Source organism: Sciurus vulgaris (genome assembly GCF_902686455.1).
Source record: "Sciurus vulgaris genome assembly, chromosome: 11".
Taxonomy (NCBI): domain Eukaryota; kingdom Metazoa; phylum Chordata; class Mammalia; order Rodentia; family Sciuridae; genus Sciurus; species Sciurus vulgaris.
In genome coordinates, this window is record NC_136472.1 from 100,895,951 (window position 1) to 100,968,039 (window position 72,089).

Consider the following 72,089-nt stretch of genomic DNA (forward strand, 5'->3'; position numbering starts at 1 on the left):
ATTTTTCAATCCAGACCCTAAAAGCTAGAAGGGCCTGGAACAACATTTACCAAGCCCTGAAAGAAAATGGATGCCAACCAAGAATCTTATACCCAGCAAAACTTACTTTCAGATTTGATGATGAAATAAGATCCTTACATGATAAACAAAAGCTAAAGGAATTTACAAAAAGAAAGCCGGCATTACAGAATATTCTCAGCAAAATATTCCATGAGGAAGAGATGAAAAACAACGATGCAAATCAGCAACGGGAGGAACTAGCCTAAAGGAATAGCCAAATAAAGGGGAAACCAAATCATGTCAAAAAACAAAAATGAGTCAAATGACTGGGAATACAAATCATATCACAATAATAACCCTGAATGTTAATGGCCTGAACTCATTAATTCTACTTTCAATATTCAAGTAAAAATGTCTTACTGAGACAGAATTATTATGTATTTAAAGTGAACACTTTGATAAGTTTTGACATGAATATACAAGCAAACCCATGATCAACCATATTTAAGAACACAAGATAATACCTTATGTCATCTTCAAAAGTTTTCTCATGAACCTTTGTAAAACCTCCTGTTCCAAAGTGCTTCCTAATCCCCCAACAGATATTGATATGCTTTCTGTCACAATAGACTTATTGGCATTTTAAAGCATTTTATATAAATAAAGTCAGACAGTAAGTCTTGTTTTGTCTCACACTTTTCACTCAGCATAATTATGTTGAGGTTTACATGAACTTGCATGTATCCATAGTTATATTACTTTTATTGCTGAGTAGTAGTGCATTATATGAATAAACCACAATCATTTACCATTTAACTGCTGATGGATAGTTAGGTTGTTTTTAATTTTGAGCTCTTGCAAATGTAGCTGTTGTGAATATTGATGTTGATGTATTTGTGTTAACATATATGTATATTTTGATATTGTGTGTATGTCTTATTGTGTTTTATTTTTAGAAAAGGGTAATAATGGTTATTGATTATCAGTGGTGGTTTTATCTCTGAACTATTTTAAGGGAACTAAGAAACACAACAGGGGAAAGAAAAAAATATTCCATTGTTTCTTCTAGTAAGGAACTAACTAAGGAAATAGTTAAGAATATTAAAATAATGATATACCTATAAAAACAATCATTAGAATAGAAATATAAGTCCTTCTAAAAATCAGAATAACTAAAAACAAAAAACTAGAGACTACTGTCTTAGTTTAGATATTTATAAAATGGAAGTTAAAAGAAATAGGTAGATACACACTAGTGTAGTGTAGTTACAAGAAATAGGTAGATACTAGTGTAGTGTAGTTACAAGAAATAGGTAGATACACACTAGTGAAGGGAAATTTAATTGACTTCAGTACATGTATTTTAATTTCTGTTAGAATATCTAGAACAGGAGTCATTGGGTCTTGTGGTAGTTATATAATTAGCCATTTAGGGAACTTCAAACATATTTTCCATTCGGCCCTTTGTTTTTTGGATTGGTTTATTTCACTTAGAATGATACCCTCCCTCCAATTCCATCCATTTACCTGTAAATGCCATTGTATTCTTCTTTATGGCTAAATAATATTCCATTGTGTGTATATACCAGTTTCTTTATCCATTCATCTGTTGAAGGGCATCTAGGTTGGTTCCACAATCTAGCTATTGTGAATTGAGCTGCTATAAACATTGATGTGGCTGCATCACTGTAGTATGCTGATTTTAAGTCCTTTGGGTATAAACCAAGGAGTGGGATAACTGGGTCAAAAGGTGGATCCATTCCAAGTTTTCTGAGGACTCACCATACTGCTTTCCAGAGTGACTGCACAAATGTGCAACTCCACCAGCAATGTAAAAGTGTGCCTTTTTCCCCACATCTACGCCAACACCTTTTTTTGCTTGCGTTCTTGATAATAGCCATTTTAATTGGAGTAAGATGAAATCTTAGAGTTGTTTTAATTTGCATTTCTCTAATTACTAGAGATGTTAAACACTTTTTCATATATTTGTTAATCACCTGTATATCTATAAAGTGTCCAGTTCCTTGGCCCATTTATTGATTGGGTTCTTTGTATTTTTGGTGTAAAGTTGTGTATGTTTTTAGAAATTTAATGTATTGCCTGATAAGTAGATGATGATACATAAGGGGTGGCAGGGTGGGGGCAAGAGAATAATGGAGAAACTTCGGATTAAGTAGAGGGAAATGGGAGGAGGGAGAGGTGGGGTGTGAAAGATGGTGGAATGAGACAGACATCATTACCCTATGTACATGTACAATTACATGAATGGTAGGAATCTACATCGAGTAAAACCATAGAAACAAAAGGTTGTACTCCATTGTGTACAGTAAATCAAAATGCAGTCTGTAAAAATAAAAAAAAAACATAGCACCAAATGCATCATTGATATGACCAGCTTATACAATAAAAACGATACAACTATAAAAGTGTATTCATATTTGAAAAGGTAAAAATATATTCCAAGTTTTAAAAAGACATGCATATTTTATGCATGAGGACCTGATGAAATATATATATAAAACATATGCAAACTAAAATTGTGGCTTTTTCTTACATTTAACCTGAATGATGCATTAAGTAAAGTATTAATTAAATAATTGAAAAAAATATTTTCCAAAATAATGTGACATTTTAATGTCTCATAAGAAGTGACTAAGCGTTATGATTTCTTCACATACACCCTGGCACTAGGTGTGTTCAGTCTTTTCAGTTTTATTGATTCTTATAGACATTAATTTAAATTTTTCTTTCATAATTTATAACATTTGATGCATTTTCATGTACTAATTTGCCATGAGAACTTTATGTGAAATATGTTCAAATGTTTTGCAATTTTTTAGTATTTTTATATTTCTATCTTGAGATATTTTTCTTTACACGTTTAAATTGCACATAACATAACATTTATATATATATGATGAATCCACATCCCTTATGTTTTTGTGTAAGTGATATTTTCTCCTGATCTGTCATTGTCTTTTCACTCTCCTATGTCTTTATAAGAGTAGACAATCTTGGCTTTTGTTTTTGTTTTGTTTTGTTTTGTTTTGTTTTGTTTTGTTTTGTTTTGTTTTGTTGTATGGGGAATTGAACCCAGGGGTGCTTAACCACTGAGCCATGACCCCCAGACCATTTTATTTTTTATTTTGAGACAGGGTCTCCCTGAGTTGCTCAGAACCCTGCTAAGTTGCTGAGCTCAATCTTGATTTTGATGAAGTCAAGTTTATCATTTTTAACAGAGTGTGCTTTTGGTGTCTTGGCTAATCAAAACTTTGCAAAAACTAAAGTCACACATTTTTTCTTCTCATTTTTCCCCTAGAAGATTTAGAACTGTAAGTTTTAAATTTAGATTTAGGATACATGTGAGGTTGCTCTTCACATGTGGATCTAGGTTGAATATTAGTTCTTGCTGTCTCTTTTTGTTTTTAGCATACAGGTATTCATTTGCTATAGTACTATGTATTAAAAATACTATCCTTTATTTTTAAATGTTTTCCAGTTTATTAATCTCCATTATTGTGTGTTATTTTTATTTTGCTTAGTTTTCTTTTCATTGACTCTTCTTTTTCTAATTTCATTTTTCTTTCTTTTGTTCTTTCTTTCTTTTTTAATTTGGTACTGGAGATTGAACCCAGGGATACTCTACCACTGATCCACAATCCCAGCCCTTTTTATTTATTTAATTATTATTATTTTTATTTTTATTTTATTTTATTTATTTTTATTTTTTTTTTTTTGGAGACCAGGTCTCACTGTGTTGCTGATTCTGGTTTTTGTCTTGTGATCCTCCTGCCTCTGCCTCCAGAGTCACAGGGATTACAGCTATGCACCTCTGAGTCCACTGAGATTTTTTTCAGTTTTTTAAGGTGGAATTGGGATCATTGATTTAAGGCATTTTTTTTTTTCATTCTAATTTCATCATTCTGTGCTTACATTTTCTTCTAAATAATATTTTAGTAACATCTGGGAGTTTTTGATATGATTAATTTACATTTTAATTTCTCTATTGACCCATGTGTTATTTAGAAATACATTATTTAATTCAAAATATTCTAGACACCCTTCTATTACTAATTTCAAATTTTAGTCTCTTCTGCTTAAAGGACACGTTTTTAATGAATACTCATTTTAAATTTATTGAGACTTTTTTGTGGCTCAAAATATCCATTATTTTGGTAAATATTCCATATACCCTTGAGCAGAGTGTCTCTGCTGTTCTCTTTAATTGAAATGCTCTATGCCAATTTGGACAAGGACAAGTTATATTGATTATCTTGTTCATATCTTTTCCATTTTTGATTTCTGAGGTTGGGTCCTGTCTCTCTATAATTGAGAGAAGGGTAATGAAATCTCTGACTTTAATTGGAGATTTGTCTATTTCTTATGGCATTTCTGTCCAGTTTTGCTCCTTGCATATTAAAACTATTTTTAGGTGTATACAAATTTAATATTTTTATGTTCTCCTATTGAATAGATTCCCTTACTTTTATGGTATTACACATTTTTATTCCTTCAAGTATTCTATGCTGTGAAAACAACATTGTCTGAGTCTAATAACCCATTTCAACTTGTTGATTAGTGTAGACTTGATAAACTTTTTCCTATCCTTATACTATTAATCTAATTGTTGCATTGCATTTAAAGTTGATCTGTTACAGTCAGCATGTACTTAAGTATATCTGACAATATCTGATACTTAATCTGTGTGTTAGATAATTTTCACCTTTCCAGCTATTCTGATTTTCTTGGATTGTTATGCTATGTTCATGTTCCTTTATACTTATTAGTGATGATCCCTGATTTTATTTTAGTAGTTAATTCAGGGCTTATAGAACACAACTTTACCTTCATATAACTTTGACTTCCAATGATGTAATCTTATCTTACCAAAAGTGTTACTATGCCACTTATCTATAATGTTTACATTATGATGGCAGATATCTATTTCTCCCAGAATTTGTTCTGTTGTCATATATTTTACTTTTACATCGTTTGTATGAGTGATACTATATTTTTATTGCATATGTTTAAACAACTGATTTTCTTTAAAAAAGTATATCTGTATGTTCATATACACATATACATACACATTGTATACACTATGTATACATATATTGTTGCTGTTTCCAAAGTTTGTATTCACTTTTATAGATCTATGTTTCTACTTGGTAATGCCTTACATCTCCCTGATTGACTTCCTTTAACACTTCGTGGTGTGAAAGTCTATGACAAAGCAATATTTCAGTTAATTTATGGTTGAAAAAATGTTTATTTTACCTTGATTTTTAAAAAAAATTTTTCTGAATAAAGAGCTTTGGAGTTTTAGGATGGCTTCATTGTTCTTGTTGGTCACTTTTCTAGCATGCATTTTTCTTACAATGATTTTTTTAATATTCTTTTCTTTGTTTTTCTGCATGAAGCATTCACTTACTTTCACTTTTCTTTTAGAATTTTCTTAACAATGATTTAAAAGAATAGGACTCAGGCAGGTCTTGCCATCCTTTTTTCACATTTTAATATTTCAGATTTGTTGCTTTTCTTTGATCTATGGGTTTATAGCTTTAGTAGCATTTGGAAATTTTTGATCATTATTCAATGGTTTAGTTCCTTCAACTTCAGAGCATCACTTGCACATATATTAGGCCTCTTCAATTTTTATCACCACTTATCGATGCCTTGGTCACTTTGTGGTGGTGCTTGTATTATTTTTGCTCTCTGTGCTTCATCTTATATTGTTTCTTCAAATCAAATTTTCTTCTGTAATATCTAATATGCTCCTAATCCTATGCAGTTTATTTTTTTTTTATCTTACATATCCTAGATTTCATACCTTAAAATTCAATTTAGGTCTTTTTACATATTCCATGACTCTACTTATTTATTGAAAATGTGGAGTATATTTATAATAACTCTTTATATGGTCCTTTTCTGCAAATCCTGACATCTGCATCAGTATGGGTCAATTTTGATTCATTGATCTCTTAGTAATCAGTTTTAATTTCCTGATTACTTGGTTGCCTGATTTTTTAGTAAATGGATATTGAATAACATTCATACACACATATAGCTCATATATACATTCTCATCTAATTAAGTTTTGTTTTTGCATGCAGAAGCTTATTTGGGATTAATTGGATTCATCTGGATCTTGCTTTTAAGATTTATTAGGCAGGACCAGAGAATTATTTAATGGGGGGCTCTTCCAGAGAATTATTTATTGGGGGGCTCTTTATTTTCTAAAATTTAGGCATGACACTTTTGAGCCCTCAGCAGGTAATTTATGAGATTTTTTGAAGTTGGCTGGTGGGAATAGGCACTCTTCCTGTTTCTTTATGAATAGCCTAGTACTGTTTCTGGCAACCCTATAGTGTGATTTTTATTTATTTATTTCTTTACTTATTTATTTATTTTGGTACAGTAATTGAATACAGGGATATTTAACCACTGAGCCACATCTCCGGCTCTTTTTTATATTTTATTTAGAGACAGAGTCTCTCTAAGTTGCTTAGGGCCTTACTAAGATACTGAGACTGGCTTTGAACTTGTAATACTCCTGCCTCATTCTCCCAAGCCCCTGAGATTGCAGGCACTATGCCCGACTTTTAGTGTGATTCTTTTCCCTAACTAAAGTGGTTTCCTTTTGCACATGTCAAACAGTACTCTGCTGAAGATCTCTGCAGTTCTCTGTGTAGCTCTCTCCCTTTATTATCATGTGCTATGAACTCTAACTACCTGTTCTCCCTGGACTCAGCTCTGTCTTCTCAAATTTGAGTCTACCATAGTCTATATTGCTTCTACTTTCCAGTGCGATGCCCTGGGAACTTTCAAGGTTATTAAATTGCGAGATAAGTGTAGGGCTCACCCTGTTTACTTCCCATAGGGTTCTTCATTGCCTGATGTCCAGTACACTGACTACTATTGCTTCATGTAAGTTTTCTACTTTGTGTGTGCATTTCAGAAATGGTATAAATTGTGTGTGTTAACCTAATTTGGCTAGAAGAGTCTCTGATCTCTAAATTTTAAGTATAAAATTTCCCCTCAAGGTTTATGTCCTGGAGTCTTAATACTTGGAGATTCCCTCAGTTCTTCTCAAGACCTGCTCTTTTCAGTCCTCTAAGATTCAAATCTCAGTGTTTTGTTCCTTACAATCTTATTTCACATTCTTCTTTTGCTTGTTCCCATTCCCTCTGATACCTCTTCCATTGGTCAGTAAAACCAGTTTTTATGTCAGTCATAAATGCACACTAGCCAGGTATGGTGGTGCACGCCTGTAATCCCAGCAACTCAGGAGGCTGAGACAGGAGGAACATAACATTAAAGTCAGCCTCAACAACTTAGTGAGGTTCTAAGCAACTTAGTGAGACTGTGTCTCAAAACAAAAAATAAAAAAAGAACAGGGGATGTTGCTCAGTGGTTATCACCTCTGGGTTCAATCCCTGGTACAAAAAACATAAAACATCAAACAAAAACAAAAACAACAACAAAAACCCACCCACACCCAAACCCATACTAATAGTCCTATTCTATCAAGTTTCACTATATGAACAACTACAGCTAACATAGGACTCATTTCTTCTTTTCACAAAACTCTCCTATTCTTTTATCTAAAAATATGAAAGGACCTATTTTTGAGTGATGTGCTTTTTAGTATCTATATATTCTACTAGAATATTAGCTATGAAAGTAGTTACTGTATCTGCTCATTTTTATTACATTATCTGCAACACGAAGTCATAGTTCTTGTTTAAACAGGAACTCAACAAATGTAAAAATTAAAAAAAAGTTTTGTACCAAAGACATTCCATAATCTGAATATTTAAATAAATATCATTCCATATCACAGATTATATTCTTATAAATATTTTCTCATATAAATAAATACAGCCTATCCTTACTCATCTCCCAAATTTTTAATATTTTGATAAAATTTTTTTTTGCCTATTAGTGAGGTAATTTAAAAATAATTAGAAAGCAAAGTGTGTTGCACTGTGAATGATATAAGTAACTAGGTTATTATGTACATTTGTTTTGGCTTGCTTAATGAATGTAATGAGTAATATAGATCTTACCATCATAAATATTTCTGTTTGGTGACAATACCAAGAATGTTTTTGAATATTATTTATGAGTTCTGTGATGAAGATGGAACCATTTTTTTTCCTCCAGGAAAGAATATCTGTGAGTATAGACAAGGAGAAATCTTGAGCCGTAGACTTCATCCTTTCAAAACAGGAAGAGAATATAAATAACTTCAGACAGATTTAAGGAAGTAGGAAAATAAAGACTTGAATAGCTGTGCTTGACTTTAAATACAAAGGGTAACACAACGGGATTAGATTGAACCATAAAGGGCATCGTATGAGGCTTGTAACATCACAGGTGCAGGAGTAGGGCTCTTGAATCATGGTTCTGTGGTTCAGAATATGAAAGTGGTATGTTTAAATTGGTAGTATAGGTCACATTTTTTAATGGATATTCTTTTATTTAATCTTCGAAATTTGTTCAAGACAGAATAGCTGCTCAGTGACAGAGTTGTTGAACTCACATCTGTCTGGCTCAGAGGATTGTGTTATACCACTCGATGGGTAACCTCTGCAGATAACAGGCCAGTCAATGGGAGACAGAGGATACGCTGGCCTTGTTAACACTGGTTGGTTCAATTTCCATGTTAGTCATGGGCAGAGATGATTTTTGCTAAGGCTATAATACTCTATTTTTTACTAGTTCTTTCCTCATCACAAAAGTCTGTTTTTGACACTAGAAATGGCCCCAAATTACAACTAAGATAGCCTGTGTATTGTTTTCATTGGTATATCTCAAATAACCTAAACTCCAGAGTCAAACTGATTTAGATTCATACCTGGAAAATGCTGCAAGTGTTTATTCAGGCAATTTATATGATTTTTGTGAAATTCAGGTTTGTTATCTGGGAAGAGGAATAATAAAGCTTACCTGTCAGATATGTGGATGAATATTAAATAAATAAATATATATATAAAATAAATAATCTATATTAAGTAAGACTAAGTTTTTACTTGAATGTTTCATAAATTCTGTTTTTCTCAGGCCACTGACAATTATCTTCTCTGAAATAAGCTACCTTCTTTTTCTAATGGAATTACCTTAAATATGATGGTTTTTTAAATTGGTTCTCTAAAACTTTTTACAACTTCTAGGTTGCAATTTTATTTTATCAGGTGCTGCTTATTATTTGATGATCTTTTAATGACATTTAACACTTAGGATTTTTGATATTCTTAACTAGAAAATTTAATTTTTTGAAAAAAGAGGTCACATTTCCTTTTTCATTTAAAAAATCTCCTCAGTGGTAAAAGCAATGCATTCATGCCAGTAGACTCATCAAACCATTACTGCTGTGAGCCTACTGACAAATGACCTACTAAGCAGACAAGGAAGACTGGAATCTGGGAGGACATAAAGCAGAAGAGGCCCTACTGCCATAGAAGTATTAAAAAAGGGCTACAGAAACATGGATGGGATCTCCATTCCTTTCCCACTCCCTTCTAAAGACTTTTTGTTGTATAGACAGACAGGTCTCCTTCCCACACATCCTAACCCAACAATGAAACACATACATGGTGTTGAAGAGCAGAAAGCAGCAAAGTCCTTCTCCTCGTGGGCCTTGTGGACACCATCATGCATCAGGTTCTCAGAAAACTGTGAAGAGTTATCCACTGGGCCTGCTGGAGAGTCACTGATCCACACTTCTCCTGTGTTTCCTATGGAGACAATATCCCATTATTTATTCACAGCTGAATACATGTTAGCAGTTCTTTGACAACTTAATAAATGGGATACAATTTTATGAAGACTTTCAATTAATTTCTCTCTCTTACACACACACACACACACACACACACACACTTACACACACAGTATGGGTCTAAAATAGCCTTGTCTCTACTCATATCTAATAGGATGTCAATGAATAGCAATTACGTTCTTGATTTGGAAGATACCCACTGAGCAGAGGCAATAATGCTACTAAAAACATACATTGGGCTATGCCTAAGTAAAGAGAACCATTTTTAGTTTCATGACAGTAAAGTGACAATAATTCAAAGGCAAGGAAGGAAATAACTACTCTGTGAAAAACCAGACATTAAATTCTAAACCCACCTTTACACTTCCTTTCCTTCCTAATTGTTACTTCTTCCTTCTAAACCATTCCCCAAGTGATATGCTTACATTAAAGTTTAAAAAAATGTTATGGGAAAAAGCAATGCCATAATAATTTCATTTATTTTATTGTAGTGTAATTTACATACAGTAAAATTCACCATTTTGGGTGCACAATTTAATTTTAACATTTTTACAGTCATGCTGATATTCTCTGTAATCAAGACATAGAATAACCCTCCCATCTTCAGCCTGTGGCAATTATTATCTTGTTATTATCCCTATATTTTTGCCTTTTTTCTAATGCCATATAAAATAGAATCATGTAGCATGCAGTCTTTTGAGCCTGGCTTCTTTCACTCTACATTATTTAATTATTTTTGAGACAAGCTCTTGCTATGCTGCTCCTATTGGTCTTGAACTCCTGAACTTAAGTTGTCATCCTGCCTCAGCCTTGCTTATAGCTGGGACTATAGGTACATGCCACTCTCCCCAGCTTTAATTTGGATGCCTTACTTTCATGTGAAATACTTCACAGCCAGAGATCATAAAATTCCAATAGCACAAGTTGAAATTAAACCTTTTTTACCCTACAATTTTAATAATTAAATGTTAAGATAATTTAGAATTAATATTATCATCACGACTTAACTGTGTTCACTGCAAACTGATGATATTTACTCTTAAGTTGTATAGCATTTCTCTATAGCCACCCCTAAATGCTCTTTCCAAAGAAATCTACTTGTTATAATGGCACAATAGTAAGGCTCAGAGCATTTTTACTAGATAAAGAGCACACAGTATAGCCTCAACTTACATGATGCACACCTCTCTTATTCAGCCTCATTGCCACTCACCCCCTCTGCAGGCCTGGATGATGATGACCTTGGGTTTGTCCTTCAAATGGGAACAGTTGTGGTTGTTGAAAATCCGGAATATGGGATCATAAGGCAACACATCTTGTGTTTCACCACCGTGTATGATCCCACAGATTCCTTCAAAGATGCCATGGGACATTAACACCAAAAATGTACTATCTGAGTATTCATGCTCTGGGCAGGCAGCAAAATCTCTTAGGACTATCTTCATGGCCTGATAGAGTAAACATTTTATCATCATAACATTTCAACACCATACTTCCCCACACTAAAGCTTTGAGTAATAGAAAGGATAAACATCAAGTGCCTGGCATATTACAGAACTTAATTTACAAAATATACTTAGAAATGGCAACTATTATTATGATTTTTTGTTGCTATTAATGTTATTGTAGTAATTCAGGAAAAATATTTCAATACTCTAATTCTATAAATTTCCCTTAATTCATTCATAATAGACTGGCAAGTGTTTTATTGTGGTAAAATATACATAATCCATTATTTATCTTTTTAATAATTTGTAACTGTATAGTTCAGAAGCTTCACATTCTTATTGACCTGCATAACCATCACTAATTTCTGTACCAAAACGTTTTCACCATCCCCAATAAAAACTGCATCCATTAATTTTAACTCCTCTTTATCTCCTGGTAAACTCTACCACTTTCTTTTCCCTAGGAATTTGCTTATACTGTTGATCACATAAGCAGAAACACACAATATTTATCCTTCCATTTCACTAAACACAATGTTTTCAAGGCCCAGTCATGTAGTCTATACCAAAATTTCACTCCTTTTTATGACCAAATGATATTGCATTCTATCTATATAACAGTTTACTCACCCATTCATTTGTGGATGGACACTTGAGTTTTTCACATCAAACTTTTGTGAGTAATACTGTTGTAAATAATAATGTACAAATATATCTGCTCGAGTCTCTGCTTTTAATTTGTTTACATATAAATGTAATTAGGAATGTAATCAGTTGGCCCTATAGTAGTGTAACCTTTTAAGAAACCCCCAAAATGTCTTTCACAGTGAAATAGATAGCATTCCCTCTTCATTTTCAGTTTGGATGCTTCTTACTTCTTCTTTATAATAGTTCTGGCTAGATCATCAAGCACAATGTTGAATGCACTGATGAAAGAGATCGTTCTTATCCTGTTACCTGATCTAGGAGAAAAACTTTATCTGAGTCTCTCATGAATACTACTTATCAGATTGAGAAATTTTCCCTCTCTTCATATTTCTGAGAACTTTCTTCATGAAAACATGTTAGATTTTGTCAAATTCCTTGTATCTATCAATCTGAGTGATCACAGATTTGTTGATTTTGTTTTTGTTCCTGTCCATGTGATCTATTATCCCAATTGTTTCTCTTATGTTGAAACACCACCACACTCCTGGGTTAAACCCCACTTGGTCAAAGTCAAGAATATTTTTTATTCACGAAAGATATTGGTCTGAGATTTTATTTTCTTGTGATTTCTTTATCAGCTTTAGGATTAGAGTAATTCTAGCCTCATAGAATGGAATGGGTTATGAGGTGTTTTCTCATCTTCAACTTTTTGGAAGGTCTGAGAAAATTGCAATTAATTTTTTAAGTGTTTGGTGGAATTTATTGGTTAAGCCAGTATTCTTTGTTGTGAGGTTTTTGATTACTGATAGAATCTCCTTACTTGTATAGATTTATTCCAAAGTTATTTTCATAACTCGGTCATGATAATCTGTGTGTTCCTAAGAACCTATTCATTTCATTTCAATTATCCAATTTGTTGGCATGTAATTATTCATAGTTAGACTCTTTTAAAATCTCTATAAGTTTGAAAGTAATGTTCTCTTTTCAATTTCCAATTTTAATTATTTGTTCCCTCCTCAATTTTGTGGTTCATTTTAAAGAACTAAGATTTTATTTATTTTCCCCATTAGCTTTCTGTTTTCATTCAATTATTGTACTATTCTGTTCCAGCATTTCTTTTTGTTCCTTTTTATAATTTCTATCTCTGTATTAATATTCTCATTTTTAAGATACCTTATTTGCTTTTGCCTATGTCTTTTGTTAGCTCTCAGAGCATCTCCAAGAGATCTACATAAAGACTTTGTCTAATAATTCTTCTGTCCTTCCTCATGGATGGCTTCTTTAGATATTTTTTGCTTTTTTAAATGAGCCACACTCTCCCAATTTTCTGTGCCTTAGGATTTTTTTAACTGGATATTTGAGTATTATATAATAGTTACCTTCAAATTTCTATGTAAAACAACATGGGATTTGCATATAATCTACATGGACCCCCCCAAATACTTCAAATCACCTCTAGATTGATTATAATACTTAATACAATATAAACACTGTGCAAATAGTTGTCGTACTTCACTGCTTATGGAACAAAACAAGATAAAAGGCCTACTGATGCATGTCTTAGTTGAATATTTTCAATCTTTGGTGGTTTGAGTGTGTTGATATGGAACCTGTGGATACCAAGGGCCAACTGCAATGGTGTAACTCAGGATTCCCCTTTCTTTGAATTTGACGTTTTTTCTTGTTTGTTTTAATATATCTCTGTGTCAGGAATCAGTCTGAGGTGAAACTTTAAGGTCTCCTCAGGTGGTTTTTGAGCCTGGGCATATGTGTTGGCTTTCTAAATTCCCTCATACAAACTCTTGTTTTAAAAAGCCTGACCAGTCATTTAAATGTCTGAAACAATTTATTTGGTGAGGGTTCAAACAGTGGCATCAAGCTTCAATGCCCACAGTTCACAGTAAAAACACGTAACTCCAATATTTGAAGGAAAAGTTCAGTTTTTTTCCCACCCTGCCTCCAGAAAGTTGCACCATAAATGCAGGCTGCCATCCCCATAGCTACTTGCCTCAAGTTGGGGAGTGTGATAAGGGATAGCTAGCCACCAATATTAACTGCAACTTATCAGTCAGTCTGTTCCCTAGAAACTTGAAATTATTCAAATAAAATCAAGAGTCCAAAGAATAACTTCAGTTGCTTTCTGCCAATATAATTTCCAAGGTACAGAGATGCTCCTTACTCTACCAGTTTTCCTGATATCCTTCTACTGTGATGCTTTTAAAATTTTCATCCTCAGATCAATTTTTTGCTCTTATTTTCCTTGTTTTGTGTCTGTACAGACAATACCTGTTGAGTTCTGTTGTCAACAAACTTCATATTGTTTTTGGCCAAAAAAGGTCACCAGCAGAAGACTAGAGAAGAATGGAAAACAGCAGTAGAGAAAAGTCAATGCCTACAAGCTCCAGCGTTGCCACAGTTGTGGGGAACTTCTCTTCTCTGCCTACAACACCTTCTGTGTGAACACTTCTCCAGCTCTCAACACATGCTGGCAGAAAGTGTGTGTGTGCTTCCTAAGTAAAGTAATCAGTTTGGGGTTTAATAATAATAAAATAACAATAAAATGACAACACGGTGACTGAAATATATGTCTGTATATAGCTGTATATCCAGATATACATGTATATGCCAATATGCACACACTAACACGTGTTTATATGTATGCTTATACACACAGTGTGTGTTTATATTTACAGCTCAAAGGAAATATAGATAACTATTAATGATGACTTTGAATTTTACATTTTTAAGCTGAACAAACAGCAACTTGATGAGGTAGGTGGTGCATGCCTACCATTCCAGCAACTCAGGAGGATGAGGTAGTAGGAGTGCAAGTTCAAGGCCAGACTCAGAAATTTAGTCAGACCCTCAGTAAGTTTGTGAGAACCTTTCTCAAAGTAAAAAATAAAAAAAAAATTTTAAAAGCTGTGGCTTTAACTCAGTGTTAAGGCACCTCTGGGATCAAATCCCCAGTTCCAAAAAACAAAAACACAAAGAAAGAAAAAAAAGGAAGAAAGAAACAGTTGAAAGAGCAAGTCCTAGATAAATTAGACGAATGGCCCTCAAATTACAAAGCTGGTTCTTTATTAGAGATTTATGGCATATATAAATATGTGTAACAAATAGGGGATGGGCCCTTACCTGTGCTGTGAGATTCCTCTCCACAACAACAGTGTAGCCCAGGTCTTCAAGCAGCCTCTGCATCCCCTGAATGTCATGTTCAGACCCACTGCGCCTTGGGAGAGACTCAAACTCTGTGTTACAGATGATGAGGGCCAGGCGAGTGCGTCCCCCTTCTCTCTGAGGGGATAGATCTGCAGAACAATGGGCAAGTTACATGCAATTAAATTCTCACATACTCACGGCATACTCAGCCAACTCTCTCAATGACATGAAATAGCTACTTGTTCATCCGCTAACTTTTGCCAGAAACATTTCTTTCTCTCCTTTAATGGTAAAAGAGAGTTTTAGAAAGAAAGCAGACAGAATAGGGGGAATAGAGAAAGCATTCTTACCAGGCTACAATAAAAATCCCAGAGTAGTAAATAAGAAGAGACCTGGGCTGTTTATTCAATGATCTTGTGGAGTAGACTAGAATACTTTCTCTTTTTTCTTGTGATCTTGTGGAGTAGACTGGAATATGTTCTCTCCTTCCTTGTCCCTTTCCTTATATCTAGCCAAACTTTAATATTGAAGATTCATCTAAAAATTCTTGAATACTTAAATAGCTCCCCACCTATTTCAGTTTACATTGATCATAACAATGCTTAATCTCCCCTAGGGGCATTATTTTATAGCATCTATATAAATATATAGTAGCATCAATGTATCATGCAGCAAAGCATTATTATTTCATTATTACACATCTAGTTTTCCTGATAGAATAAAATACCTTCTGTTAAGATCATATTAAAATAAGAATAGGCACCTACAGTTATTTTTTAACCCTTGTGGTTTTTTCACATATCTTAAAAAAAAAAAAATACTATCAGCCAGGTGTGGCAGCTCACACCTGTAATTCCAGTGGCTCAGAAGGTGGAGGCAGGATGATTGAAAGTTCAAAGCCAGCCTTAGCAGCTTAGCAAGGCCCTAAGCACTAAGTAAGATCCTCTCTTAAAATAAAAAACAAAAAGGGATATTGGGACGTTGTTCAGGGGTTAAGCACCCCTAGGTTCAATCGAGGTTCAATCCCTGAATCTCTGGTACTAAAAATAAAAATAAATAAATAAATAAATGAATAAATAAATGATATATATGTGTGTGTGTGTGTGTGTGTATGTATTATATATATAAATGTATAATCACTTTTAGGTTCTCTGTGTATTTATATCTAAGGAATTTTTCTACTTCATTTTATTCCCTATTCCATTCATTTTCCATCTCACCCTTCCAGCCTCCTTTTTGCATTGTTCTAGGAATTTTTGATGAGGACAAAGCTTAAAGAGGGCTCTGAATTCTTCAGATACTGACTCTGGTCTTCCATCATTTGTCTCTGCAAAAATTCTGTGGTTCTGTTGTTGGGTCCCAGAACCTAAATCACCCCAGTAATTGTCAGAGAGTACTAATTCTCTTGGAATATAGAAGAAAACTTTGTAGGAAAACTGTTAACTGGTAAAACATAGTTTTGCCCAACTTCCTGTTAATTTAGGTGAACTGTGGGTTAGGCAAGAGTTTCAGTTCCTCTGTGAGAAGTGTTAACTGATTAAGAGAGCTACTCCAAATGCAACAATACTTTCATGAGACTCTGATGAAGACTAGAAAACAAAAGGTCTAATAAGATTCTATTGATCTGCCTCAATTCTGAAAAATTCATTAAGAATTTCCTTTGAACCTAATCTCAAATTTATAAGGATCGTCTAGCTGGTCCCCAAGTACAACTACAAAGTCCTTTGTTTTGGATAGATAACTATCATAAGTCTCTCTCATTACATGTAGTTACCAACATTGGACTCTTGCTTCTCCTTGATATCTTTATAAGGCTAATTTTAAAAGCTGAGTGTTTGGCTCTACTGAAAACTGGAGGACAGTTTGTGCCTGTTATTTGTCCTTTCCTTTCACATCATGGAGTAACCAAGATGCCAGGGCATCAGTGGGTTGGGTGGTGGTGGGCAGTTGTCTTTCTGAGGATCCAGAACTCAGAATATAGGTCCATTAACTGCCCAACTTTTATGAAGGTCATTAAAAGGGCAGGCTCAGGCTGGAGATATTGATACTCATTTCCTCCTTTGATTCTTTCTTTGGGAAATAGTTCTTCTAGCCCTAAATAAGCCTCAAAAGAAGAAAAAAATGGTGTGGACAGATGTTGGGGTTTTCGTTTTGTTTGGTTGATTAAACTCAGAGAAGAGTGAGGCATGTTTGATGCAGGTTCACAATGAACAGTATCCCCACAGATCTCTGATTTGGCATCACTGGATAAAAAGGCCTGCTTGCTCAACACAATATAGCTTGACAGTCCTCAGGATGGGGTTTGGAAGCAGACTTTAATCCTGATTCTACCCTATAGCAGCCACATGAACTTAAATTACTTAATGTCCCATTTCCAACATACCCAGTTGGGAGTGGGAACCAGAATATCAGCCTATACATATTAGATTTTTGTGAATATTTAATGATTTAACACACAGGAAGTGCTTGAAACAGTGAATGGCTATATGAAGTTTTATGTGAGTGTTAACATCATTATTTTTCTCTAACTATAACAATGAAAATGTGAACTTAGAAAACAATGAAATCAGAATTTGGTATTGTATACATATGTATGGTTCACATTAAATCACAAAGCATTGATGTGCCTATTTGCCATTGGTTCTGCAGTGAAGATGAGTTATTCTCATCTAGAGTTTAATGCTATCTTTGACTCCTGGGATTCCTGAAATTATCCTGGTGCTTTGCTCGAGGCTTCTTTTTATTGTCTACTTATATTGATATTATCCAGTTCCATGATTTCAAATGGATATCATAATTTTATGCTTCTAGTTCATCTAAGGTCTAAACTCATAATCAATTCCTTCCTTAATATCTCTTATATCTATAACAAGCACCTTGAAGTTAATGTGTGTTACCAAAAACTGATCCCTTAATCAATTTTCTCATATATTGGCTTCTTAATAAATGGACTATCTGTCCATTCACATGCTCAAGCTCAAAATCTTGAAGTTTCCCTTGATTTCAGTATTTCCTTCACCTTCTGTCCATTTTGTTTCCCAGATCCATTTCATCAGCATGCCAGACAAAAATCTAAAACTAAAATACATTCTTCTTGCAGTTCATGCCCTCCCACTCCTAGCCGCTGCTGTCTCCTGCATGGATCCCTGAAGTAGCTGCAAACTCATGTCTCCCCTGCCGCCTCATTCCACTCTCCTTCCACATACCACTCTCCTAATATTGATCAGAATGGACTTTCTACAAAGGTTAATGAGACTTTCTTCACTTCAGAAGCTGATTTCCTGTTCTTACTCTAGTATCTTTGAAAGCAAAGAAGTTACAAAAAGACGATTCTAAATATCCTCTGGAATAAAATTTGGGTCATAATTGTGGGCATTTATCTCACAAGTTTTAATCCTTCCTCTGGAGCAATACTTGGGATATAAATGGATTCTTTGCCCCCATGATTAATTTTGTGACCTGAGCACTTCTATTGACCTTGGCACTGAACAAAATGCCCTAATAGCTTCTCATTATACTTAAAATAATATTCATGTGGATTTAGCATGCCTTTGAGAACCTGGACAATCAAGTCCCTATCTATACATTCTCCCAAGCTTGCTCAGCAACACACACTACATTTTCTGTGTTTCTTAAACATGACATGCCTGGCACTGCCTTAGGGCAGTAGAGATGATTGTCCTCTGCTAGTGGAGCTTCCTTCCTCCCTTACCTGTGCAGGACTGGCTTTTGTTATTCACATCATTAGCATCATCTCAACTTCTACTCATTCTCTATCCTAACTTATCCTATTATTCCTCCTAGTCTTTTTTTTTTTTAACTCTCATGAGTATCTGCAATCATTATATATAGTTTTATTTCTAACTACCTTCTATTACCCACTAGAATCTCAAGTTCATGTCTTACTTTAATGCTATATATTTCCAACCCTCAAAAGAACAATTGACTGTAGTGAAGATTTGTGTTGAAAAAACCAAGGAAATAATTGGTGAATTCCAGCAATTCAGGATAAATTTTGAATTAAATTATTTCACAAACTGGGTCTACCACTGGCCAAGTTATGGGTCAGGACATCTCTGTCTTAGTATCAATCACTCTAAGATCCTTGAAATGATAGTGAATGTATTCTAATAGAAGGAATCCAATGTACCAGAGCATTGGAATTTGTTTAAAGAGGAATAGAAGCTGAGATATGTAAAGTGTGTATCAGATTAAGAACAGTAGATATTATTCTTGGGTCATTAGTAGGTTAGTAAATGGGCAAAGTATTTCATCTGGAACATTTCATTGATTACCGTATATTGGTCCTTGTTACCTTTTTAATTGCCATTAGTATTTAGCCTCTTTCTTGAAGAAAAAGCTCTTAGATTGAGCACTGAAAAGACTACAAGACATATTTCTAATATTTCTAATTATAATAAAGAAGGGAAATGACTGATACATTCCACATTACCTGTGCAGAATGATGATGTATTGACTGTCATTATTGGAAAACTCGAAGTAACATGGTTGAGGATGGACAAGTTGTCAAGAAAAATGGATTGAAAAAATGTGTGTAAATCAAATAAATGGAGAGGAAGGGAAGACACATTCCTAATGTGTCCTCAGGAGTCTTAATGAATTACAAAGGTCTACGTCAATGATCAAAGTAAAAACCTTTGTCTCTTGTTCATTTGGAGAGACTAGGAAAAAAAGTCTTCAAAATTATTTCTGAAGGACAATATGACTATCCATAAATAAAAAGGTACTTCAAGTGAAGGGTAAGATATTGCCCACATGTGAAACAGAAACTAGGGGAATTTTATTTTAGCAAAGTAAAGAAGAGCTGGAAGATCAGGTCAGCATGAATGGCAGCCCCAGGGTGATTACATATTAGGTTAAGAGCTGCTGATTCATCTGTTTTCTGGCAGGTAAATAAGAAAGCATATATTAGTTGCCAAGATACAAGGACAAGTTGGGATATCCCTAAACAAAATTGAGAATGTGACTATAGTTAATAATAATATATCTTAGAAAATCATTTAGAAAGTGGATTTTAAGAGTTCTAACCACAAAAAAGGATAAATGTGAGGTGATACATTAATTAACTTGATTTACTTTTCCCACAATTGATATACATACCAAAACACTGCATTCTACACTGTGAATATCTATAGTTTTGTCTGTTAAATCATAAAATCTTGGACTCTTACCTGAAGAAAATCCTAATTCATAAGCAGGGGTGGAACCTCTTGCAGATATAATCAATAAGTTTTTGGCTGGCACAGGACCCTTTCGGAATTATCAAGTCAATCAAATCACAGGCTTTGTCTTTAGTTGTAGCATTTTTCTTTTTCACCCTTTCGACCTCCTCTTGGTTCAGCACCTCTTCAGTAAGTACGTCATCCAGCAAGTTATGAAGTGTATCCTCAGACACTGAGCTAATAAATGTTCTCCTTTCCTCCTTTAGTCTCTTATCTGTTGGAAGCACAGCAATGTTGAAACTGATAGCCAGCTCAAGAAATGCAATCATCACCTCAATACTAGGCCTCCCTTTTTTTTCTATATTTCCTCTTTGTGGCTCATGTATCCCAAGGGATGGTCTGCTTAGTGTATTTAAGATCCCTGTTATTTCTTCTCATACGATGGGCAGTTGCTCCTAGAAGTCTATCCCAGCTCCCTCAAAACAAGGTCCTACGTACCGGTGGTTCTTCTGGTCCTGCTCAGTGAGTTGCCCGGAAAGGCCTAAGAAGCTCCAACTGTGCTATTTCTTTGATGAATATAAATATATCCATGGAATCAGAGTCAATAATGGTCAGAATTATGTCATTTTACTTCTCTTATTTAGGGACACCCGTTCGTAGTAATTCTACTATACATATTCTGAATTTCAGTTTGGAATGTGAGCATTCAGGAAAGATCCATAGCTCATTCCCTCCTAGGTCTTCTATAAGAGCCTGATAGAATATAACTCAGGGAAGGAAGGCTCCTTCTTTTCTCCTCTAGCTAAATATTGTTCACACAAACTATACAGAGTCTAGTAAATAAAAGTTTAAGTGAGTCAATATCCTTATCCCCTCAAATATCTCTCCTAATGCATCAATGTGATAAGAAGAAGCTTTACCAGCCATGGCCTCTGTGGCTCTCTTCTTATGAGGCCACGAAGAAGCAAAGGAACTAAAAAGCTGAAAACAAACAGGATATTCCTGTTGGGCAGGTATGAGTACAATTTAGAATGGAGCTGTTGCATGACTCATATGGATGTCGTGTGTGTGTGTTTGTGTGTGTGTGTGTGTGTGTGTGTGTCAGAGAGAGAGAGAGAGAGAGAGAGAGAGAGAGAGAGAGAGAAGTAGAATTAAACATTGATCTGGGAAATTGCTAAGCTGAAAATTAAATCAACTGCATTTCCTACAAACCCCCAACCCCATGGGCCCCTCATCTCAGTCTTTGACAGCTGGTCACCAGAGAGACTCCCAGCAGCACCTACATAAGGCTTATCTGCACCCAGGCACTCCAGAACTAAAACCTGTCCCTCTGACATTCCTATTCACATTAGAGGAGTCATATTTAAATTACTTTTCCAGGCAATATTCAGCAGGCTGCCTAATCATATGGAATATATGATTATATATATATATATATATATATATATATATATAATATATATATTTTCCACAGGCTACTGCAGTTTCCTCTACAGACAGAAACATTCCAGGGCTTCAAAGGCCACTTGTAACATGGGTGAAGTCCAACAATGTTCTATAAGTTATGAGCCGCTTGTTTCTCTGTAATTGTTGCCATGTATCATATACCAAATTTCTAAGTTAATAAACTACAGGCTGATTGACTGCATACAAATGCTATTAGTCTAGGAATTACAGACCAGTTTTACCCCTTTCGATCTCCATGATCATGGACAAATAACATCCTTTTTGAGTTTCATTTTCCTCCCTACAAATAGGGGGAATCACCTGTGTTACCAGTAGAGGGGAATCCATGAGTTATTTTATAGCTTAAAAGACTTAGCAAACAAAAATACAGGATTCACAGTTAAATATGTCCCAAATATTGTGGGGTACCTCTTTAAACTAAATATTTGGGGCATATTTATGCTAAAACATTTGTTTTTTAACTGAAATTTAAGTTTAATTGATGTCCTGTATCTTCTCTGGGGACACTATGGCATTTGGGCCAGATCATTCTCTGTCATGGGAGGTATCCTCTGCATTCCAGGATTGCTAGCTTTTACCTACTAAATGCTGGTAAAACTCTCCTAATTGTGGCAACCAAACATGTCTCCAGACTTTGCTAAGTCTCTCTCACCTCATGCTGAGGTTCTGCTGACTTTGAGTTAGACATGGATGTTTAAGTCTCTGCTCTTTTGCTTAGATGTTTTGTCACCTTGGATAGTAGCCTCAGCCACTTTACTATAAAGTGGGGATAACGATAATATGTTTTTGTGTGGATTACATTTCTAAAATATTTTACAAACATTTATATCATGCTATATACATGCACATTTCATTTTTTTACTGATTTAGTGTATATGGTGTTCCTATGAAGTGGGTAGTATTATTAAGATCATTTTATAGATGAAAATACAAAAACAAAAACAAAAAAAGGAGGCACAGGCACAGAGCTTAAGCATGTGCCCAAAATCACATAGCAAGTAAGTGGCAGAGCCAGAATTCTAACCCAGGTGGTGTGGCTACTGAATTTGGCTCATCATTATGCCAGGTTGTTCCTAAGAAACTGGATGCAAAATTGATGGCAGGTGATCTGGTGTGTTATAAGAATTAAGTACATTGTATTGATTGTTAGACTACTGTTATTATTTTATACAGTTCTGAAAGCAGGTGTTGGGCTGTATATTCTTTTGAACTTTTTAAACTCTGTGTGCTTACAACTACCTTGGGAGTTAGAAGGCACAAGAGAGGAGCAGCAGCTTCCTCTAGTGAATGACGAACAGGCATACTTGCTGAAAGGATGAGGGAAAATTTAGTTTTTCTCATTCCCAGCCCAGCTCTCTTATATCACATCTGCCACTTTTGCTAGCATTGTGCCCAGTCAGAAGGCAAGGCAGATAATATTGAGGGAGGGTCCACTTTCACAGGTTTATGATGGGCTTAGGGACAAAAGTATCAGCACAGGAAAAAAATATATGACAATAGAAGGGACTAGAAAATTCACTAAATGGCAGGACCAACGAAGAGTACTATAATGGGATTTCAGAGAAAGATTGATTTAAAAGTGCTCTGGGTTTTCAATGACTTTTGAATGTACAAAAATAAAAAAAAAAAGAAGGAAATGTATTTAAAGAGAACCTACTATGTACCAGGCATTGTGGTGGATGTTTTATAAACAATAGGGTATTGTTCACTCAGCATCCCTGTGAAAAGGCTGTTAGTGCTAAATTCCCACTTTACAGATGGAGTACTGGACTCACTCACATTAGAACTCTGATAGGAAGTCAGCTGTTAACACTAGGAAGAGATCAAATTCAAACTCACTCCTCCAATTCAAAAGTCAAGCTATCTCACATGGAAATGCCAGGCAGGGAAGGACATCCCAGGCCTAAAGAACAGCATAAAATCCTAAGCATGCAAATCAGAATGCCATAAATGAAAACAAGGACAATGAAATAAAGCTGTTTCCTTTCAAGCAGACAATGCCTGTAATATAGAAAAGTGAAAACAAGATTATTGAGGTAAGCTGGTTCCTTTACAAAGCACTTATCACTGACTGATATTTTCAATTACTTATTTGCTCTCTGTCATTCTCTACTATAAAATGAGCTCCCAAGAGTATCCTTGTCCATCTCCTTTGCATTTATATACCATACCACATACAACAATGATTGCTATGTTGAGAACAAACCAGTATAAATTGTAATATGTGAATGTTAGAAAGGAATAATAAATGTCAAACATAGCAAATTTGTGAATAAAAATCATTTAGACAAATATATTATAATTAGGATAATCATTTTAAAATTCAAAATTAAGTCATGAACAAAATTGTAATCAGGATTAATATGAATTAATTAATTTAATAATAATACATTTCCTCATTTATTTTCATTCATTACATATATATTGATAGTATGTCTAATAAATACCAGGCATTACTAAGAAACCAGGAATTCAAAACCAAAGTACAACATTGTTTTTGTTCTTAAGGATGCTACTGACTGCTAAAGAAGGTAGACATGTAAGTTAATTAAAGCACAATTGATACTTCATAATTGAAATTGCACAATGTAGGCAGGTAATACTTGTAATTCATTGCTCCATGGTTATATGAATAGGTTTGGCAATAGCTTTCATGGGAAATAAAAGTCCTGGGCTATTTTGTCATCTCATAAGTTTAATGTGGACTAGGACAACACAATATAATCTTAGCCTGTATTCATCTAAATTCACTCAAAAATATTTCTTGCAAGCCTATTAAACATCATACTTTGTGCTCAAGGAGAATGAAATAATAAGGACATAGAGTTTTGACTTCATAAAGCTTATTTGCTATTAGGAAAGAGACAGTAAGTCCATAGACCAATAAATAAAATAATTGTAATTAGAGTGTCTACTATGAAGGGACATATATAGGAGATGGATTAATTTCCTATTGCTTTTCTAACAAATTACCACAAATTCAATTGCTTATCACCTTGCAAATTTAGTGTCTTCCATTTCTGGAGGTCATAGTCTGAGGTGGGTTTCATGGAGCTAGACAATCAAGGTGTGGGCAGGTCTGTGTTTCTTCTGGAGGCTCCAGGGGAGAATCCTCCTTCTCACCTCTGGCAACTCTGGAGGCTGCCCACTTTCTTGGCACGTGGCTCTGTGTCACTCTGTTCCTATCTGCTTCTTTTCCCATCTGCTTCTCTGACTATTCTTCTTTTTTCCTTCTAAAGACTCTTTCGATTAAGTTGGCCTCCCTGGACAATGTAGGCTAACTGCCCATTTCAGTATACTTAATCATATTTGAAAAGCCCCCTTTGGTTATGTAAGGTAACAAGCAACAGGTGCTGGTAATTGAGACATGGACAAATCTCACTGAGTAGGTGAATCTGTGTATTCACTAAAACAGTTGCAATTCAAAGGAAAAGACTGTTCATTAATCAGTCACTCTCTGAGAGAGAAGGGAGGACATTCAAGTGCAATGAACTCTTTGATGGAACTGTCATCTCCTTGAATTTAATTTCATGGGTTGTAGATAACATATACCACAAAACCTCCCCTGGCATTCCTGTGAAGTGGAAACCAAGATTTCCTAATTTCCTGTTGTCCTCACTGGTGCTGTTCTCCTTGCCATCCTTTCTCTAAATCTATAACAAAAATACATAATGGAGTTATGGTTATTCCTACTCAGATGATAGACTCAATTCTTAAATCATAATCTACTGAGTATTTTTTTTTCTAAATTGGGGAGGATGGGGGGGGTACTGTAATAATATCTATTCATAATTTTAGGTGAGTGGATTTCATGAGAATTTTAGAATTGGTTTGCTCTCAACTTTGGAGTTAATGAAAAACCTACACTGGAAACTGGCTCCAAATGAAGCTGTTAATGAAAGACCCTGACTTGAATTGGTCACTTTAGACAGGATTGGGATGATTTTCAGGGTTGTGGTTGGAGATACAAAGTAAAAGAAGTACAAAACATGTATTTTACTTTCCTAATGGTAAGGGGATATTAATATGTCAACTTTATCTATAGAAATATGGGCACTAGTGATTAACAGCCTCCAAATTTCAAGACATTTTGTTGTAGATGATACTATGCTATTATGCCTTTTATTTGACCCTTTAGCATAAGACAGTGGGAAGCACACATGTACCAATATGGAAAATAGAGAAAGCAAATTCTCGTTTAGGGGGAAAACTCAACCCCACTTAATTAAGCATCAACCCAGAACAATCCTGGTAACTTCTGAAAGCAGTATCTCACTGTAAATTGTAGTCGTAGGTAGAAGCATAGACCAGGAAAGTGACCTCCCAGAAATGATAGAGAGCTTGGCAACACTGCTGACATCCTGTGTCCCAGGATGTTTCCCCTAAGCTACTAAGGCAAAGAATCAACAGTAGGAAATGTGGACAACTAAGATAACTATCCCAACACATGTGTATGTGAGAGGAAGTTGGAGATTCTCTTTATTTATAGCTCAGATAAATCTTTCCTAGGCCTTCTCTCCTCCCCTTCCCTCACCTCCCCTCCTTCCTCTTCCTCCTCCTTCTTCCCCTTCTCCTCCTCCCCCTTCTCTTCCTCCTCCTCCCCACTTTTCCTCTTCCTCCTCCTCCCCTTCCTTCTCCTCCTCTCCTGGAACCTGATGCAGGGTTCCAGGATATCAGTGTGACCACATGCATACATTGGTGGGAAGTGACTCTGTCCTGAGAGTAGAACTCCCTCTTGGTTTCTCTTTCAAGGAGGTTTGAGGAAGAAGGAAGGCATGACAGGTCAAGGGGCACAGCCAACTTAGCTTCTCTTTGTGTAAATGTTCTAACTTTCTCTTCCCATGTTTCTGCAGTGGGCAATGGAGTGAGTGCTCATCACTTCCTGGAAGGCAGCCTGAACAGCTCATGGATTCTCCATTGCAGCCCCCCATGTTGAGCAAACGCATTCCTTTTGCCTCTGGAGTCAGTTGTTGGCTTAGGAAGAGTGAAGTATCTTTTTGTTTTAGGTCTTCATCTTGTATTTCAGTTCACTATAAATAAAAGCTCTGAATCGCAAATAGGTTAATATAGAGATGGGAAGAAATAAATCATCCAACAAAAACTCACAACTCTACTCTTTTCATTTTGTTTGACCAAGGATATTGAATGTTATGCCCACAGGCAATTACTACACAAAGAGGAACCCTTGTGAACCTCTGTGGTATTTCTGCCTTGCCCTTCAGAGGTAGGGGCCTACCAAATCTAAAGAAGAAGCCAATTTTTCCCTAAATGCTGCCCTTAAAAATGTAGATTTAGATTACCATTTTAAAGATTTACACTAAAAATCTATAAAGTTTCATTCAGACACATTTAGAGACATCACATTTAGAGACACATTTAGAAATATCACCTTCTTTGGTTTCTTGAATTAAAAATCAGTTTTTAAAACACCCATACCCCAGAATAAGAGCTTTGTCTCACATTCCACAACCTGAATTCAATGTTATTTTCCGCTTTTCTTGTGTGAGGCTTCTTACTGGGTGTCTGAATTAATGGGGGCAGTTTTCATCAGGGCAGAGAACTCGCCTATTTCAACTATCCCTTCTATTTAAGCATATTTCACTGTAAAGCTTTTTATTTAGGAGGTTTTCAGACCAAGTTTGGTTGAAGAAACACAACTAAAATTGTTTCCTGTCATTTCTTGCCCTAAATGGACCATAGAATTAGAAACTACTATCCACTTACTCACCCTGGGAAGCAGAGATGATTTTTAGCATGCTTTACATCTATCTGCTTTGAAAATCCTCTATGGACTTACCGACTTTTATATACTGTGAGGATTTAAATTTGAATAATCTTAATTATTGTTATTGTTTGTTTATGGTTTTTTGTGTGTGCATGTATATGCTAGTAACAAGCTCAGGCAATTAACAGTCTAATATTTATACTTTAAAAAGTAGTTTAGATAAATGTCTCTGAAAAATATCCTCAATTGTTTGAAGGAAAAAATACCCATGAGTTATTGTAACTTGCTCTTGTTTCATACACAGGAGTGGTCGCTGTGCTATAAGCTCTGATTGTGATTACTGGGGTACCATGTCAGAGACAGAAAATTTGGAGTTACCGGTTTGTTCAGACAGCTGCATGTTATAATTTTTTCATGAGTATTCAGGGGAAAGTACAGTGAAGTAGAGTGTAATATCTATTCCTGAGACAAATTATTTATTTCCTCCAAAAAGGCCAGAAGTTTAAGTTTATGTCTCCAACTTAATTCTATCTCTTGTGACCTTGTTCTAATATGAGGGCTTGTTCTTAAATTTCCTCTTTTTTTCTGCTCTATCTGATTTATCAAGTTGCATCTGATCATATCAAGCCATATATTTATATTTCTGTCCCTCAAGCTGAGAAATGGTTATTTATTCATTTACATATTCACTTACTTGTCTACTTATTGTTTTATGTCTGATCTAAGCATCTCAGAAAATGGACCCCAATTGAATATGTCTAGGATATTTCCCCTTTGGTATTACTTAAATTTCAATTGCTTAAAATAAAAGGAAAATTCGACCTCCCTTCAAGATTAAAAGAATAAAAATGATTCACCAACAGAAACCACTTGAAATGTCGTATCAAATGTCACATGGCTAGGCCAAAGCAACAAATTTAAATGAACAATCAAAAGCCTTTGAGATTTTGTAGAAAACATTTCTTTAATTTTTTTATAGGCATGGACAGCACTGACTTTTTAGCTAGTTAGCCTAATATTTCACTCTACTCTAGCTAATTGGGTAAATGCAGATATTTATTATTTCAGTAGTGTAATAATTCCACATTTTAAAAATCTAATTACGAATGGTAATATACAATCAAACTAATAGTAAGAATAATCCAAGTCTTTTCAAAATTTACTAAAAGTTTCAAGTAAAACAATTTATGTTGTCTTATTCATTCACAGCAAACAACCCATAAGTGTTCACATTACATGAAAGAGGCACATGAACCCTGTCAGAACTCAATGGAAGTAAGGGGACTCCCAGGAGGAAGGTCAGAGGCAGTTCCTCTATGTGAAGCCTTGGCCCTGGACTCCTATTTGTAGAGTACCCCAGGACAGTCTCCTCCAGGTGTCCTATCAAGTCATGAGAAGGAAACTGAAATCTTGTTACACCACTGCCTTTTTCTACTCAAACTTACTTGACTTTAAAATGATAAATAGATGCTTCTGTTTGAGGGAATAATGCCTGCCTGAGGAAGGAGACAGGCTTTTCTGGAAAGCTGGAGACAGAGCTATTGTTCAGGGCCACCTGGTTTGGGCTTTGCATTCTCCTCCAGATGCAAGCTAAATTCAAGTGCCTTTCTTGCCTTTGCCTCTGCTTCCTTCATGTGCAATTCCTTTGGCAACCTCACAGGAAGCAGGCATATCAATATCTTTGGCAGTATTCAGGCATTTGGCATTTTGTTTCTTGTCTATCAACATTACCATCTTAGAGTGGCAAGGAGCATTACAATGCATGCTGAATGTTAAGTATTCAAAAAGCTTATTTAATAAATAAGCTAAGCATTTTTATTATTAATCTTCTTTTCAGATAAGTAAGTGCAGAGAATACCAGGCTGGTCTTAATACAATCCATTGTTTTAGACACTTCCTATGCCAGAAAACTTCAAACTTCAGAAGCAGAAAAACCTATTGGCTAACCCAGACTGTGAGAAAGAACCTTTATCAATGTACGAACCTTTCTTCCATGTTTTATAACTCCTGATATCCAAATTCACAAAATAATGTGTTTTATATTCAAGAGCTCTTCAAATGGTTCTGGAACTAAATCCTCCTTGAGTTTTCTCTGGGCTAAGCAACTCCCTCTCCCTCAACCTCCCTCCTATGCACAGGGTCATATGGTATGTAAAATGCAATCACCAAGGCAGACACAATGGTCTTCTGACTCCTAACCTAGTGCTCTTTCTGTGGTCATATGGCTTTTCTGAAGTTCTGCTTCCTGAGGTGTTGAAGTATAACATCAGAGAAGTACCACAAGGCAAGCCTACTAAGCAGGTTTTATTTAAAGGTGATACTACAGACTTCTCCTGGGAGGGAGAAGTGGGCTATGACTGATGTTCTAGAATCCCAAGAAGTGAGCACACCCTACATCTTTTATAGGTTAGGGTCTCCTTTGTTCTGTTCTCTCCCCACTTATCTCTTCTTCCTGCCTATGTGACTAAGACCAGGAGTTGCTGGTGACTTAGCAAAAAAGGTGACCATCAGATGGCAGGGGGAGGGCCAAAGTGATTCAGGCAGGTAAGGGTCCAGGGGGCATTAATTAGCAGTTCCCTGCCTGCAGTCCTTGACAAGGACAGGTAAATTTGGTAATCAATGGGCTCCAGAGATCCTTGACATTCCATTCTCCCAGGGGCAGTATCCAACTTCCAGAGGCAGATGCTTTCATGGCCTCCATTTCCTCGATTTGACCCGATTCCCTATTTCTACACTAACGGCCTATCCCCAATTCTGGCTTCATTAGCATTCTGATTCTCATTTGCCTCATGGATTTATTAATCTAGTAAAGTTTGTCAAGTTTAAAGGATTCTCTTGTTAGAGTGGCCATAATGTGTCAAGGGAATAGTCACATCTGAGACTAGTTCATTATGATCCCTTCCCTGCTTTGGATCCTGCAGACAAAGGAAAGATTGGAAGAAATGGCCCTTGATGTGGTGGAATATCAGTTCTTGAAGATCGTTCAGAGTGTAACATTTATGTGTCCTGTGTACCTCAAATTCAACTTTGAGAAAAAGATTGAACTCCATAGTCAATGAGGAAATAGTAATTAAATAGAATGAAGTTAAATTATGAATGTCCAGAAGTGACCCTTCATTAATTTGTTTAGTTTTCAAAAATCTAAGGTACAGTTCAGAAAACAGTGGCCTCTACAGAAATGTACTTCATGTTAGCTGGCTCATGAACTGGGTCTAGTTGACTACTTCAGCCCAGTAAGTGCCAAATATAAAGAGCTAGATCAGATCTGTGTCTCTGGAGAGAGGACCAATGCAAAGGCAACCTTATTTGATTATGGTACACATTCAACTGTTAGAGGCCACATTTCAGCAGCTTGAACAAGGTATCATTTACTTTACTCTGAATTATAACTCTGAGCCTAAGTGTACCAGGGCTAATTCATCAGGGTGTCGAGGATGAAACTTAATTCTGTTTTGTCATGGTTGAAAACAACTACTTCAGTTGAACTCAACTTGCCTTCATTCCAGCCAAAAGGAACAAAAATTTCTGGTCTTATAAGATTCCCACAATTAGTTTTTCCTTGAGTTATAAATATTGGTGAGTTTGAAGAAGATTAAATTTTAATTATTTTAATAAAATGTTGATCATCACTAAGCATGCATGAGTCAGAGAATGAATTCTAGGCTTGGATTTTGGCACTGTTTCCCTAACCAAAACCTATCCATCACTTTACTTGAAGCCAAAGTTTTAGGATTTGATCTGTACATTAGCACTTCTTTATCCCATAGAAAGTCTTCTTACCCAGAGGTAGAATTATTGCATGGTATAAAGGTAGTATCACTTGCCTTGTAGGGTATAAGGGCTTACGTGGGCCACCATGGCATTGTCATAAAATCAAAATCAGCTTCTCTGCATTCCATTAGCAGGATTCAGGTGGATCACAGTACGGAATTTCCACCAGTTAATCAATTATTATTGTCTGGAGAAAGTCATTTTTTTTTTTTTTTCTGTCGGAAAGGTATACATCATGAGGTCTCTTCCAGCTCTTTTACCTTCAAGTTAGTTTATCATGCAATCTACTTGCTATATCTGAAGATATATAATATGGACCAGGGACAGCAGACATATTTTTATACAGTGAGATGAATGTGGACAAGATGAAAAAGAAATAACTTTCAGAAAAGAATTAGAGGTCAAAGGAAAGAATTGGGAAAGTCGAATTTTCTCCCAGTGAAGGTGGGGTGGATAACGCTGCAGAAAAAAATGACTTCCAAATCTCAAGATGGTTTACATTTCACTCATGGCCTGCGTCCATTGTTGTTTGACATGGCTATAACTCCTCATTGCAACCTTACTCCGAAACCTAGACTGAAGGAGTGGGTTTTTTTTTTTTTTTTATATATATAGAATATTCTTAGTTATCATAAAAACGAAAGATACTTGACCAGCTATTTTCTGACCCTTAAGGCTTCTACAGAGACACCCATCATTCACATTCACTTTTTATTGGTGGAAGCATGAATCCTCCTGAGTTCAACAGGACCTGGATATACAATGGACTGTAAGGAATCATGTATAAACAGTGAGCCATCTACCACAGAGGGGGGAGGGAGCTGGAGCACTTCATACTTATTCTCCATGGGGAGTGCAGGCTTACAATGTTTAAGCTGCTATTATACACCATACACTATACTAAGATTTTGCAAGCATTATTTTATGTAACCTTCAGAACATTCCTATAATATAAATACTTCTATCACCCCCACATTATGAATAAAAAGACTATAATTTAAGAGTTTAAGTAACATATATAAAAAGTGACTGAACAAATTAATGCCAGAGAGAATAGAATCTTAAGGCTATCTGCTTTGTAATAATAATACTCTGTATTCTTGGAAGGATATGGAGAGGGCAGTGCTCATTCTTTAAATCTTTAAAGGGAATAAGAAACAGATTAAGTGGAAATAAGAGTTATATTTCAGTGAGATGAGCACAAAGGAAGCTAATTATATTAGATCAGACAAGAATATGCCTTTTACTCTCCAGGAACACTTTGCACACAGCAGGGCTCAGATCATTGCCTTCAAGTAGGGGATCCAAGGCTGTGTGATTGGAACACCAATGGAATTTACCTAGCTACTTTTTTGGAGGAAGTAACTACTATGAGGAAGAGCTAACTGAGATTCTAGAACCCCAGATATGAGCTCTAAGAAGACATTGAAACAGGTAAGTATCTAAAGAAATTAACATGACCCACACCAGCTAAGCAAATAAGACAGGTAATGGGAGACAAGAGTCCCCTACCTCTTTCCTAAGTCAGACTGATTGGCAGAAGCACATTGCACATCCATGTAAACCCCAATTGGTCCCCACTTGCCTCACTGTGGGTGTTATCTCTTTGTTCACATCACATAGCAAAATATTGTTCATTTCTTTCTCACATCTACATTCCATTTTGAACCTGTAAACTTAAAAACTTGATGTAACATGCTTGCAATTACACGAGAACCCCAAGATTCTAAATACCCTCTATTGTTGAATGTTTATTTCTTTCACTATAATTTTGCCAACAGTCTTTCTTTGACCCTTCAATAGTAATCTATTGACATTAAGAAAGAAAAATATATATATGTAATTGGAGAATGAAAAGTCAAAACCTATTCAGCCTGTCTCTTCAACTCTACCCTTAAAGTGACCAATGAAAAAAGTTGTCATGTTTCTTTTTTTCCTGGGCTATTGAGGACTCCAAGATGAAATTTTTGAGGTGTTTCTAAAATTCAAAAAATGGAGATATACCAGACTGAAAACAGAACTTGAGCTTCAAGCAGGAGAAAGGGGCCTAGGAGGTATGTGATGGGAGTGAGGAACAGAGTACAGTGTGACAGTGTTAGGTGTAGAAACTGGAGTCTGAGAGTAAGAGATGGTGGGTGAACCAGGCAACTGAGTGGTCTGTAAGCTCACTGAGATAATACAGGAACTGGATGTTGGGGTCCAAGGAACTGTGACAACTGCCTCCCACTTTTAAGGAATATAATCAAATATATTTGGAGAGAATTCTAGGTTATTAGCAAGACATTGACATTTCCCGAAATACCTTAGTTGATAAAAATTTGGCTGACCTGGTACCCTTTCCAAATTAGTGTCAATTAGAGGTAAAGGTCAATTAGGTCCATTGCTGTATAATTTTTATCTCCACCTTTTTATATCTCCTGCTAATTTAGTACTATGACCTCTAACAGGCTATGGATTATGTTCTTACCCATTAACTCAATAAAAGAAACTATTGCTGAAAGCAATAAATTGCCTTAAGTCATGTACATGATGAGAGGCATTGTCTAGTCTCTTACCATACTTCAGGGGCAAGCAAGAATAACCCACTTGCAATTGGACTCTCCCCTTTCTCATTTCCTTTTTTCTTGCAAACTCGTTCCTTGTATTCTAATAATGTCAGAACTGGGCAGCTGGATTTGCAAGAATGTGTTTAACCCTCTCTTTGATCCTCCTCATCATCTGATTCATATTTCAGGATGCTTCACTAGCTCTCTACCTCACAGAGTCCTTGGGTTCACGAGACCTACTCCTAATCTCATATAGAAGAGGAATAAATCCCCAAGGACTTTCATATGAGGTTGCCTCCCATGGCGTTCTTGCCATGCAAAAGAATTGACTTCGGTAAAATATGAGGCATCCAAGAACTCGAAGAACCAGGGAGGAAGTGAAATCCAGATCCTTCCAGACATCGTCATCCTTTTCAAAAGCACAGTAGGATACTTGGCTCATCACCCTGTTCTCCCTCATTAGCCAGGGTACGCAGAACCTCAAGAGCCAGAAGCAAAGCTGGTCTGATAAGCTTCTGCTGGTGAGGGCATTCCTACTTCCATATCTTAGTTACTCTCAATTTCCTTCCCTCTTCCCAGCTCTCTGCAGCTTACCAGGAGTAGTGATTTTGAAAGCAGACATTAACTTTCTCAAGGATATTCTTGAATACCAGCTGTTTTAGAAAGTAAAGGCTCACATTTGTAACTCTGCTCACAGCTCTTTGAAAAGTAAAGGAGAAATTAAGGAAAAGATTATTTTCCCTTTCTTTTTGATCAGAGTGTTTATATATCCTTACCCTTTTACTCTAGGCCTCCTGTGGAATAGAAAATTAAGCAAATTCATACCTACTTCCTAATTACATTCAGCATGCTCCTTCTCTTTCCCCAGGCTCAATCTTATGTAGGATGACATTGTCCTTTGGAAAGGACGAACTGATTCTGCAAACTGGTATACCAGAAACTCTCTTAGATTTAGTTTTGCAGAATCATTTTCCCTGATATGTGTAAGTGGTGGAATGAGACCACTCCCTGGGCCCCAATGAGAGAGAAGGCACAGGGCCAGGAATACAATCCAAGAGGCTGGGGTTAGAAGCTAATTAATTAACCTGACACATGAGAGAGAGCTGAGTTAAGAATTATAAGAGATAAGAAAACAGTACCTGACTTTAGCTTTTATGCACAGAAAGAAAAACAGGTTTGATAAAAGATGATTGATCCGTACATCATGGTAGACCTATGAATTGAATTTATCTCAGGAGGTATAGACCTAGAGGGAAAATTTAAGTGGCAAATCTGATAATCACTTCAGTTATTGTGTGAATACCATGTAGATTAAGAAGAAGTCCAGGAATTAGACAGAAATTCCATCTTTGCATGTGTGGCTAAGGTGTGTTAGAACTTAACATTAATTAGAAAAGAAAGATGTGAATGTTGTCCATGTGTTTCAGTGACCCCACTAACATATTTACTCAATTTTAACTAATTGAGAGCATAAAGATTCATGCTGTGGGTGCTGGAGCAGAATTGGTCTGAAAACCTATTAATATTTCCTAGCAGAAAAATTGGTTAAACTGTTTGTTTGCAAACACTGTGCTGCTGCAGGACCTTTTGTATTACAGACATTTTTTTTTTTTTTATTTCTTAATTCATTTCAGTGTAATATAGTTGAGATGTTAATAGACTTTTTTTTTTCCAAGAAAATAAATGAGTCATAAGAAACCTTTTCCTGAAGGAGGATGGATTTGAAACACATAATCATTATTTGAACAGGATGTTCCCTTGGAAAGCAATTGAGATTGTGGGTCTCAAAGCTCTGGATGGCAACTTAAGCAGCATGTCGGGCAACCAGATTTTGTTCCTTTCTGCTTCTCAACAATATATTCAGAAGTCAGGAAATTAAATCCTTTGGGTGACAAATACCTCATCCTTGTCTTGTCTACTCAGATGTAGTGACTTGACTCTTAATGTTCTCTTATCTGCCCGAATTTCTCAGCAAGACTGTACTTTAACCTTTTACTGTGTGCTTTGTTAAATTAAAAACACTTTTATAGCGAATAATACAGAGAGAGTCTGGATAAAATTTCAAATTAAAAGTTTAGAAATATAAAATTCTTTTTAAATTTTAATATGATCTATATATTTATTGTTAGTTATGTTTATTATAGTAGATAATTTCTAGCAAGAATTTTAACACAAAGAATGATATTATGATCATGAAATTTTTATTACACCCAAGCACTGAACAAGTATGGAGAAGTTTTAAATAGAAAAGAAAGACAACCTGTATTTCCAAAATGTGCACATATATGTTTGCTTTATAGTTATTTTTCCTGCATGTCACAATAAAGCTGCATTTAATTTTTATTGTAAGGACTGTTATACTAATGCTACATCAGTTCCAAGCACATATATGCAGCAGTTCCAAAATTAGAAACTTACCAAAACATATTCACTGCATCCTTTTTACACATACTGTGTGGAGTCTTCTCCATGGTTGAATAAGTGAAAGCATATGAAAATAGTAGTCAGAAAACAATAATACATACTAGAAATTCAATGTTATGAAATTAAAACTAAAGAAACATGAAGAAAATGCAAACACATTTGTTTTTATTTTTTCAGTGGTTCAGGCTGATCTTCTCATTTTGTTTTGCTTTCTTTCCATAAGTTAAACTAGACATTTGCCTACCACAGAAGTTTTATGCAACAATCATCCAGAAATTATAATGACTTTTGAGGTGCTAAAGACAGAGTATTAAATGACATTTTAATTCCTCTTAGCTGTGTTAATTTGATTTGAAATGAAATTGGTAACCTAGATTTTCTTCTCTGATTTGCCTAACTTCTAATATGTTTAGAGCATGGTCTTATTATTTTATGAAAATACTAAGATTTGCTTTTTTAAGTGAATGAAAGAAACAGAAGGAATCACTTAAGTTGAATGAAAACTTGCCTGAGCCCACAAAAAGCAAAACAAAGTTGATGGTCCTATAATCCAGACCAAATCGAACATAGCCATCTCTCTATCACTTTGTCATTTCAATTTTATCTTCACAGCACATAAGAAAAATGTATTGGTTTACATGACATAACTATAATATGGAAATAACATTTTGCATGTCTATGGCCTCTAGATTTGCAATGTGACCTTGGGCAAAATCTAAAATAATGAAATAGATCAAACAGACAATATTAACTGTACAGAAATGAAAAAGATTTTAAATTAATATGATAAAACATACCCTTCTAGTCAGAGAAATCAATAGGCACATTGTAAAACTACTTCCAAGGAAGAGGAAGAAAGATATAACAGGAGCTCAGAATTGCAAAGAGCAGGAAGAAAAAAGTACTAAGGACCAAGAAAGAGGAGCATATTCTTATAGTTGATATCCCACATAGGGTTTGGCATCTGATAGAAAAATAAAAATAATGATTGACATTTTCCTATCCTCTTCTTGTTTTATATGCAAAAGATTCTATAAACATAACACAAAATGATAATACTATAATAGGAAAAAATATAGTTAAAATTAAGTAATAGAGAAAGATACTAAGATGTCCTCTAAACCTTCCTGTGTGCCTATTTCAGGAGGTTAAGAAATATGTGTAGGCCACACACTGGGATTATCTTGAACTGACACTTTCCTGTCCTTTTCAGGAACAAGGCACTGACTCCAGCATTCTAAACTCATTACAAATAAAGTGAAAAAGAGAAGGCTGGGCAGGCCAGAGGCCCTGGCTATATAAGTAGCTCCGTGTTCCTTGAAAAAATGTGCTCCATACTAAAATAAAAATCGTGAAGACTTGAAAGCAATTTTCAACAGCTGAATTTGTTAAACTCACTTTTATTTCTCTTTTTCAAGTTATGTTTTAAATCTCCAATTTCCTCCTCAGCATTGATTGCTCTTTTCCATAATTTGATTCAATATTCAAGTGATATGAAAAGGGTTCCCATAATCAATTGCATAAATATGCACAGGTAATGTCATAGTGCAATCATCTAAAGATAATCTAGCTCACACACAAGTTCAAATTCAGTTTCACCTTACCGTTTTTGAGGCTTTCAGTATCCTATATCAACATGGTGACAATACTTGGCCTCACTGAAGTACCGGATACGTCTAATCATGTAATCAAATACACGGAATGTACATCTGAACTGTTGTGGACGTACAATTTCTTTTCCCTCCTTTTGAGTTGACTAAAAACTGTAGATGTTCAGATTACTTTACCTTTCAATCTTGGTTTAACAGAGCTTTGTGTGAGGGATTCTTGGTCGTGACCTATAAGAATTCTTGTTCTTTGTTGATTACTATTGACTCTGTATACAAGTTGCTGGAATTCTAATCTCCAGGTAAGTGAAGGGTTACTGTGCAACCAGATATATTTAGGAACATGATCCTATTCTGCATATGGAGGAAGGAGGGGGAGAAGATAGGAAGGTGGGTGAGAATAGCCTTCACAGGGCACAGATATTCCCTCCTTCCCTTTCCATCACTTTCTGACCTCTGTCCACATTCTCCAGCATAATTAAGAAAAAAAAAAAAAAAAAAAAAGAAAGAAAGAAAAGAAAAGAAAAAAGAAAGAATACCTATCATAGTTCAATGGATTGTTCACTGGATTTTAATCTTGAGAGAAAGTTTGATGCTGTCATATAATTAGCACCCATGCATATTTGTTGAACAAATGACTCTCTAAACAAATGAATGGCATTAATCGTTTGATTATTTGGCTAATAAGAGAAAAAAAGTTTTCCCTGCTGACTTTCCCAGTTCATTTTAAACAGACTCACTGTCCCTTCAGTTGTGTTAAAATTTCAACTCTGCTTTCACTCAGTAATACAGAATATCCACATGCCCATAATAAACAATCATCTGTCTAAAGTTATTAATTTTAATTAATAGGTAATGCCCATTAAAATAATTAAAAAACATATGTGATAATTCCCACTTTGAAAACTGCAAAAGACACTTCAATTTTGGTACTTAATCTTAACCTGCTGGGTCTCTAAGAAGCACTGTCAAAGATTAAAAGGCAGATGAGGTAACTAACATTTCTTCACTAGAAAAGGACATTCTGAACTGTAGGCACTTTTTAGCAGCACTTTCCCTCTCCTGATTCTGTTTCATCGAAACTAAAAAAAAAAAAAAAAAAAAAAAAAAAATGCAAGCTGCAGCTCTGTGAGTAATTGCTAACTATTACTAGAAGCAAATGGGTCATGTTATTGACCAAAAAGGTGGCTGGCCAGACCAGATGACCAGCGATTTCCATCGTTAAATCTCAGCATGGTTCTGAAGTTAATGGCCCTCAGGATTCAGTGTTCACAGCAGTGATGGAGAAAGGGAAGTTTGGATTAGAGGCAATATTTTGACAAAGATATAAAATTTAAACAATTCTTTCAATTAATTGTAACATACTGAAAGAAGAATATGGAGCCTATTTTTCTCTTCTCCTTAAAAGTAAAATATCAGAAATATCTCTGATATTTTTAGATAGAGATATGGTTCAAACAATTTCAATTGTGATAAGAAACATATATAACATAGATATTGTAGTGAATGTAAATTTACATCATAAAGTAAATATGTCTGTGTGTGTGTGTGTGTGTGTGTGTGTGTGTGTGTGTGTATCTTGTTGTCCTGAGATGTCTTTCTGTATTGTTCTTATTAATATAAAAGTCGTCCCAAGGAACAAATTCATAGGTCAGGGTCCCATAGCGATAATGAACATCACAGTGAATTTAATTTTGTGATGAAACAGAGAAGGGATATTTTCTTTCTGACTTCTGTATTTTTTAACACTCATTATGAGAGAGAGAAAGTAATTAGCATTTAATGAGAATGTAGGGTCATTCTCTTAAAGCTCTGTCTTTCCTTCAACATTACTTGTGGATGCATAAGGAGACAGATAATTAGACATTTTCAGAAGGTGTGTATTACTATATTTTTATAAACAGTGTACATTCATCTTGAGATTTCATTTAAACCTTTTTTTAAAAATTGCCTCTGTTATGCCAGGCACTATAACTCACTGTTTTGTTCCTCTTCGATAAGAGGGTACTCTAAGATATAACAGTTTGTTTAGGTCATTTGTTTTCTTATTGTTGAGTTTGAAGAGGACGTTTTAGTCAATTTTTTCACTGCTGTTACTAAAAGACTTGACAAGAGCAATTTTAGAGGAGGAAAACTTTATTTGGGGGCTCATGGTTTCAGGGGTCTCTGTTCATAGATAGCTGGCTACATCCCTCTGGGCTCTAGGTGAGGCTGAACATTAGGGTGGAAGAGTGTGGCAGAGGGAAGTGGCTCACATGATGATCAGAGAGCAAAGATCAACACCACTGACCAGATTCCAAGCACATGCCCCAATGGCATGCCCCCAATGACCCATTTCCTCTGGCCACACCCTTAATCCCATCAGGAAACCACTATGTTAATCCCATCAGGGGACTCATTCACTGATTGGGTTAAGGCTCTCATAACCCAATCATCTGTCCTCTAAACCTTCTTGCATTTTCTCACACATACCATTTTGGGGACACCTCACATTCAAACCATAACAGAGGTCTATGTATCCTTTGGATAACAGTCTTTTATCGGATATGTGTTTTGCATATATTTGTTCCAGTCTGTGGCATGTGTCCTTTGTCATTGTCTTTGGCAGAGCTGAGGTTCTAATTTTAATGACACAACTTTATTTCTTTCATTGATGGTGCCTTTGGTTATATCTAAAATGTCATCACAATATTTTAGGTTTTGTAGGACTTTTCTATGCAATTTTATAAATATTTTATGATTTTGTATTTTATGTTTGGTTCTACATCCAGTAGGAGTTAATTTCTGTTAAGGGCTTAGGGTCTGTGTCTAAATTATTTTGTTTACTTGTGGATATCCAGTTGTTCCAGCATCATAAGTTGAAAAAGACTGCCCTTTTCCCATCGTATTGTTTTTACCCCTTCATCAAAGATCAGTTGGCTATATAAATGTGGCTTTATTTCTGGGCTTTCTATTCTGTTCCATTTTTCTGTTTCTTGTTTTACAAATGCCTCACTGTCTTGATTTATGTAGCTCTATAGTTAATCTTGAAGTCAGTAGTGATATTCCCCTAACTTTGTCCTTCAATATTGTGTTATCTATTTTGGATCCTTCACCTCACCATATACATTAGCCTTTTTAATATTTATTAAATAATTAGCTGGAATTTTGATATGAATTTCATTGAATCTGTATGTCTAATTGGAAAGAATTGACATCTTGATAATACTGAGACTTCCTATCGGTGAGCATGGGTATGTCTCCATTTGTTTAATTCTTTGATTTCATTCATATGAGTTTTAGAGTTTTCCTGCATGTAAATATGCTATACATATTTTATTAGCTTTATAGCAAAGCATTTCACTTGGGATGCACTGATATATAAGTAGTATTGCACTTAGTTAAAATTTCTTCTTGTTCATTGTTGGTTTTATTATTATCCAGGAAAGTGAATTAATCTTATATATTATTAATTTGTATCCTGCAAACTTTCTGTGATTGCTATTTTGTTCCAGGAGGTTTCTCTTTTTGTTGTTGTCATGATTGTTGTTTACTTGTTTGTTTTGTTGATTTTTATTAATTTTCTACATGGATGATCATCATCTTTGAACAGATGCAATTTCATTCTTCCTGCTGAATCTTTGTAACTTTTACTTCTTTTTCTTGTCTTATTGCATTAAGTAGTATTTACTGTAGATTTGAAAGCAAGTATGTTTACATGATATTCATTATTATTTTTTAACATTGGCTATCTTCCTCTATAATGATTTAAAAAGTAAGTACAGAGGTGTGTTAATTCCTCTCAAATTAAAGTATAGAACTGCTACAATACTAATGATACCACAGGAAAATTTTAGAGTAATCAAATAAGGTGATACTCGAATTTATCCAGAAGAAAAAATAATTTAAAAACTGAAAATAAAAGGATAGTGAAAAATTAAACTATTAAAATATTAGAACACTTACAAGTATAAAAAGTTTTCATACTATCATTAAAATCAATGGAAAATAAAATTTAGGACAAATAACTTTTTATAAGTAAAACTTTACTGGCAGAGGAAAACCATGGGAAAAGTTCTAAGATTACTAATATTTTGAAGATTAAAAGTTGTTTTATGAAAATTACAAAAGAAATAAAGCATACTTTTTAAAAATAAAAGTAAAGAAGGTAGAAAGGAGAGAAGAAAGGAAGCAAGGACAGAAAAAGAAGAGCAAATTGAATGTTTTAGACATAATAAAATGCCAAGGATTTTCCTTGTTGATGTTTTTAATGAACAATTTTGTAGAAAACTCACGTATTAAAATGTTATACCATAGAAACTGAAGTTTTTTTTAAGTAATTGTAGATATTATGCTTGATATAGGAAGACTTATTTCTTAAATATTAGTATTCAAAATTTTAAAGAAATATGAAGAGAATATTTCTAAAATAGTGGTTAGGAGAATCAGAAGCTACGGACTGAAAGAAACTGTTTGTGAGAGACATATCTGCTAGAGGACTGTTCTCAAAAATACCTATGCAAGCTCAAGATTATGAAAATGGACAACACAACTAAAAACTGGCAAAAACCTTAAGAGACAACTCACAACAGAAGGCATCCAGATCACAAAAAAGCTTATGAAAAGATGCTTCATGTCACATGTTATTTGAAAATTACAAATTGAAACAGTAATAAAATACCATTATATACATTTTAGAATGGCTACAATTTAAAACACTAGCAATACTAAATGCTGATAATGATCTGAGCAATAAAAACTCTCATTCATTACCCACGTGAATGCAAAATTGTACAGCTACTTGGAAAAATGTTTTGGTAATTTCTTACAGAACTAAATACAGTCTTACCATACATTGTCACAATCACATACCTTGGTGTTCATTTAAAGGAGTTACAAATTTATATCAACATGAAGTTCTGTGCACAGATATTTATAGCAGCTTTAATCATAATTTCCCAAATGCATGAGCAACCAAGATGTTCCATCATTAGGTGAATTAAGCATTAATAATAAACAGTAGTGTAGTCAATGAAAAGATATTCAGCACTAAAAAGAAGTGAGCTATTAAGCCATAATAAACATGGAGGAAACAAATCTCTAATACTAAGTGAAAGAAGCCACTCTGAAAATACTAAATATTACACCATTCCACTTTTATGCCATTCTGGTTAAAGCAAAACTATGGAGACTGATAAAAGTCAGTGATTAGCAGGGAATGGTGATGGAGTAGAGGGAAAAGGGATGAATATGCAGAACACAGATTTTTGTGGCTGTGAAAGCATTCCACATAATAATATAAGGATGCATAAATGTCATGCATTCGTCAAGACCTATTGCATGAATAATACCAAGAGTGAACCTAATGTAAACTAGCAACTTTGGCTGACCATGAAGTGTCAATGTAGGTTCATCACTTTCAAGGATGCATCACTCTGGTGGGGAGTGTTGATAATGGGGGAGACTGGACATGTGGTATGTCAGTGCTCAATTTTGCCAGAGCCTAAAACTTCTCTAGAAGATAAATTCTAGTTATAAAAGAAGGATTAAATATAAATAATGTCGATTTTCTAGAGTAGCTTTGTAGTTTTTATATTTTTGAATTTAATTTTCTTATTTGGTCTAATTAGGTATATGACAATAGAATGCATTTTGACACATCATACATAAATGGAGTATAACTTCTTATTCTTCTGGTTGTACATGATGTAGGGTCACACGGGTCATGTAGTCATATATGCATGTAGGTTAATAATGTTTGATTCATTCTACTCTCCTTCCTACCCTTATACTCACTACCCTCTCTTCATGCCCCTTTGTCTAGGCCAAAGTACCTCTATTCTTCCCTCCCTTCCCCTTTATTGTGAATTAGCATCTGCATGTCAGAGAAGATATTTGATCTTCAGGTCTTTGGGACTGGCTTATTTTGCTTAGCATAATATTCTCCAGTTCCATCCATTTAACAGCAAATGTACAGATGCTATATTTTACCTAAAAGTATTTTTTCTGTCTTTATACCAGTTCCATAAAACAAACAAAAAACTCATTCCAATTATTACTTGAGATAGTTTTTTTTTTAAATTTCAAACAATAGTTATGCATAAAAATTTAGTTATCTCCAAATTTTGGAAATATCTTGTCTAAACTTTTAAAGTGAATTTATTGTAAAATTGTGTCAGTTATGTACTCAAAACAATTGTTTATTTGTCTAAATGGAAACCTCTGTTTTTAAAAAAAATGGGTTTGAAAGTCATAGAAGAAAATACGTCTTTTAACATAAGAAAAGGAAATGAGGCCTCAAAAGAACTTATTTTATTACAAAAATGGCAATGTAGAAAACCAATTTGTTCCACAAGCACTGTGTATTATCCAAAACAAAACTAATGCTCACTTCTAGAAAATAGGATAACATAAGTGACTGTTCTATGGAGAGATAGAGCATATTTATTTATCTTTGCATGTTCTCCAAGGCTTGGGTCATTTGCTTTTTTAAGTCTAGTTTGGAAAATCATTTTAACTTTTACCTATTGTCAATTTTAAATTTTAAAAAATGGTTCAAAGTTTTATTTTTCTCCCATGTCTATTCAACTTTGTTTATTAAATATATATATGCTGACATTTTTAATGTGTAATTTCCTTATACATTTTTCTAGTACCAAATAAATGAAGTTTTGACTAAACCCAGCAGAGGGGTGCATGCCTATAATCCCAGCGACTTGGGAGGATGAGGCAGGAGGATCACAATTTGAGGTCAACCTAGCAACTTAGCAAGGCCCACAGCAACTTAGTGAGACCCTACATCAAAACGATAATAAAAAAGACTGGAGATACAGCTCAGTGGTAAAGTGCCCCTGTGTTCAATCTCTAATGCCACAAAAAAATAAAAAGTAAAAAGAAAAAGAAAAAAGAAAAGAAAAAAAAAAGAAAAAAGAAAAGAAAAGAAACAAAGGAAATTTTTTGGCTAGCCAAATTTTGCTCCCTTCATACTTGGACTTTACATGTTAATCACCATTTTCTTCTTACAGAAGAAATTAAAAATTTGTTTTCTTTGATAAAAAATGTTTAGAAATCTGAAGTTAATTAAAATATTTTTTCTTCACAAAAATTTCTTTCACAAATTTTTTCTTACTTAATTTAATAATAATTATTAATAGATATTTGACTCTTGGAACTAGACTACTGTACACAGTACTACCTTACCATTTTTATTTCATACAACATGCTTTAAAATGTTTATAACTTTATTTTAAAGAAAATATAGATTCTTAGAAAATTACATTGATAGTACTAAGACTTCCCTATATCTTTTACCTAGTTGCCCCAAATGGTTACATTTTGCAAAATCATAATTTTATTAAATTCTAGAAACTGGCATTATACAGCCTGTGAGAGGGTGTATGGATGAATCCATCATATGCAGAACCTATAATCGTCACAGCAATCAAGATACAAAACTCCTCTATCATCTCAAATTCTCATACAAACCTTCCTTTTCCTAAACCCTGGCAAATACTACTATTAGTCATTTGTGTTTGAAATTGACTTTTTTTCTAATCTGTTGAGAATTTGTTCACACAGTTCAATTCCCTTGAGATGAATTTAAGTAATATTTATCAATAGTTTGTTCCTTTTTACTGATGTGTAGTATTCTATATTAGGGATATATAATGAAATGTTTTATTTCTACATAGACATAATTTTAATTTTTCTGAAATAAAAGTTCAATAGTGCTATTATTGGATTCTATAGTAAATGTAAGTTTGATTTTTTCAGAAGCTTGCAGATATTTTCTAGGCTAGCTGTTCCATTTTATATTACCATCACCAACATATGAGAGATACAGCTATCTCATATCCTTGCCAATATTTGTGTTGTCCATGTTTTTCATTTTAGCTATTTTGCTAGGTACATAATTATATATCAGGATGATCTTAATTTACATTTCCTGCAATAACCAGTAATGTTAAATATCTTTTTATTTTCTTATTTTCCATTTAAATACACTCTGTGGAAATATGTTTTCATGATTGTTGCTTATTTTATAAATTGGAATTTTGGGTTTTACTGTAGAATTTTGAGAGTTCTTTTTATATCCTTTGACAAATGTGTGTTTTGCAAATATTTTTGCATAGTCTGTAACTTGTCTTTTTATGCTCTTGAATACAGTCTTGTATGGTAAATTATTTTCCTAAATTCAGTGAAATCTATTCGATCAATTTCTATCTCCTTTAGATCATGTTTTTGAATTTATGTCTAAGAATTCTTCACAAAATCCACATCCTAAAAATTTTCTCCTGTTATCTTCAAAAGGTTTTACAATGTCATAATTAACGGTTAATGATGGGATCCATTTAGAATAATTTTTATAAGTTTTAAAGTTTAGTAAATCCTTATTATTTACTTATTTTGTCTATGAATGTCAATTATTTCAGTACCCTTTAGTGAAAACACAGTCCTTCTTCCGTTAAATTGTTTTTACACCTTTGTAAAAATAAATCAGATGCTTCTACTTACATGAGAGCTAGATCTTATTTTTCATTTGGTTCCTTTGTTTTCTGCTTCTATCTCTGTCATTATTACACAATCTTGACTACTATAACTATGTAATAAGTCTTGAATATGGTAGTTATTCCTACCCCAATTTTCCATCATCTTCAGAATTGTTTTAGCTATTTTAGTTCATTTATCTTTCCAAATAAATTTAAGAATTACTGTTATCAACATCTACCACAAAATCTTTCTGGGGATTTCACTAGAATGGCATAAAACTATATCTGTATCAATATGTAGGTATATGAACATATTTCTATATGCATATATAAAAATTTAGAGAGATTTAATACCTTTTTATTAGAATCTTCCAATCAATAACCAAGTGTATGTTTTCATTTATTTAGACCTTCTTTTATTTCTCCCATCAGTGGGTTGTAGTTTATGTATTAGCATCCAAATTCCTGTTCATATTTTGACAGATTTAGAACTATTCATTCTCGTTGAGTAAATTCAAATTACATTTGACTTTTTTCCCCTTTGTTATTCATTATTTATTTATTTAGTTCGTTTTTTTTATTTGCTTTTTATTTTTACAGACTGCATTTTGATTCATTGTACACAAATGGGATTCAACTTTTCATTTCTATGGTTGTGCACAACATTTTACTTTTAATTTAATTTTTCACATTTTGTACATTTCATCCTTATATTTTCACTTGTTTCACTCATGTTCCTAGTTGCTTGTTGAAGCATTTTTATGATGGACACCTTAAAATCCTTGTTGTGTAATTCTGACATCTGTGTCATCTGCATGTTGTCATCTGTTGATTGGCTTTTTGCTAAACTCAGTCTTAAAGCTGGGACCCTAACAGAGATAGAAGCTTTAATTTTCATGACACTTAACGACTTATAGTTGTTTGTAGATATCACACATAGTACTTTTTACTTGCTTTCAGTTACATGAACAGATTGGGCTGAAAAGTTGCAACTGGAATCTGCAATGAAGATGGTATAATAAACATTTCTCTAGCATTCTACAATTAGAAAGGAGTCACAATTCTGAGACTAGAAGCTAAGTTTTCCTTGAAAAGGCAAAAAACATATTGCTAGTCATAATTATGTTTGAATGTCCTGTAAAATCGTGTGTAAAGTTGAATATGTACAGCACAGTGTATATTTTCCTAGTGATTCTTATGCATTGTGAGGTTGGCAAACCATTGGGTGAGACTGAAGCAAGGAGCAGAAGACAAGGCTATGTGCTGGGGTCTGTGCACTGAAACCCTTCCACCTTGAAGAGAACTCTCTGGCCCATGACCCTGACCTGCATGGGAAATTTACTTCATTCTTTCTTACCATTTAAAATGTGACCAAATAATGTATAATGATTCCTTTTAGGTGAAAGGAGTAAAAGAGATGGTAGATCAACTTCTTACAGACTGGTAACATTTGGAGAAGAGCCTGATAGTTCCATCAATGTATTTCGGATTTAAGACACAATCCTAAAGTTACAAAGAGCGAAAGAGTTAATTGTCTCAGCCTCTTTTTCCTAACCCAAAAGACTTAAAATCAGCATACTACAGAGATACAGCTACATCAATATTCATAGCTGCTCAATTCACAATAGCCAGATTGTGGAACCAACCTAGATGCCCTTCAATGGATGAATGAATAAAGAAACTGTGATTGATATATACATATATATATATATACACAAACACACACACACATATATATATATACACACATACACACACACACACACACAATGGAATATTACTCAGTCATAAAGAATAATAAAATTATGGCATTTGCAGGCAAACGGATGAAATTGGAGAACATCATGCTAAGTGAGATAAGCCAATCTCAAAAAACCAAAGGACGAATGATCTCGCTGACAAGCGGATGATGACACATAACGGGGGGTGGAAGGGGGCAAGAATGAAGGAAGGATGGACTGTACAGAGGGAAAAGACGGGTGGGAGGGGTGGGGGGGAATGAAAAAATAACAGAATGAATCAAAAACTATTATCCTATGTAAATGTATGATTACACAAATGGTATGCCTCTACTTCAAGTACAGAGAAACAAGATATATCCCATTTGTTTACAATAAAAATAAATTTTAAAAAAGTATAGATGCACATTGAATCCTGACTTTATAATTAAAATAATAATAATAATAATAATAATGATAATAATAGTAATAATAGTGGGAAATCAGTAGATTTGAGCAAGTAGATCAGGGAGAGGATAAAGGCAGGGAAAGAGTAAGTACTGGGAAATGACAGTTAATATTATGTCATGTGCATACACATATGTGGCATAATGAATCCCATTGTTATGTATATTATAATGCATCAAACAAAAAGAATTGCAAAGTACCTAAAAGATAAAAACATACTATTTATCAATCTATCTACCTAACATTAACTAATTAATTAAGGGGTTTCAATATATTGAATATATGTCTATAATATATTAAACATAATTCAAGGAATAGTAATGTGCATACTAGTTTTGTCTATAAATAAGTTTTTCTACTTCAATATTTAAATTGAAGATTTTCTCCCTATTGATTTATCCACGAATGACACATTTTTAAGCTCTTATCCAAAACATTACACCTAGTTTCATTATTTTATAAGAATTTATAGGCCCTTTTAAAAATGTTTGTCTCAGACATAATTCCATGAGTATCTCAGGATATTTATGCTCATATGAAACCAATAAAACTCTAGGAAAGTAAAATAAAAACCATATAATATATTCAATGTCAAAATAATGTTAAAGATAGGGATATGACACTTTGGGTGATTTCTGTAATGATTTTTACATTTATTGTAATAATGTAGGGAAGGAATTATTTAGTCAATTTTATAAAAGTTCAATATTTGAACTCTGTTTCCTACTATTCATGCAGTTCCTTTAGGCCAGTAGGTTATTGGTGTTCTTTTTATCAGAATCAGATCAATTCTGTGCACCTCTCAGAGCCTATTGAAATTGATGATTGTGCATTTACTGGTAAATTTCACAAAATGTGAAGAGCATAACTATATGAACAGAATTAAATTATGTATTATTGAAAATCAGACTTATATCCCCAGAACTATTTTGCTCCTGTGCTTGTGTAGGAGTAGAAGTAAAGAGTAACTCTTTAAGGTATTCATTAATATTTCAAGTTTAGGGACATGAAACACCCCAAAACAGCTGGTTACTGTTTTTAAGTCTTTGGTCTTTGTTCAGTTAGTCCTACAAATAGTAAATTACTCATACTACACATTTATCATGTTAGCAGTCTGTCCAGAATAACCTAGTTGGAGTGAAATAGGAAAAAGAGATAGGTCAAGAACACATCCAGGGAAATATCAGCAAAGTGGTATGTATGTTCTTGCAGGGTTTTACATTTTTTAATTGTTAAAATCACCTTCACATCAGCCATCTCTGCTAGTTTTGTTTCCTTCTTTTAGAAATGTGTTTGTTTTAAAAGTGAAATAAATAATACTTATAGCAAAAATACAACATAATAGCTGTGCCACCTGATTTTTCTGGAAAAAATCTTCTGCTCTTGTTGGCAGAAGTCTTTAACCAAAGAGAGAGGTTCTGTGTATATCCCTTTCTAGCAGTTTTGCCACAGTTTTTTTATTTGCTCATCTCTTAAAACTGGTTATCTAAACATACAGCAAGTCACCGTTATGTCAAAGTCTAAAAAGAAGTCTTCTCAAAAAATGTGATTCCTGTAAGGACTTGATTTTTAATGTTAATTAATACCTATTTGTACACTGCATCAAGCAATTTACTTAAGGGTTCCATAGACATGATCTTGTTTAATGCTCGAATAGCTGTGTGTGATTGTGAGCTTCCATATCTTCATTTTATAAATGAAAAAAAAAAAAAAAAACTAATCTGTGAGCAAGGTCATGTAGGTTTATTAAAGTCACAATTGCCAAAGTGAGACTTCCAATGCAGGTCCGAATCCAGAGTCTAAGATCCGAACCACTTCAAAAGAGTGCATCTTTACACTTGTATTTTCTTTCAAGTGGGTTATTAAAGTAAAAGCTAAGATCTCACCTAACTATTCTTTAGCAGATATTCCATTAAGATAATTCATCACCTTTTATGAAGATAGGACCAAAATAAGATTAATGGAAATTCCCCTGAAGGACTTGGCCTTGGGCCAACCTCAATTTCAGAAAGAATGTGAATGATTCAGCCTCTGCCTCATAACTGAGATCCAGAAATAGCTCTGAATCTTATAAAGAACTAAAGATGTATAGTCTCCAGCACACAATAGGCAGTATTGAGATTCCAATGAGCCATATGGAAGTGGAAACTATGCAATATTTTTAACTCGTTTTAAAATATGTTTCTAAAAATACAAACTGTGCTTCTTTTCATTTATTTATTATCATTCAGTGATCTATCTAAAGTCCTTCATACTATCATTATCTTCCAGTTTATTTTCCATGTTAAACAGCAAAAAGATTTTCCAGCAAAACAATAGTCTCCTGTAGTACAGGGACATGACATTAAGACTGCTTCTTAAGATCACTGGGGAAGTATGTATTATAGAAGTTTATATTTCTTCAGCTTATGACCAAGCAGAACCGAAACCAATGAACAGGAATTTGTCAGGTTCCTAGTCTTATGGGAATTGACCCAGTATGCTTCCCAGAGATCATTTAACTCTGAACCTAAGTAACAAACATCACCAGTTATGGCTTTCAGACTGTTCTGAGCAGAAAGAGAAGGGTAAATTGGGCTGTTATGATGCTAGTTGACATTGAAATTACCTTTCAGATAAAAACTTGATTTTCATAAGATTTAATCTTAGTGCCCAGAGTGAAGATTTAGCAAGTGTGTTTATGATTTAGAAGTTAGAACATTTATACTTATGGTGGTAGGAATCAGGAGAGTTAATTGCCTTGGAAACTTGATTAAATGCACTGAAAGGAAGAACCTAATGTGGAAGAAGAATTAAAGTGTCAGGAGCAGTGAGATGAGAAAGTACCATGATTAAAACAGAACAAAATTTAAGGCACAGAGAAAAACAATAATGATAGAAAATACACACATTAATCCTTGATTTGAAATTTTTTACCTCTTTGGGAAAATAATGACTTTTATGTGCTTATCACTTGAGCTAAAATGCAGACTTCAGGTTTAAGCTGAAATTACCTATCCATTTAATAAAAATTAAAAATGTGAGTGAGAACCATTTAGAAATACTTTATATTGTTGAAGTTTTAATACATTCTGAAAATTTTTTCTACCTAACATCCATGACAAGAAATAGTGTCTTCTTAATCACGGCATTCTTTTTCCATACTTCAAAATGTGTATACAACCACCTTATATTCCATGATTAAAGTCCATTTATTGGTCCCCGACAGCACTGCTACTGTTATCCTCTATAAAAAGCGCACTGTGAAGAAAAAACTATTTTGAAAAGAGAAAAAACACAGATCAGACATTTATGTGATTTTCAAACATCCTGAACAATCCAAGTATACATTACATTTTAGTACAACTTTTACAATACTCACTTTGCAGTTCTTTGTATACATATTTGTTTCAATTTTTTAAGTATTCGTTTTCTATTATATGCTATATTCTATTGTGTAAGCTAAGGAACTGGGGATTTGCAGATTCTGTTGCAGAACCTGGGTAATGGTGATATGCGGGTGGTGAGAAGAATTCACCAAGGTAAGGAGAAGCAGTTAAGAGACTTCGTTGGTGGGAGATACACTGCTAGGGTGCAGTGGAGACAAGACAAAGATATCTGTCCACAGACTCAGAGGGCTTTTAGGATTACATGCACTTCTGAATTCTTTGTTCACCTTTGCCAGGTTTTTTGCTACTAGGCTTTTTGTTTATGCTAAGAGAGGGGTGATTGACAGATCCATGTGGCATAATGCTAATTGGGCATGTGTAAAAATGCTCATTCTCAGGTTTTAAATCAGATGCATGAGTCGGAAGCAATATGGGGTCTTAAACAGGGTCTTTTCCTTTCTAGGTCAAATTTGGGGACAATATTTTGAAAAATAGGATATAGTTCACACTTTTGGGAAGTTAGTTCCTCTGTCAACAGCAATGGACAGGATGAAAGGGAGGTCTTTAGGTTCATGTCAACTCAGTTGACCAAGGTGAGGAGGTGAGGTGGGGTCTGGAATTAGTGTCAGTAACCCATCTTGCTTCATTCAGGTTACTACACACATATCTATAATATAAGGTAAGGGTTTCTCTGTGAGACAGATTCAATGTACTAAAGTGAAGTGGGCACATAGCAAGCACCCCACAAATGTTTACAGAAGTGCAAAATTCTACATATAAATTTTCCAGTGAAAGTTGAGAACTTTCATAAATTAATGAACTTCTCATAAATTAATCTGGATTTCTTCAGATCATTTGGAAGAGTATTGTCAAATGATTCATTCTCACTTGATTTCCCTTTCCATTAATTATCCTTATCTACAATTCTAGCACTCACATAATTCCTCTCTGACACAAATCTGTCTTCTTAGGTCATGCAATTTTCAAACAAGAATTTATATATGCATTTTGCACCTTTAGTATCTGTCATATTAATTCCTCTTGACTTCTCTGTGCACATACATACCAGCACATTATTAACCTCCTTCTCTCTTTGAAAGGTGACTACATTATGACTTAGATTTGAAGCAGGAGATAATATTCATGCAATTGAAATTTTAGTCTTTTTCTCTCTAGCTACGGTAACCTTAAAGTCTATGAGAAAATATAAGAAAGAGAAAAATGAAGCAAAGAGAAAGACATAAAAAAGACAAAATATAGTGAAAGTATTTGTACACATTAGGAAAACAGAATGATCAAGACATTTAGTGCATCAGAGCAATGGAAGATAAGCAGCAGTTGATTACATTTTTTTAATTTATCTTTTTTTTTTGCAGACTGCATTTTGATTCATTGTACACAAATGGGGTACATCATTTCATTTCTATGGTTGTACACAATGTAGATTCATACCATTTGTGTAATCATACATGTACATAGGGTAATGAGGTCTGTCTCATTCCACCATTTTTATACCCCCTCCCTCTCATTTTCTTCCACATATTCTAAAGTTCCCCCATTCTTCTCTCCCTCCCCACCCCCATTATATATCATATATATGATATATATATATCATATATCATTCTCCACTTATCACGGAAAACATTCAGCCTTTGGTTTTTTGGGATTCTTATTTCACTTAGCATGATATTCTCCAGTTCCATCCATTTACCTGCAAATGCCATAATATTCTTCTTCTTTATGGTTGAATAATATTCCATTGTGTATATATACCACAGTTTCTTTATCCATTCATCTGTTGAAGGGCATCTAGGTTGGTTCCACAATCTAGCTATTGTGAACTGAGCTGCCATAAACATTGATGAGGCTGTGTTACTGTAGTATGATGATTTTAAGTCCCTTGGGTATAAACCGGGGAGTGGAATAACTGGATCAAAAGGTGAGTCCATTCCAAGTTTTCTGAGGATTCTCCACATTGCTTTCCAGAGTGATTGCACCAATATGAAACTCCTCCAGCAATGTAAAAGTGTGCCTTTTTCCCCCCATCCACACCAACATCTATTATTGTTTGTGTTCTTGATAATAGCCATTCTAATTGGAGTAAGATGAAATCTTAGAGTTGTTTTAATTTGCATTTCTCTAATTACTAGAGATGTTAAACACTTTTTCATATATTTGTTAATCACCTGTATATCTATAAAGTGTCCAGTTCCTTGGCCCATTTATTGATTGGGTTCTTTGTATTTTTGTTGTAAAGTTTTGTAAGTTATTTATAAATTGTGGAGATAAGTGCTCTATCTGAAGTGCAAGTGGAAAAGATGTTCTCCTACTCTGTAGGTTCTCTCTTCATATTCTTCATTGTATTCTTTGCTGAGAAAAAGCTTTTTAGTTTGAGTCCATCCCATTTATTGATTCTTTTTTTTTTTTTTTTTTTTACCGTGCTGGGGATTGAACCCAGGGCCTTGTGCTTGTGAGGTGGGCATTCTAGCATTCTACCAACTGAGCTATATCCCCAGCCCCCCATTTATTGATTCTTGATTACATTTTTAATTGAGATTTTTTTGAGTGATCCGAGAATTATCCATGACCTCTGTCATGCAAGGACATTCATAGAGAACTTGGTTGCCAGACCCAGAGAAGTAGAAAATATTTTCCTCTAGCCATATACTTGAGTTGTCAATCTGATTAAAAGATTATCCAATGATGGCATTCCTCAAAAGATCTATCCACAACCTAATATCAGAACCTTTGAACATGATTATATTTGGAAAAACAAGGAAGGTTTTAATTAAGTTAAAGATTTTGAGATGCCATCATGGGATTATCCAGGTAGTCCCTACATCTAATGATCAATGGCTTTATAAAAAACTGATGTGGAAAACATATGGTGCAGAGGAGAAGGTGACCATAGGGAGATGGGAATAGAGGTTGAGTTAATGCACAGGTTAAAGAGTGCCTGGAGGCAAGAAAGGATTCCACCCTAGAGTCTTCAGAGGAAGTATGAGCTACCAACTCCTAGATTTTGGATTTCTGACATTTAGAACTGTGATATAATAAATTTATGATTTTTCAAAATATTTTTATTAGTTTTTGATGAATATTTATTTTTATGTGGTGCTGAGAAACAAACTCAATACCTCATACATGCTAGACAAGTCCTATACCACTAAGCCACAATCCCAGTCCCAAATTTATGATATTTTAAGCAATCAATTCCCTTGTTTTTTTTTTTTTTAAAGGGCAATACTAGGAAATGAGTATAATATCTATACCGCTTTTTTAAGCTATAAAGCAAAAAAAGTACAATGAGCAAAAAAAAGAGAATAATAGTAATAATTTAATTTTTCTTTCCTGCCTACATTCTTATCAAAAGCATTCCTAATTTTTGGAGGTTTTGTTCCTTTACTCACACACACACACACACACACACACACACACACACAGAGTAAAGTTCCACAGCAATTGAAGAGAGCAGAGGTTAAAAAGGCATCTATAATAAAAAATGCAGGCATTGCTACATCATCTTTGAACCCATTTGATATGCACCAATTCAAAGTAACATTATTATGAACATCTGGTGCCTCGTTACAATTGAAAGATCACTTATTACCAATGTACAGTTTTACTATACGCTAAAGTAAGTCACTTCCACATTTCTTCTTGGAAAAGAGCAAGAGGATTATTAAGATGAAAAATAATACTGGAAATTCTCTTTGGTTCATCAGCTACTTAGAAAAAAGTTGAGATGGTTACTGTCAAGTTTGCTATAAGCCTGATAAAGTAGATATTCTGATTATATTTTTATTTTATTTATTTTTTCTTTTTTAAGGGCTTTATTTCTATTCCTGAGGGTGGAGACTTTGTGACCTAAGTACCTCCTAAGGGTCCCAATTCTAGATACTCACACAGTGGCAATTACCTTTTAAATATGAATTTGTGGGGACACATTCAGACATTAACAATTTGAATATTTCTATTATTCTTCACCAGCATACATTTTACATGACAGAGAACAAACTTTTCAAGGACTGTAGCACAACACACATACAGGGGAAAAAATATATGTATATGTACCATTTAATATATTTAATATTTAATATATTTCAAAGAGAGATGATACAATCACATAGAGTCCAGAGAACGGTAATATCATTGAATTTCCCTGATAAACTAACCATGTTAAAACACTAAGATCCCACTTTCAACTGTAGAAAGTACTCTGCTGTAATTCTTTTTTTTCTTTTTATTTATTTATTTTTTAATTTTTACAGATTGCATTTTGATTCATTGTACACAAATGGGGTACAGCTTTTCATTTCTATAGTTCTGCACAATATAGATTCATACCTTTCATGTAATCATACATGTACATAGGGTAGTGATGTCTGTCTCATTCCACAATCTTGATTATATTTTTAATTGAATAGAATTGGAATTCTTATTTTTCCCTTTAATGCTATGTACAGGTTCATCCAGAATCAGCTTGGCTACAGCTGGAAGCAATTAAGAATATGTTGAAAGAATTAAAACCCTAGGAAATTGTTTTTATCTCTAATAGATTGCAGCAGAGTTAAATTGTGAATTGGTCACAGGAGAAAACTTGTCATGGTGACTCATGTAAATTACTGAAATTGCTTTAGTTTGGGAAATAGACCTCATTAGTTCCAAATTTTACCTTATGATTTTTCTGACTAGCCACATATCATTGCTGATATGGAATTGAAGTTCTTGCACCATTTATTTCAATAAAAAAAGCACAATGATATTAGCAAATCACTTTGGTCCTAATCTCAAATCTAATAATAGATGTAAGGAAAGCAAATGGTTTCACTTAGACCTCCTTATCATAAAATCATAGTTAAAAGCGCATTCATAAATAACGGGAACTGAGTTAAGATGCTCAGCCTGACTCTCCTATCTCCAGTGACCAGATGCCTGTCTTTCAGTTCTTCAGGGGAAATAATAACCTACATTTGCTACTGATATCCAGAATTGACTATTTGTTTATAAGATTTTAGAAAACTTCTTTTTTTTTCCTTTTTGACAGCAGGTAACATATGCTTACAGCTTTCCAGGAAAGGCTTTGATGCATTATATAGTACAGTTTCTTTATTTAATTAATAGAGCTTGAGGGTTGAATTAATGTTTCAAATCTCAAGTTACAAAGCAGGATCGACCTTATCTAAATTTGCATTAAGCTGTAACTTCATCATGAGTTACAATATAGAAGCATTTTCCATGGCTGTGAAAACAACTATATTTTCAACATGGAATTCTCTTTCAAATATATATGAACAAAATACTTAAAGAGCAAATAGAAAATGGGCAAAAGAATACAAAGTTCTAAAAAAAATCCTGGTAATTCAACAACAACAAAAACAATGTTTTGCTTAGTATTTTTCTGGCACCCTGTTTTATTCTGTGACTCTCCCAGTAAATGATACACTATCTCTGCCTTTAGAAAACTAAAAACGTTATAGCACATAATAGTGAAGACACTATTTTGTAAACAGAGATAGACTATAATAGGAGAATGAGGGACCAGTCACTCCATCCTGAAGAGATGAGGGAGGCTATATTACAGCTAGATAAGTGAACTGCTGAACAATTAAAGCAGGACTGGAGGTGTCCCTAGAAAAGAAAACAATATATATATGCAGAATGGTATAAAGTTACAGAAAACCCAAGAAAGTTTTTGTTCATGAGTTAAATCAAGGAAGCATTATGGAAAGTGAAGCTGTAGAGTTAATGGTTAATAATAATTTTCGCATAAAACCTTAGGAAGTGTGGACTTTAAGTATTACTTAAAGTGTGGACTTTAAGTATAAGTAGTGGGGTTCATGAAACTAATTATGGTAAGAAAGAAAAATTGTCAAGTTTTAATTTCGGATAGTTTATTCTAAAAGTAATAATCAAAATATATTTGAAAAGAAAGAGACATTGTTAGATAATCCTAAAAATTAGAACAGGAGAGATGGACTTAAAAGAAATAAATCAAAGATTAAGTTATAAATAATTTAGTGGACATGATGAGAGAAAGGAAGGGAAAATCTTGACTATTTGACTTTTTCAAAAAAATGTGAATCAAGAAGTAGTGGCATCTAGTTAACTGCAACACCTATGAAAAGGAAGACATCTGGTGTTAGAAGATGAGCTCAAAATTAGGCTGAATTCAAGATACTTGGAAAATTCAAATTGATATGGTTAGCAGAATTGGAGTATCTAGCACATGAACAGGTACATGTGTCTGAAGCTTAGGAAATCAGTCAGGGGTGGAAATTCAGATTTGGGGATCACTGTTCTACAAATGGCACCAAAAATAATCATTGAAATGGGCTTACTGAAGATGTAGAATGTGATTTGGACTGACTGAAGTGAGAATTTCAGTTAATTTCAAAGACTGCCAGGAAGACAAAGCAACTAGATTACAGGAAGATCACAGGAGTTATGTGACTGAGAAATTGTTAGAAAAAATGGGAGGTACTTAAAGGCAAAGCAGAGTTACAAAATCAGTGGGACAAAATTTTTAAAAATGATATGTGTCATCCGGATAAATGGAAAGAATCCATTGGGTCTGGGAAAAAATAGTTATTGGTGATTTTCAGGAGCATTTTCAATAGAGCAAAATAGAGTAAAGTAAATATAAAACATGTTATTGGGAAACAAATGAACATTTTCAGTTATAGATGGTAAATAGGCACCATGCTTTTATGAGCCTTCTAGAAACATAACTGAAATAACACCTTATTTTTTAAATATATATGATGAAAATGACATAGAAAAATGATTATAGTGTGCTTAAAATTTGATTTTGAAATACAGAAAGTATAATGATATGCAGTTGGGCTCTCTCTCTCTCTCTCTCTCTCTCTCTCTCTCTCTATATATATATATATATATATATATATATGAAAAATTTGAAACATGACTGTGGGGGATGCCTGTCAAAAGAACCATTATTTGTGCTGCAGAGTCATGAAAAGTGTCAAGAATTAGGGGTGCAAGTTAGCACTGAATGTCATGGTTTAAAGTGGGCTTAAAGGTAGAAGATATGTTGAAAGTCTGTTTAGGAACAGGCAACTCCAAGGTGCTCTCCCACAGTTCCAATAGCTCAGCAGTTGACCTTCCTTGAGCTCTTGTTATGGTTTGGATGTAAGGTATTCCCCAAAAACTCACATGTGAGACGATGCAGGAAGTTTCAGAGGAGAAACCATTGGGTTCTAAGAGTCTTAACCCAATCAGTGGAATAATACCTGATGGGATTAATTGAAGTGGTAGGATGTGGCTGGAGGAGGTGATAATTGAGATGTGGCCATGGAGTATATATTTTGTATCTGGAGAGTGAAGTCTCTCTTTCTGTGTCTCTGCTTCCTGATGATGTGAGCTGCTTTCCTCTGCCATGCTCTTCTGCCATGATGTTCTGCCTCACCTGGAGCCCCAAGGAATGGAGCTGGCCTTCTATGGACTGAGACCTCTGAAACTGTGAGCCCTCAAATAAATCTCTCCTCCTCTATAATTGTGCTGGTCAGATCATTTAGTCACAGCAGCGAAAAAGCTGACTGAAACAAGCTCTGCAGAAGAAAGTAGGTTTATTGTCTGTGGATATTGAGTCACAGAGATTCTGATTTGGAGACCACTAGAACAGCTGCTATCAAATATGAGACATCCTTCAGGACAACTGAGGATCAGATGGTTGGTGATATATTGAGTGCAGATGCTCCTGCTCAACAGCTGCCTGTCCCTCACTCCTCTACCCTATGTCCTGTGAACTGATGATTGAAGGATTTCTTTTCCTGGGGAAACAGTCCTGTAGAAGAGTAGAGGACCTCTGAATACAGTGAAGCCTGCCTGTCACCTTAGCAACTCTGAAGGTTGATGCAGAAGAATCACAAGCTTGAGACCTGCCTCAGCAACTTAGCAAGACCCTTGTGAGCTTCGAGAGAGACCCTGTTTCAAAATTTAAAAAATAAATAAATAAAAGGTCTGGGGATATAGTTCATGATAGAGTGGCCCCGAGTTTAATCCCAGTACCCCTCCTCACAGAAGAGTACAGAACCGCACAAGTGCTATTTACAAAACTAATGTGAGGCTCAATACTGAACAAGTCATTGCCATGTATACATATCTTCCTACCAGGTGTTTAGAACAGCTAAGGATCACCAAGTGGTTGAAAGAAGGCTTTAAAACAAAAGATGCATATGAAAATCCAAAAATAAAAAAACGAATTCAGGAAACAATGGAGATCATATAGAAAACAGAAGAAATTTCACTAAATTTTAATTCTCATCTCCAAAGGTAAAAAGATGATAGTACATTTGTAAAATAAGAGTATTCAAAGAATAAAGAAGAAACTGAAAACTTTTAGTGGGGAAGATATCATGAAAGCATCATTTAAGAAAGTTTCCTAGAAAGGAAGTTAAGGAATTTCCAAATTTATGGGCCCGCTGGGTACCTACAGCACAGCTCCACATCAGTTCACATCAGTGTTCTTCTCTGTAAAATTTCAGGACACTGGTGAAAGTTCTGAGACCATCTGGAGGAAAAAAAATTAAAAAAAGTAGACTACATACAAAGAATTTAAAGGACAAGATACAAAGAAATAAAAATGACATTCTAACCAGCAATCCTTCAAGCTAAAATAGATCCAAACAATGCCCTCCATTTGTGAGGGAAGGTATTTTCCTTCCTGTGAATCTGAAAATCTAAGCCTCTGCATATTAAATATGAGGCTAAAAATAGATTTAAACATTCAGTGACAAATTAATTTTGGGGGTGCTATCAACTATGGAAAGTTATTAAAGATAGTTCATAAAAAATGAAGAAGATAATTTAAGAAGAACTTAGGAATGAGGGTTTGGCTTTGAACACGGTGTGAAAGGAGGACTAGAGAAAGTCCAGCTCATATTGGAACAGGAAGAGTGAGGACTTCAAGGGTGATTTCCACCCACATTCAGCATGTGAACACACACATACACGCACACACATACACTGATCTCCTTGGAGTCAACTATATCAAGCAATTCATCAGTTAGTTCCTCTTATGAGTATGTCTGTACATGTAGCACAGGGAATTGCAAAAGAACTATATCCTTCCTCATCTTTCATGCTATGAAACCAAGAGATAATGCCTATTTTTTGAAATATCAAAATAGCAGAAAATTTTACATTTAAAATTTGAAATTAGAATATTTTATATTTTAATGGGTATATTACATAGGACATTACAGTGGACTATTCTAAATCAATTCCTGTAATTAATCACCTCTACAGTTTTATTATCAATTTAAAAAACATTAAACCTTATTTATTACATCTCAAAAGACATCAAAGATTCTTAAAATTTATGCCAGAATGACAAAATAGAACTTTACTGTAATTTCTAGAAAATCTGAATATCAACAATTGCTAAAATAATACTTATTTTAAATGATATAGGGGCTGGGGATATAGCTCAGTTGGTAGAGTGCTTGCCTTGCAAGCACAAGTCCCTGGGTTCAAATCTCCAGCATCACCAAAAAAAAAAAAAGAAAAAATATTTGGGCTGGGAGATAGCTCAGTCAGTAGAGTACAAGCCTTGCAAGCACAAGGCCCTGGGTTCGATACCCAGCACCGCAAAAGAAAAATAAATAATAATATGAGCATTACCTTCCATAGTTCAGAAAGCTAAATTTATTTTATTTCATCTAGGAAATTCCTTTCTCTTTTATCCTTCAGTGTTAGTTTTCTACAGAGGCAAATGGGCCCCCATGTTAGTTTTCTAATTCTTCTGTTGTACTAGAAGATGAGTTCAGATAGCATATGACTTTCCAGGATACAGACTAAATTTACAATTCTTCTTTGCTACTAACTCCTAATTGACAGTAAACAGAAAAACTTTTTGATGTTTACTTTTATGTATCAATTTGACTGGGTCATGAGGTGTCCAGAGATTTTGTTAAGTGGATCCATGTTTGAAAGTATTTCTGCTTGAGATTAACATTTAACTCTATAGTCTGAGTAAAGCAGATTTTTCTCCTTTGTGTGAGCAGAGGTCATTCAGACTATTGAAGGCCTAAATAAAGCAAGAGTCTAAGTAACAAGAATCCATATTTTCAGGCAGAAAATTAAAGATTCTGATGGTCTTTAAGTTAGGGCATCAGTTGTCTCCTACTTTTTATTTTTATTTTGTTTTTGGACTCAGACTGGAAGTTATGCCATTGACTCTCCTGTTTCTTTCTTTTCAAGGCTTAAATTAAGGCATCAAGCAGATCTTGGGACTTCTTAGCTTCCATATAGTGTGAACCAGTTCTTTTTATTCATTTTCTCTCTCTCTCTCTCTCTCCCCTCCACCCCTGCACCCTCGAGTAAGCATGTAGTCACCTCTAGGTTGCTATTTGGGATTGATTCCAGGACTCCCACACAGACCCAAATCAGTGGTTAACCAAATCCCATGGATAATATGGCACAGTTATTGCACATCTTTCCACAGGCTTTTAACCATCTTTAGATTACATATAATGCCTACCATAATGTAAATGCTATGTAAATAGTGGTTATAATGTATTTCTTAGGGATAATGACAGGGAAAAAGTCTGTACATAGTCTATACAGATACAATGTTTTTTTGAATATTTCTAATCTGATACTGTTTGAACCCACAGATGTGGAATTCATAGATATGGAGGACTGACCATATATATATATATTATATATATATAATATATATTATGTATATATGCTTGTATACATTTGTGTATGTGCATAATTGGTTCCTTATAGAACAATTCAAGCATGTTTTATTTTCTAATTCTTTTTTTTATTAAAAATCATAAATTTACATAGGGCAATGTTGTTTGATTCATTCTGTTATTTTTTTCCCTTTCCCCACCACTCCTCCCACCCCTCTTTTCCCTCTATACAGTCCTTCCTTCCTCCATTCTTACTACCCTCCTTATCCCTAACCCTAAACCTAACCCTAACCCTAACACTAACCCCTCCTACCCCCCATTATATGTCCTCATCCACTTATCAGCGAGATCATTCGTCCTTTAGTTTTTTGAGATTGGCTTATCTCACTTAACATGATATTCTCCAATTACATCCATTTGCCTGCAAATGCCATAATTTTATCATTCTTCATGGTGGAGTAATATTCCATTGTATATATATGCCACAGTTTCTTTATCCATTCATCAACTGAAGGGCATCTAGGTTGGTTCCACAATCTGGCTATAGTGAATTGAGCAGCTATGAACATTGATGTGCCTGTATCTCTGTAGTATGCTGATTTTAAGTCCTTTGGGTATAGGCCAAGGAGTGGGATAGCTGGGTCAAATGGTGGTTCCATTCCAAGCTTTCTGAGGAATCTCCATACTGCTTTCCAGAGTGGCTGCACTAATTTGCAGCCCCACCAGCAATGTATGAGTGTACCTTTTTCCCCACATCCTCGCCAACACCTATTGTTGCTTGTGTTCTTGATATTCGCCATTCTAATTGGGGTGAGATGAAATCTTAGGGTAGTTTTGATTTGCATTTCTCTTATTACTAGAGATGTTGAGCGTTTTTTCATATATCTGTTGATTGCTTGTACATCTTCTTCTGTGAAGTGTCTGTTCATTTCCTTAGCCCATTAGTTCCTTATAGAACAATTCAAGCATGTTTTTAAAGGAGGGATTTTTCTATCATTTTCCTGAATGTGAATGTGAATGATGGAGCTCAAGTAGAATCTGTATTTATGTTGGTGAAGATAAAACCAAAGGAACCTGGAAGCAACCTGCACATGGCACCATTGAGCTTCTTATGAATGAGACCATTTACTTTTGGACTTCTTGTGTGGAAGAGAAATAAACTTCTATTTAAGTCAATGCTATTTTTGTTTATTTTTGTTTTTTATTACTGTTTTGCCACTCATAAATTAACTTCATTCTAAAGAATGCATCCTTTGAAACATCATAAAATCTAATATTTTACTACTTGGTTAAACTGAGCAAGAGAAAATGTAGTCACATTCCTAATGCTGTACTTAATATGTTCTTTTCAGTTTCTTGGAAGCAGAACCATTTTCCAAGATAAAATAGCATGTTAACACTGTTTCATGATTCATTGATAATGTAGGCTATTCCTTTATGTCAAGGAACTGTCTTGATACTTAGAAACAGTGATGTAAGTACAAAGTTATCAGCATATTTTTAATATCTACACAGGGAGGCCCTGAAGGTAAAGAAGGAATGAAGTGTCTGGTTGGTAAATCCACTTGCCCAAGAAGTCACAGGCAACACAGGGCAGAAATGAGGGTGCATGAAAACAGCACAATGACAGGGCCTCCATGCGGCTGCATAACAGTTTCACATCACCACCAGGGGGCACACTCTGTAGTCCCCAGGGTAGGAAAAAGTAAAGTTGGTTGCAAAGACGTCAAGCAACAAACAAGAGATGGAGCTGGAGGTGTAGCAGAGACTCAGAGCAGAGAGGCTGGAGATGAAGCAGTGCGTGGGAGTTCAGGTATGAAAGGATAATGGTGAGCAGCTTACCAGTCAGTGTCACTGAGGAGAACACAAAGACACGATGCCAATTGATGCCAATTAATAAATTATCCCTCAGATCTTCCACTGATTTTTTTTTCAATCATTTCCTGTTACCTAAGGAAAGAATCACATAAACTCAAAAAAAAAGAGACGTTTCAAGAATCATAGGGACATTTAAATAATAAAGAAAGAGCACAGGTCAGGTTGAAATTCTTGTTATTGTTTAATTCTAGGAAAAATTAAGCATTAAGCAACACTATGATAGCACTGAATTAAATGAAATAAGAATCTGAAAGTTCATGCAGATATAAAACAAAATAAATAAATGAATGAATAAATGTTGGAGAAGATAAATATGAAGCTATCCTTCCTGTAGAATCCTAATTAATGAATATGGAAAGACTGATTGACTTAGAAAAACAAATAGATGCTAAAAGTATTGGAGCACAGTTTGATAAGTAAAAAGATACTTGTGTAGTCTAAAAAAAAAATCTCTCCACAAATTACTTAATTCCAAAGTGAAAAATATTAAAATTTATACCAAAAACCTGCTGGATGTGATCCACATTAACATCATCAACATCTGGACAAACAACATCATGCACCTGCTGATACCACTTCTTGAGCAGGACAATGTGTCACTTCAATGATATTCTTGCCCAAAATGTACAGTATGATTTTAATATGAAAGAAAAAAGAGACAAACTCAAATTAAGAAAATTTGGACAAAATAACATGCCTGTACTCTTCAAAAAATTACCATATTCAGTGAAAATAAAAAGACTAAGGCACTGATCTAGGTTAAAAGACACCAGTGAAACAGGCTGTCTAGATGTATGATCCTGGACTGCAAAAAATAACAATATTGAGACAATTGGAGAAAGCTGAAGATAGCCTGTAGATTACATAATAATTTTGTATCCATACTAAATTCACTGATTTTGATTACTAGGGAATGGTTAAGTTAAATATCATCCTTGCGTGTAGGAAATAAAACCTAAAGTATTCAGAGATAAAGAAAAAAAATAGAGATAAGCATAAATAAATGATGATTTAAAATTAGCTTTGTCTTCCAAAACATTCTCTGTGTGTCTGTATTTATACATATATTTATGTAAAGTGGCCAATAGTGACAGAATGAAATGAAGAGGAAATAATTGCATTTTAATTGTTATATTTAAGATTAATCATTTTCAAAAAATTCCAACTTTGTATTTGGGTCACTTACATTAATCACTGAGTCTCATTCCCAACTGTGCAAAGTATGTAGCAGATAAGCATATTGTGAAAGCATTCTTAATGATGAGTGAACCGAAAGAAAGAATCTCTATTGCCTGGTGGTTTAGACATTAAGATCTTAAATCAAGTTGTCTCATTTCCAATCTCAGAAATACCAACTATGAGCTAATATCTTAGCCTCCGTAGGTCAATATTTAAAATGCATACAGTGAGAATAATAGCAGTATTCAACATATGCTTAATTGTCTAAGTTGGGTGAGGTCATCTATAGGTCAGCACAATGTGTGAAATATGAGGAGCAGCAAATCACTGGTATCATTACCAATAGTGGCAGTAAACATGGCAGATGTTCTATACGGATAACAGTGCTCTGGATCAGAAAAATAAGTTGGCAGTGTGGTCTAATACTTTTAGAAGTGTGTCAACTAAAGCCCATTGACTATAAAATCTGACTTGCCTAACTTCACAAAACCACAGAAGCCTATGGTGACATGATCACCCAAATGCATATCCAATTAAGGATAAAATATAAGAAAGAAAAGTTTGGGGACCAACAAAAAGGGAGGAAAGCAATAAAGGGGGAATTGTAAAATCATCATTATGAGTTGGAGGACTTTCCTCTAAGGGATGTCACTGGGAAGCTTAGAGCAATAACTGGTCATTTGAGATTCACCTAGCCCAAGAGCTCTGGTAGAGATTTAGGGGTTTCTGGACTTGGGTGAAGAGCTCAAACTGAGGCAGCCAATACTGGAATTCTCCTACAGAGCACTTGCCTGAGCAGGATTTGAATAAAGTTTTGAGAAAAGGTCTGAGCAACAGCATTGCAGAACAGTTGAGTACCAAGGTGCCAATCAACTGTACATGAACAGCAAAGGCAGTCATCAAACAAACTCTAATACTTTGGAAATCCTCCCAATGTTTAAAAATATTCACTTCTGTTCTTTCCTACTTAATAGATTCAAGCACATTGTCACATACTATTGAACACATGTGAGACTATGTTGAAAAAAAAAAAAGGATTAGTTTTCACATCAGAGTTATGAGTGACCCCTAGGAATTGGCTAATTATTTTCCCTTCTATAGATATTACCAATGCCTTTTGCTCACATTTGCATTTACATATGCTCACAACATATTCATTTGTGTTCTCAGCATTTTTAAACAATTGCTTCATGACAGACCTCTTCAATAATTGAATAGTCTCACTCCAGAGGGTGCAAAAACAGCCTATTCATACCCTCTCCCACATGCCACTGAGAGACTCCTGAGAAATAAACAGATCAACTCAGAGATGTGATTCAGGAATCTAATTGTCAGTCCATTTCTGCTACCATAAATTGAGATTTGCCTGGGCATCTTGCCATATTTTTATTCAATCTTCTTTCCTTGTGTTCAGTTCCGATTTTCTATTTCTATCATTCAGTGATGTTGATTTTGTTACAGCTTGGCAAAAAACTTGCAAATGTTTTATTGTTTCAAAAAATGAATATGTTATGTTTTTCCAGGGAAAGACTATAAGAAGCAATAAATTTAAACAGATTTTTTCTTTTAATAATAATTCAGGACAAAGGATACTGACCATGTTAAACAAAGGATTATAGATTTTAAAATCTAACCTTTAAATACTATCATAAATAAGTCATTTTATTATTCATTTAATAAGTAGTTATTAAAACTTAATAAATTGCTAGGCCTTTGGAATTATGCTATGAGCAAGATACTGTCTAAAATTGTATGACAGGATCTAGGGGTTTCCCATTAATATGTTTAGCAAATATATTTTGGTCACCTACAAAATGACAAGCACAGTTTTTGGACAGAAGATTAATAAGACTAAGTTGAAGGCGGTGAGAATGCTCTCAAACACTTAGTTGGTAAATGTTATAATCATGCCAAACACAAAATGACCAAAAGCACATGAGAAAAGGCTAAATAACTCAAATAAGAAGTCAAGACATTATCTCAGCGATGGCAATGCCTGGGATGTGGTCAAAAACTAAATAAGAAATACAAAATTAAAGAATGAATGAAAGACCATTCCAAGTAGGAGTGATACATGGGAAGGTGCAGAGCCAAGGTTGAGCATGACTCTGCTGTATCACAAATGCTTTAGTAAGGATGGACAGGAGTGTGAAGGTGAGGTTGGAGAGGGATTGTATGGACAAAGAAAGCTAACCTGCTCTCAATCTGTCCCCACCCTGCCTGGTGTGGGGGATGCATAACTTGGTAAAGTCAAGATGCCTACTTTGCATAGCACCCTAGGGAGATCCCAACTTCTCAGATTGACTAAACTCATATGTGGACACCACGTTAATTGATTAACCAATAATGAAAAATAATTCTCATGTTGATCTCCATGATTATGTCAGTATAAAAATTAAAATCTTTTCTCATAGATATACATTCTTGGTTTTCTTGTACTTCTCTTCAATACAATTAGCAAATATTACCTTTTTTATAAATTGAAATTTCATAACAACTCTGTGTTCACCAAGTGCTTTAGTTAGCTTTTTTTTTTTTTTTTTTTTTTTTTTTTCCCATGAGACCAAAAGACCTGACAAGAACAATTTTAGAGGAGGAAAAGTTTGTTTGGCACTCATGGTTTCAGAGGTCTCAGCCAAAAGATAACCGAAATAAAGGCCTTTTGCACTAAACAGGTAGCCAATTTGTGATGTAAAGGTAAAGTTGTTGAAGGACATTAAAAGTGATATTCCAATAAACATATGAATGGTAAGAAAGTGAAATAGCTTTATTGTCTGTAGGGAGAAAGTTTTAGCGGTCTTAACGGAAGATCAAACCAGCCACAATATGCCCTGAACCAAAACCTAATTCAAAGAAAAGCCAATTCTATGAAGGCTGAGAGAGGCAAGGAAGTGGCAGAATAAGTGTTTGGAGGTAGCAGAGGTTGCTTCATGAGGTTTAAAAAAAGAAGCAACCTCTATAACAAAAAAAGCATGAAGTGAAATATGAAGTGCTGGTGGAGAAGCTGCAGAAGTAGTCTAGAAGATCTTGCTAAGTAAGTGATTAAAATGGCTATGTTAAACAATAGATTTTCATTTTAGACAAAACAACCTTGTGTTAGATGATTCCATGTTGGACTTTCATACCTAAAGAAGAGAAATCAATGCCTGACTTTAAAGCTTTAAAGCACTGGTTGACCCTCTCATTAGGGACTAATGCAGTTGATAATTTTAAGCTGAAGCCAATGCACATTTACTTTTCCAAAAATCCTAAGGCCCTTAAGAATTGTACTAAAATTGTTATGTCTGTGATCCATAAGTGGAACAACAAAGCCTGGATGACAGCACAGCTCTTTATAACATTTACTGAATATTTTAAAGTCCACTACTGAGCAATATTGCTCAGAGAAAAAAAAAAAAAACTGTTATTGCTCATTGACTGTGCACCTGGTCACAAAGAGCACTGGTGGACATGTATGATGAGATTAATGTTGTCAGGACTGCCAACACAACATCCATTCTACAGCACATGGATCAAGAAGCCATTTGATTTTCAAGATTTACTATAGAAATGTACTTTCTAACACCATAGCTGCCATAGATAGTGATTCCTCTAATAGATTTCAACAAAGATATTTGAATACCTTCTGGAAAGAATTCACCATCTTAGATGCCATTAAAAACATTAGTGAGCTCAGCATTCTGGTGCATGCCTGTAATCCCAGCAGCTCAGGAGGTTGAGACAGGAGGATCACAAGTTCAAAGCTGGCCTTAGCAACTTGACAAGGCCCTAAAGCAACTTCAGGAGACCTGTGTCAAATTAAAAATGAAAAGGGCTGGGGATGTGGCTCAGTGGTTAAGCACCCCTGGGTTTAACCACTGATACCCAAATAAATAAATAAATAAAAAGAGCATTAGTGATTAATAAAAAAGGTCCAAATATCAATCTTCGCAGCAATTTGAAAAATGTTTATTCCAACCTTCATGGGAACTTCAAGGAGTTCAAGATTTCAGTGGAAGAAATAGCAAGAGAACTGGAATTAGAAAGGGAGCCTAAAGATATGAATGAATTTCTAACATCTCACCATAAAACTTTAACAGATGAGGAGTTATTTCTTAAGTATGAGAAAAGAAAGTGGTTTCTTGAAATGGAAAATATTCCTGGTGATGATGCTTGGAATATTACTGAATGACAAGAAAGGATTTTGAATATTAAATAAACTTAGTTGATACAAAGCAGCATCAGGGTTTGAGAAAATTAACTCCAATTTTCAAAGAATTTGTACTATGGGTAAAATTCTATCAAACAGCATCAGATAGTATAGAGAAGTCTTTTTGGAATGGAAGAGTCAATTGAGACAAGAAACCTCATTTTTATCTTAATTTGAGAAATTGCCAAAGTCACCCCAGTCTTCAGTAACCACAATTTCAAGGAGTGATTAGTCATCAACATCAAGGAAGACCCACAAACACCAAAAAGATAATGACTCACTCAAGCCTCAAATGATTACCAGCATTTTTATCAATAAAATGTTTTATATTAAAGTGTATACATTGTGGTATGTCCTATATTTTACATTAAGGGATGAACATGCCATTTCATACTTAGTAAACTACAATGTAGTGTAAACCTAAGCTTTATATGCCCTGGGAAATCAAACAATTCATGATTTTCCTTATGAGGATACTTGCTTCACTGCAGTGGTCTGGAATGAACCCACATCTCCAAGGAATATCTGTACTTGTAAAGGCAGCCAATCCAAATTATAAGCTTTTATGCGGATAACAGAATCAGAATCAAGGAGTTTTGAATTGATTCTTATATTGAGGGCACTAACATAATGTCTTGATCCACTTAACAATTAGGTAGCTATTTTTTTTTTTTTTTCCTTTTTGACAACAAAAAAAACTAAATTACATAGACTGAGGATTGTGTCTTCCTGCAAGAGTTTTGGAGAGGATTCAGTTACCCTGGCACTTTTACTTGCCAGTTTTTGAATGCCAGGCAATGTGCTAAATATTTGGAACATTATTTTCCCCTGTAAGATAATGTAGCCAATGTAGAACTGGGCTAAGATTTAAATTCAGGTCAGTTTTGTAAACCTGTGTAGCATCTACTCTTCCATCATCAATACATTTTCCTTCTTATTGACACATATCTTATTCGGAAAAGTGAGACAACTATTAGAAGTTGACTGATTTGAGTTTAACTATGAGGACATATAAACACTAATTTCTTGAATTCCAAAGTCTTGCCAGTAAAAGAGCATGTGCACATGTACATAAACACAGAGACAGGTGTGTATATAGAGTATGTAGAAAAGTACATTTTTAAAATAAATTAATTAGAAAGCCTTAAATGCATTTTGTCTTTTCCCCAAGTTAATTTGCAGGTATCTGCTTTAATTCACCAAGATCTGCTTTCTTTGCTTATTTCCCAAAGCCAATTACATTTCCTCTTTTCTAAGTGTTTCAGGAAAGTCTTATTGAAAATCTTCACTTGCCAACATTCCCACAATAGTTAGAGGACTAAAAGCCCTAAGATTCAAAGTGTTCACCTGTTCAATGGGATGAAAAAAAAGATCCCCAAGAAAATGAATGATATCTTCTAAGCATTTTATATCCTTTCTAGGTGAATTAAGCATCTTATTGAAAAGGAAAGAATTTTTATTTTCAAGTTTATTGCTATGGCACTGAATTGATGGCAGTTAACTTTAGGATAGGGCAGTAAAAATGATTTGTGTCCTTTGTATCCATTTATAAGGTTGGAGGTGTATTTTAGAAAAAGTATGTTCACACTTTGTCTATCAATTTTGGTATTTTATGTTCTCATAATTTGCCTAATTTGTTGTATTTATTCACTTTTTTAGTTATGTGAAAAATGAGTGCAGCAATTTGGGAATGATTTCCTAAGAAAGACATTAAACTGTTTGATGTCCATAAATGAACCCATCAGGAAGACCTCCCAGTACAGCTTGCCTTTTGCCTCATACCTAGCAGGAGAACTTTTACTTCAGTTTATTTGCTTCTCCTTCACAAGTGCAAAGGGATTATTTCTGTTTAAGAATTCTTGCCTCTGAGAAAGAAATTGTTTCCTTGTATTTATTCCATGACAGAGCAAAACACTTTAAGAATAATATTATTTATGGAGATTTGCCTGAACCATGTGCAGTGCTAAATACACATAAACTAGAAGGAAACACAGAGGTTGTTTTTACATCAACGCTAACCTGGATGTCATTATTAATGTCATAAAGTTTAATTTTGTCTTCAGTATAAGTGTATATTTCTATCAGTGTGTTTTATTCTTTCCCTCATTTCTTCGATCTTTACATTTCACTAAAGAAAACTGAGTTTTGTCTCTATTTTGCATTTGATACTTTTTATTTGATCTGAAACAGTTACATAAGCAATTCTTGTTAAAATATGAAGATACTTTCTCTAAATTTTCCTCAAATTCAATAAGCTAACATGTTACTTTTTGTCTACCATATCAACTTATTTTAAAACAACACAAGGTCTAAACTAGTAAGACCTTAATGATTGTCTTCTCCACTGACCAGATCTCTTTGTTTTATAGATGATGGGGACTCAAGGTCC

General features: G+C 34.5%; 1 protein-coding gene across 1 annotated transcript; it reads right to left on the reverse strand.

The window, feature by feature from the left end:
• Window positions 1–7,562: 7,562 nt before the first annotated feature.
• LOC306638579 (caspase-13-like) lies at window positions 7,563–20,554 on the reverse strand (the record flags this gene model as incomplete). Its single annotated transcript, XM_079101785.1, is given in 8 exon segments — window positions 7,563–8,176; window positions 9,597–9,740; window positions 10,998–11,232; window positions 15,019–15,167; window positions 15,170–15,191; window positions 16,263–16,369; window positions 20,235–20,313; window positions 20,381–20,554. Coding segments are annotated over 8 exon segments (1,122 nt in total). The 3' UTR covers window positions 7,563–7,964.
• Between the last annotated feature and the right edge of the window lie 51,535 nt (window positions 20,555–72,089).